Source organism: Zootermopsis nevadensis, unplaced genomic scaffold (assembly GCF_977971745.1).
Source record: "Zootermopsis nevadensis isolate Lab colony 2312 unplaced genomic scaffold, Znev_1.0 Znev_ptg000203l, whole genome shotgun sequence".
Taxonomy (NCBI): Eukaryota; Metazoa; Arthropoda; class Insecta; order Blattodea; family Termopsidae; genus Zootermopsis; species Zootermopsis nevadensis.
Window position 1 is genome coordinate 7197 of NW_028259334.1, and position 71897 is coordinate 79093.

The following is a 71897-nucleotide window of genomic DNA, read 5'->3' on the forward strand; positions in this document are numbered from 1 at the left end:
GTGGGGAATCCCCACGTCCACAGTACAGAGTGTCTAAGTATTTGTGACCAGGTTGGTGGCCTCAGCACTCTGCCAGTTTCTCATAGTAACTAGCTCCTTAGCACCTACAGTCATCATTCCATCACTTCTGCATGATGTTCTGGCAGATGCATTTCTCTCCTAATCTTCTGTGAGCGTGGAAATGAGCCTTTGTAGAAACAAATTTCTTGACTAGCTGAATATCAAAGTATTCAGAGAAGGTTTTGCGTCATGGACGTGTTTAATTCGCCATTTTGCAAGCAGGACGTGATCAAGATATTTCCTCATCAGCACAAATCTAAGGTTGCCAAGGAGACAAATATTACCAATTTAATGACTCAAGCCTCAACTTCGGCGCTTGTTTCCACACATTTGCTCGACATTTTTTAGAGCGGGTTACCTTGGCATCTCACTAATTGTTGAATACCTATGTACGCGCATCTAATTATAGGGCTGATACTAACCAAATGTAACACAGACGTAATTAGCTATAAGAAGATGAAAGGGGTTTGGTAAGCATTTTGTAGTTATTGCAAACCTTTTTATACATTTTCAAGATTTCCATCACCAACTGTTTTGATATGGGCGACAGGAAGTCTTTATCTTGTCCACTGAAGACAAGTTTATTGTTTCGTCTTCAATTACATGCACAGCTGCAAATGGCCCGCTGAGGTCAGCACGCCCGGACTTTGAAGGGTCAGAGAAGGTTGTCAACACTGCATCTTTCAAATTACACGACATATTATTTGCAAATGATATTTTATGAAGCCAACTAATTGACTATATGGCTTACCGAACCCGAAGGTTCATCACCGAATTAACCAAAGCCCTGTCCTGGGCCAACAAAATCCAGGTTCCTTCAACTTCTGTCTCCCATAGATCCCGCCTGACATTATCCTCCCATCTACGTCTAGGTCTACCCAGCGGTCTCTTCCCTTCGGGTATCCCAACCAGTACCCGGTGCACACCTCTTGTCTCATCCATGTGCGCTACATGCCCCGCCCATCTCATTCTTCTCGACTTAATCACCCTGACAATATTGGGGGAGGAATATAAATTTTGAAGTTCATTATGCAGTTTTCTCCAGACCCCATCGTCTGCTCTCCTAGGCCCAAATATCCTCCCTTAGAGTGAGAGACCACGTTTTGAACCGATGCAAGACAACTGGCAGAATTATTGTTTCGTATATTATAATCTTCAGGTTCTTAGAAATCAGTCGTGAAGACAAAATATTTTGAACTGAGCAGTAGCAGGCATTTTCGGAATTTAGCCTCCCCCTAATTCCGTCGTGAATAAATTTTGATTTGTTATTGTTGTTTCATTGTTCCGTAAACCCGCGTACTATATAGTAACAGTATCAGAACTTTAACCTGATTTTCGACCACTTTCAAGGTCACTGACAATTTATTCTGGCCGATTAAACGCACGACGTCGCTTTCATTGCTATCGTAAACCACGTGCACTCTTAGCTTCGTGTTGTTGATGATGTGTCCGTGCTATGAATGCTTTTACGAAATCTTGTGACGTATTCGAGTATGGTGACCAAAGAACGTAGAAGCGAAAATCAAGGTAATGCATCGTGGAGATGTACTTTGTATGTCGACTGTTGAACGTTTGAATACAGTCTCGCGAATAATGGTATACGTTGTAAGTGTGCGCGTAGATGTGGAAATGGAGTGCTGACAAGAGTAGGTTTTCTCTCTGCGTTTCTGATAATGTCATCTCTGGTCGCGACGACGATGGCGCCATCATTCTACTTCGTGTGTTTGGGATTGTTTGACTAAGATATTTTGTTGTGACTTCTGCTTCTGTTTTGTAGCGTGATTATTAATCTTTTCTGTATTTGTTAAGAAATATTGAAATAATTTGCTAAGAGCTTAATATTTTTTATTACATTATCATTTATCTTTATTAATGAGGTCAATATTTCTGTAGAATGTTTCCCTGATTTATTTCTTTCATGTTTTCCAGACTGCTTTTATTTTGTTTTTTTGCTCGAGGCTGTTTAGTCTGGTTGTCACATTTAATCTGATTTAGACCTCGAGAAAGTAAGTATCTTATAATATTTCGTGCAGTGAATTTTCATTACTTGGTTGTTCCACTATTGACAAATTAGGTAATCTTTTTTTATCTTTGTGATCCAGTCATTCTTTTCAGATATTTTATCACTGTTTTGGTGGTGAAACTTGCTTATACATTTTTAAGAGATTATTTAGGAATGTGTTGAATTTTGAATCTACATCAAGGCTGTTTAATACTGAGTGCCAATTTTCATTCGATGCGTTATACATTCTTTAATAGTGTCTTCATTTCTGAGTCTGATTGATATTCTGTACTTATGATAACTGGAGATCGACTTTTTTATTATTAATATTACTAGAAGTCATACATCTTGATCAGATGGAGTAATTTTGGATTCTTATGGGGAAATTAACTATTGCCATGACATTGGAAGATGCTAGTCGATCATTTTACACATTTTTATGGTGACTTTCAATAAGATAATTTGTATTGATGATAATGGGACCACAGTTGACGATGTTGTGCTGTAGGTTTAAAAATGTAATTTATAATGCTTTGTAACTTGTTTAGGAAAGTCAGCATTGCCAGTGGGGGCTCTATGTATAGCTAGGACATATATGTTGGAATGTTTAGATTCCAATTGCACAATGCAGCATCTATTTCTTGTTATTTTAGTGACACAATGCATTTATCTAATTAAATTTTAGGTTCTTTTTGGCAATAATACTTGCACCTTCTTTTACCATATTTCATCTAGAGTAAGTACCTCCAAAAGTAACATTTTCAAGTTTACCTCTGGTGTTGTGTTAAACACAGATTAGGGTGTGTACTTATTATTAATGGACACTGATAGTTGATCAGTTTTGTTTGAAAGTCCTCTTATGTTATGATGGTGCACCACAGAATTGTTATCTTGATTGTATTCTGAATTTAGAACTGGTTTATTAGCATTGATGTAGACATCTTTCAGGTATTTGGTGACAGATTTGGGCTTAAGCCTAAAAGAAGGGTTAGATCTTACATCAGTGATTACAGGTATCCAGTTTGCACCTAATCTAATTAGCAGTGAGTTGCACAAGCTTCTACTTGCCTTCTGAATTAAGTTGTAATCCGTGTCTGGTATGATCATTCCTATTTCAGGATGAATTGTCAGTTAATCCAATATGTGATTTGTCTGCATTGCAAAGGGCACACTCAAGTAGAATATTTCCACTCCCCACCAACTTGTCTATATTGGGCTTGTCATGGTTGCAAAAGGAAAGTACTAGAAATCTGGTGACTTTGTAGGTTATGATTGCGTAATGTCATGAAAGAGAAATTTATGGGTTTTTACTTGTTCAATAAGCTCCTGATTATGAGTGTTTGGAATATTCATGCATTACTTCTTTTTTAAATAAGCACAGGTGAAATAGGCCTTCAACATCTTACTTGCCTGTGGGGTGGGGCTGGGGGTTCTAAAGAAGATGGATGAAAATCATAATAAAATTCAAGTGACAGTAAAACAAAGGCTTCGTGTACTTAGGAAATTTGAGAACAAAGAATGGGCAACAGAATTTATAATAAAAGTATGTGATAGGGATTGAGTGATTCCATCCTTGAAAGAACACCATATACCTTGCTGACCTACTGATGGCGTATTTTGGGCATAGTTTTCTGGGAGTCCAGTAACACTGGTTTGATTATGGGGTAAACTTTCTCCAGAGCTAGTAAGAAATCAGGAAATCAGAAGTTCATGTCATGGTGTGTGCTATGAGAAGTTTTGAAAAGATTGACAGTGAACTGAAAAATGGCTTCAGAGTGGTGCGTGTGAAGTGGACTTCCGGCACATGACAGACGGACATTGTAAGAGCTGCCGTGAGACAAATGACAGTGAAGTTCATGCTGTCATGAGGGAGAGTCTAAAGAGATTTCAGAACAAGTGAGCATTACAAACTGTTTCGTAAAAAAGGTCTGTTGTGTAAGAAACGTTAAGCAGTTTGTGAAGTTCTGTGAATGCACCAAACAAAATAGTTTGGATTAACTCTCTTTTTTTATTATCTATGCATCTTCTACCCTTCATTAGCCCTGATAATCAATACAACAGGTGGGAAAGGGAAATTCTTGAAATCTCTTAACTTTTTTGGTTATGGTTGTAAAAGAAAAGTTGTTTAACTGTGATGTCTTCGTTATTATTGTATAAAATATGAAAGACATTTTCTTGAAATCAGTTTGGCTATTATTCTGTAATTCATACTCATGTAATTCGTATTTGTTTCAACGTAAATAATTACACGTTTCCCCAGCGCGTGGGGTTTTATCTAATTTTTTTTCTACATTATTTAGCTTATTTAAAAACTCTGGTTTCCCTACAATAGGCATAAATCTTTTGCCTTTTACTAAAGTTTTCTGTTGAGGGGAACATATGATTCATACTGTTTCATTCTTACATTTGAATTACTGGTTGATTTTTTTAACTTTGTTGTATTGAGAATGTCAGAACAAAAATGTCTACTCTGCAGTTATGAGATCTAACGTAATATTAATCTCAAACACTACCGTGTACTTATCAATTCACTGTTACAAATTCCATTGCTCATCTTAAATCCTAGATGAAAACTTCTTGTATGTTCTTTCTACATGCTGTATGTTCACAGGTGTGGGGTATGGAGGGTCATCGGAGGAAGCAAAAGAAGCAGCTGCTAGATCAGTTTTGGACAGGATCTTAGTTGCTTCCGAAGAGTAAGTGCTCATCATTACTTCTCTCTGATGTACAGAGAATATTTCTTTCAGCACAGGGAACCTGTAAAAGTATGAAAGTAAACCACCAGGTGTATCTGAAGTCTTGACCTGATAACCGTCTGTCCTTTTGTTTGCTAGGAATTCTGACATCCCGCTCGACCCCAATTATATCACTAGATACTTTGTGTCTCTCTCGAAATTGGCCGTCTCCTTCTTATAAAGGAGGACTCGCTGAGCAAGGCTCATACACCTGTTCGTGTATTGTTACCAAACAAGAAGAAGAAGAAGAATATTTGAAGCTTGAGGAAACTGGTTAGTTGAGTCATAGCACTGGGTATACGAAGAGTGGTATGTTTGTGAATGTGTATGCTATGATGTGGTTAGGAATACCAATAGGTGATGATTTTGTGTCGTCATAGTAATCTATAATTTCCCTAGAAAATTTTGAAATTTTTTTTAATATTTATATGAACCTTACTGTTTCATTCTTACATTTGGATTACTGATTGATTTCTTAACTTTGTTGTATTGAGAATGTCAGACAAAAATGACTACTCTGCAGTTATGGGATCTAACGTAATATTAATCTCAAACGTTACCGCGTCCTTATCAATTCACTGTTACAAATTCCATTGCTCATCTTAAATCCTAAATGAAAACTGCTTGATTTTTCTTTATAGATGCTGTATGTTCACAGGTGTGGGGTATGGAGGGTCATCGGAGGAAGCAACAGAAGCAGCTGCTAGATCAGTTTTGGACAGGATCTTAGTTGCTTCCGAAGAGTAAGTGCTCATCATTACTTCTCTCTGATGTACAGAGAATATTTCTTTCAGCACAGGGAACCTGTAAAAGTAAGAAAGTAAACCACCAGGTGTATCTGAAGTCTTGATCTGATAACCGTCTGTCCTTTTGTTTGCTAGGAATTTTGACATCCCGCTCGACCCCAATTATATCACTAGATACTTTGTGTCTCTCTCGAAATTGGCCGTCTCCTTCTTATGAAGGAGGACTCGCTGAGCAAGGCTCATACACCTGTTCGTGTATTGTTACCAAGCAAGAAGAAGAAGAAGAAGAATATTTGAAGCTTCAGGAAACTGTTTGGTTGAGTCATTGCACTGGGTATACGAAGAGTGGTATGTTTGTGAATGTGTATGCTATAATGTGGTTAGGAATACCAATAGGTGATGATATTGTGTCTTCATAGTAATCTATAATTTCCCTAGAAAATTTTGAAATTATTTTTAATATTTATATGAACCATACTGTTTCATTCTTACATTTGGATTACTGATTGATTTTTAACTTTGTTGTACTGAGAATGTCAGACAAAAATGTCTACTCTGCAGTTATGAGATCTAACGTAATATTAATCTCAAACACTACCATATACTTATCAATTCACTGTTACAAATTCCATTGCTCATCTTAAATCCTAAATGAAAACTGCTTGATTTTTCTTTATAGATGCTGTATGTTCACAGGTGTGGGGTATGGAGGGTCATCGGAGGAAGCAACAGAAGCAGCTGCTAGATCAGTTTCGGACAGGATCTTAGTTGCTTCCGAAGAGTAAGTGTTCATCATTACTTCACTCTGATGTACAGAGAATATTTCTTTCAGCACAGGGAACCTGTAAAAGTATGAAAGTAAACCACCAGGTGTATCTGAAGTCTTGACCTGATAACCGTCTGTCCTTTTGTTTGCTAGGAATTCTGACATCCCGCTCGACCCCAATTATATCACTAGATACTTTGTGTCTCTCTCGAAATTGGCCGTCTCCTTCTTATGAAGGAGGACTCGCTGAGCAAGGCTCATACACCTGTTCGTGTATTGTTACCAAGCAAGAAGAAGAAGAAGAATATTTGAAGCTTGAGGAAACTGGTTAGTTGAGTCATAGCACTGGGTATTCAATGAGTGCTATGTTTGTGAATGTGTATGCTATGATGTGGTTAGGAATACCAATAGGTGATGATATTGTGTCGTCATAGTAATCTATAATTTCCCTAGAAAATTTTGAAATTATTTTTAATATTTATATGAACCATACTGTTTCATTCTTACATTTGGATTACTGATTGATTTTTAACTTTGTTGTATTGAGAATGTCAGACAAAAATGACTACTCTGCAGTTTTGGGATCTAACGTAATATTAATCTCAAACGCTACCGCGTCCTTATCAATTCACTGTTACAAATTCCATTGCTCATCTTAAATCCTAGATGAAAACTGCTTGTATTTTCTTTCTACATGCTGTATGTTCACAGGTGTGGGGTATGGAGGGTCATCGGAGGAAGCAACAGAAGCAGCTGCTAGATCAGTTTTGGACAGGATCTTAGTTGCTTCCGAAGAGTAAGTGTTCATCATTACTTCTCTCTGATGTACAGAGAATATTTCTTTCAGCACAGGGAACCTGTAAAAGTATGAAAGTAAACCACCAGGTGTATCTGAAGTCTTGACCTGATAACCGTCTGTCCTTTTGTTTGCTAGGAACTCTGACATCACACTCGACCCCATTACGTCATTGGAGACAATGTGTCTCTCCAGGAATTGGCCGGCTCCTTCCTATGTAGGAGGTGTTGCTGTGGGAGGCCTATACACCTACACGTGTATTGTGATCAAGCGACAAGAAGAAGAATATTTGAAGCTTGAGGAAACTGGTTAGTTGAGTCATAGCACTGGGTATACGAAGAGTGGTATGTTTGTGAATGTGTATGCTATGATGAGGTTAGAAATGCCAATAGGTGATGCTGTATGTTCTCAGGTGTGGGGTATGGATCTACTGAAGATGGAGCCAAAAGTGAAGCAGCAAAAGTTATTATTGACAAGTTGTTTATTGGTTCATAATAAGATTCAGATAATTGTACCTACAAGATGTCCGAAGTTGTGTTCATCATTTTTGTTTATAATCGTTGCAGCGCACTTATTGCATGTGCTGTAAATTTAATTTAATTTCTGGTACATTTTGTCTACATACAGTGAAACGTCTATCCATTGTTCCCGGATGCATCGTCTGTTTTGTTCGGTCCCGGATACATCCCATATAAAATAATGTTATATTTTCCCGCTTCTATCGTTTTATGGCATCGATCGTCTAAAAATCTTAGTCCCGGCCCACAATTTTCCCGCAATGATCGTTTCTGAGAATTTAAAATGCTGGGTTTTGAGATAAATTAATACCGAAAGACGCACAATGTTTTTGGAATACGCAGTAGCGGTAACATGTTATGTTGCCCAACCAGCACAGATTCTTTTGGAATGAGTGGTCAGCGGTGCAGGGGTGATAGTTGGAGTGAATGTCGGTGCTCATTGTCAGAAATTTTATGAGTTTAATCAGGGTGCACTCATATTTCGTTCCAGCGATGCCAGATGGCATGTGCAGTGTGAATTTCTTCACAAATGCTTTTATTATAAGTACAAAGGAAAGGCCGGCGACACTTTTCATTCTTCTGGTTCATCTCGTTTCCAGTGGTTCAGTGTCTTCTACGGCTACGTTTCGTCGTGTTCGGCAGTAACAGTACTTCCATTCTTCCTGTTATAGTTCCAGTCTATACTTTTGTAGTTGTTCCCGTAAATATTTTGTTATTCCTGTTACTACTGTTAATTATTTTGTTATTATTCCTGTACCATCTCTCGCCCAGTAAAACAAGTCAGAATTCTTCTAGAAAGATTAAAAATCATAGAAGAAGTGGAGAAAAATGCATTTGAAAAAAGAATCGACTTTGCTAAACGCCTTGGATTAGCACCATCTACTTTAAATTCAATGATTGCAAAGAAGAAATAAATCCGAAAACAAACTGACAAGTGCGGTAATTCATGCAAAAAAAGGAAAACCGGAAGGAAATCAACTTTCAGTGAGCTAGAAAGTGTCCTCTTCACTTGGTACCAGCAATCGCGGGCCTCAGGAATTCCTGTTGATGGCAACATCTTGCGGGAAAAAGCCAAGACGATAGCCGCAAGACTGAATATTGAAAATTTTGCAGCGTCGAATGGCTGGATTAGTAGATTTAAAGAACGACATGGTATGGTCTACAAGAAGTTAGCCGGCGAAAGTGCTGCTGTGGATGTGGAAAGAACGGAGCTGTGGCTCGAGAGTCTGCTGGAGGGACATTTATAATGCGGATGAGACAGGACTTTTCTACAACGCCCTCCCGGATAGGACGCTGGCATTGAAAGGTGAATCTTGCCACGGGGGAAAACGTGCAAAACACCGAATTACTGTTCTTCTGTGTGTTAACAGTGACGGTAGTGACAAACGGGTTCCGATTGTAGTTGGAAAATCACTAAAACCGCGTTGTTTCAAAAACATGAAAAAACGTCCGGTGAAATATCACGCCAACAAAAAGGCTTGGATGACCACAGACATCTTTACGGCGTTCTTAAGTTCTCTGGATGCCTCCATGGGCACACAAGGCAGAAAGATTTTGCTGTTTGTAGATAATTGTGCCGCTCATCCGAAGGACACGACATTTCTACGAAATGTGAAAGTCGTGCAGTATCCAGCAAATTGCACGAGCGTTTACATACGCTTGATTTAGTCTTTCTTTTATGCGCATAATATTATTGAACGTGACGAGGAAAACATTTTGAATGTGGAAAGGTCTCTGTTTGGCTTAAAACGTAAAGTTTTGACAAACCATTTGTCCATTAAAGACTTTTTTGGTAAAAAGAAGTAACTTTGAAAGAGAAACATTGCTTTTTTTAAATTTTTAATGCTTTCCCGTATTCATCGTTTTTATTTCCCACCCCCGCCGAAACGATGCATCGAGGTTTCACTGTATATGCTTGAAAATGTCTGTTACGCACAGGCACAAAAATGAACACACAAATGGTACAATTATCAGTTCTGGGAAAACACCAATAATAACTTTAGTTTGCTTACTTTAGGTGAGTGCCACTAAGAAATCTGTGAATCATCTCTTCCTATAATCCTGTCATCAGCTTGCTGAAATAAGCTTAACATTTCTTCTTTATGTTTTCAAGGTTATGCCTGCAAGCCTTGTTCACTAAAATGTGTGCGATGTTTACCAGTGTCTCTGAATGGATTTTAGCATTAAAAATGGCTGTCTTCAGCATTGTAGCGTCGTGTATTCTGGTGAAAGTTTACCAGCACGGCACTACAACCTGGATGACAGCCATCTTCATACTCGCCAATTTGAGAATCTCAAATCTTGCAGTTTATGTTTTATCTGTTTCTTAATAATAAGATTGTCATTCATTATTGTTGTGAGGTTTAAGTAAGCAGTAAATAATACTTAAAATGCAGTTTATACCTCAAAGGCAATTTAACGTGTGTCTGTTACGAATATCAGTTAGCTGTGCATTTGAGGGAAATTATCACTGTTTATTCCAAGAAAAATTAATGGAAAACAGGTGCACAGTATCCGGTTTGCAGATTACGAGGTGCGATCAGAAAGTTTCCAGACTGTGTCAACAGAGGGCGAACCGGATGTAGTACGAGCTTCTGCCGCTAGGGGGTGCGGCCTACAATCATAGTGAATCAGTGTGCCAGCCGGCATCATCGAATTAGCATTTGTTTCTTAGTTACGGGCGTTTTGGTAGTGCATTACACCGACCCTCCTGCAATTTCGGAATGGCGTGTGCATCACATTTTGCCAAAGACTCGCCAAAACGGCTACGGAAACCTATGAAATTCTAAAGCAAGCATTTGGGGAGTCCGCAAACTTTTGTGTGGCATTCACGTTTTAAAAATGGCCGAACCTCTGTCGATGATGACGAGCATTCTGGACGACCATCTTCGAGCACAACGCCCGAAAATGAAAGATCGACGTCGTACCATCAACGACTTGTGCGACATTGTTGGGATAGGCTATGGGACCTGTCAGCTGATTCTAAAGGAAGAACTCCACATGCGACGCATCATGACAACGCGCCAGCACACACCGCCCTCAAAGTTCGGCAGTTTTTGGCCTCAAACACCATGGCTGTCATCCCGCACCCTCCTTATTCGCCGTGTGACTTCTTCCTCTTGCCAAAGATGAAAATTCAGCTAAAGGGAAGGAGATTTGAGACGATAGAAGAGATTCAGGCAGAATCGCAGATGGTGCTTGACAGGCTGACAAAGAAAGATTTCCAGGGATGCTTCCAGGCTTGGCAGCGGCGCTGGGAACTACTCCGAGGGTGATGGATGAATTTAATACCTGAGATAAGTGTACAGGTTTTTATAGGCGCAGTCTGTAAACTTTCTGATCGCACCTCGTACATTGCAATAATAGCAAATTGATAAGGTGAAATGAACAGGATGTTTGGAATGTTTAACAAAAAACTAGAGAAGTTCCAGCTAAAAGTAATGAACTTGACAGTGACTGTCTTGTGGATATGGATATGGCATGATCTTACGTGTTTGACAGCTGTTGAGGCATCTGCAAATTAGCTGATGACAATAGGGAGGGCTTCTTGAGCCCATAGCACAGTATGGAGTCAGCATTTGTTTAGTAGCCTCGTTTCTGTGAAACAAGTGATTACTGACTGAAATGCTTCAAGCGCTCGTATTCACGCTGATTTTGATGAGGCGTTGTATATTTTACGTGCAGAAGTTTGGAAATTGCATGATCTGTGAAATAATCCTACAAAATAGATGATGCGGTACTTTTGACTGATTTGTGGATTTTAGACGATACTGATCAGGTCTTTCTGACACAAAGATCCAGATGCATTCATTGGTCTGGCTGCATTGATTATGTATTTAACAAGAAACAGCAGCGACATGTCGCATCATTCCCTGTAGGTTTCTGAAATGCTGGACTTTGCTCCAGATTGATGCTGCTGGTTGCCTGAGAAGATTTTATCACATTTAGTCACTGTGAAAGCTTCAAGTCATTTCTGACTGATGTTCAGTTTTGAAAAGTTTATCATTATCATACTTTTGACTATGTTATGTTACAAGTTATGTGATTATGTTTGATTTTCAAGAATGGTGATATAGGAAGTCACATTTTCAAATAGTTTATATGTATATATATATATATTATTATTATAAAATTATGTTTGCTAAGAAAGCAAAGCATTACTGAAAGAGGGAACTTATTTCATATGTACATTGTTTTCAACAGTAACTAGCCAGTTAATGTGTTTAAAGCAAATATATATAATTACAAAATTATATGAGATATTTAGTAATATTACTATTTTCATGTATTACATGCAATTGATATGTATATGTGTCTTCCATGAATGAAAACTGATGGAGCAGCATTTTGCATTTATGTATACATGCATATATGTCTTTATATATGTACACCTAATAAGTGCATACATGCTTATACAGTGTACATGAAATGTGACCATTAAAAGTTTTGGAACCCGTATTTACAAATTTCATGGAGAATTGATTTTTGTATGTGAAGAATCTCTTATGTATGGGTGAAACCATGTGGATGGACGTCTGTTGAGTAGAAGTGAATGTTGCAGTTTGAATATCATAGAGTCGAGTTCTTTTAAGTATATATCAGGTTGCGTGCCAGAGACAAAGTTTTCTTAGTAATTAAAAGTTTGATCTCGTTTGCTTGACACAGAAGAAGAGGACAGTGCAGGCATCTGCAGTCACTGTCGTGATGTTGAATGCCTGATGATAATACACAAGATTTATATAGGAATTTGCTATTCTTGTATTTATATGCAGTCCTGTATGTCAAAAACAATACTGAATAGTTTTCATAGTTTCCATAGGGCCATGCTCTTGGATACCTATATTTATGTTAGTTTTTTTAATGGCAGATCAGAGTTATTGCTTTGCTGTTCTGTTTGCCTTATTGACATGAATTGTTCGTTATATGTTCATGAGTAGGTATTGATTAAACGAGTTGTGATTGTGTCTTTTCACTATACACTTATTGTATAATAAAATGAAAAAGCATAGTTAAAGACTAGTGATAATTCACTATATGATATGAATGAGCAAATAAGGATATATTTGCTTTTAGAGACAATTGGGCATTAAAATATCAACATGTGACTTGTGCGTAACTGAAAAGTTGTTCAGATTTGAAAGGATTCATGAATGTTCAATTGACAGTGCCTGTATCTTTCACCCTTATTGTGCATTTACAACCTATTTGTAATTTTAATTTAGTCCTTATAACCCCTAGTGATTACTGGCTTTAAGATACTTAGAGTAAAGGTGTATTACTGTAAACCTCATTTGCTATACCTTGTGTTCAAAGAAGGATGCATTAAAGAATAATCAAGTTTAGTGTGGATAAAATATCCAGTAACTTCTCTGTTATGGCATCTGACTATGATGAATGGCACAAGCACATTATTGAACCACAGTTCATTATCGAGGTGTCTTACAGGGATTTGGGGAAGTTTTTCCCAGTTTTGGCAAGTGGCCTTGAAAGAATGTGATCGTGGATTTAAAATAACTGGCTGTGATAAAATATTGCATACTGTTTTTACTCTGTATAGCAGCTAAATGTTTTTGAGAAGATCATATTACTCTGCTTGAATTTCAGAAGTATGGATGGAGGATGTCTGAGGACTGGTAAAATACAAGTATCATTGCTTATCTTGTGTCACTTGAAACACTGCGTGCCTCTACACGCCTTTACTGGTAATTGTTTTTCAATTCTCCTGCATGAAATGCATGACATTGCAATATTTTACATTGGCCAAGCTTGCCTCTTTGTGAAATTGCCATTTCTTTTGTAAGTCACAAACCCTCAAGGTAGACATGCTTGAAGAAAGGTGAAAGTACTCACACTGGGACAAATAGTTATTGGGGATTGTCTTTACAAATAAACCAATCTACATCACATACCTTGTGCAGTGATAGTTACACAATTCATCTCTTGGTTTCACACAGCATTAGAAATTACATACACTGTTCTGTCAGAAGTCTTTGTAGAACAAAGCTTGCTATTTCTTTGTGTTGAGAAACTGTTGATAATCTCTGAATATATATATATATAAATTGTAAAAGTGGTTAAAGGCATGTCAGAAACTGTTTCGTTTAAAGTTAAAATGTAATTTCCAGTATTGATGATGTTTGTACTGTTTGTTGTAAGGAATACTTTGTTGTCCATGTGGAATCCCAGGTTTCCCCTTTTTTTAGGGCAAGTGTAGAATTTTCTTATGGATCTGTCAAAGAATTACTCTGTTTAAAGTTATATGTCTTTGCAGCTATGCGTGTGCAGTTTTACAATTTTTGTTAGCAATAATGTTCATAATTTAGCAATATAAAGCAGTTGTACTGTTTAATGGACAGACAGGTTATGTAAAGCTGATGGCAAAGATCATATTAACAAGTAGTTTGAAGAAGAGGGGATGTTACTGAAATGGTTGTGAGAGTGTGAACCAGGTTGAGTAACTATGAATGTAAACACACACACAGAAACAGTTGTTTAATGCCCACTTGTCGTGTTGGTGTCAGATTTTTGTCTTGAATGTTATAAAAAGGAGAGAGTAGTCAGATTGAGATTGTCGTTGTCTATTTTGAATTAATTTTGTTTCCTGCTTGTTTCCCTTAACCTGACGTGTGGACTCATTGCAGACAGTTCAATGTTCATAAAGAGCATGCATAGGAAAACTTTGAAAGCATAATATTGTACCTTAAATGAGCATAAGAGTTTCAGCAGGATCTAGGAAAGAGCATTTAACAATCCTGAATCCATTAAGTCGTGTAATTGAATATTTTATGTGAGAGTGATTATGAATATGAGGAAGTAACAGTTTGAAACTCAGTGGTTCTAATGCGAATGAAGGCTGGATGATCTTTTAGCTTGGGTGTAAGCGACAAGAAATGCATCAGGAATTGTTGGGGTTTCGGAGGAGGAAGCAGACTTATAAAAAGAGGGAAGATGTTAAATTTTGTTATTTTTGACCCAGTTTAGTGTCATCTACGTGGCTACTGTTTGTCCTGGCTAACAAGTCTCATTGGTCGGGTCAGAGCATATAGCACAAGGGAACATGGCTTCTGGTCATGGCTTAGCTCAAGTGTGTCAGGGTCAGTGTCTGCGATAGGTCACATTAGAAAGAGGTAAAATAGTTTTAGGGGCAATCACAAGAGCATGAAAGATTATAACCATCTATTTTTACTAATTCCGAAGCTTAAACTTGGTGTTTGTTTGTTATTCTTGTATATTCCCACATGTTAATGAAATGTGAATTTCATTTAAACAGCAGTACACAAGTAGCTGTCGGACATGTTATTTGAAACATAATTTTATATTAAAACTGTGAGATTTGAGAGCTGCTGTGTGGAATCTCATAAAACATTGAAGAGGACCCCGTGAGCTGAAATGTTTGGCAATGCCTGGTGTAGCTGTAGTGACATATCACACACAAACCCAAGATGGGGAGACCTCAGTTTGAGGTGCAGTGGGTTGAATGTTCTGTGGGAATGTGAGCCATACTTGACTTAGTGCGTTTGAAATGTGGAGGTGCAGATGCAGAGGTAGTAGTTTGTTAACCTCTAATGTATGAGAACTAGGGATTTAAATGCGAATACTTGAGGCTGCTAGCTGGACTCCAATTCTGGGCCGAGGCATAAGACCATTGAAGTCAGATTGTCACAGGAATATTGAAGTGTCTGAGGTACAGTGTTGTATCCCTTTTGCTTCTGTTTATAGTTATCAAGTGTTACGGATTTCGGAGCAGTTCATGTCTTATCTATATTTCAAGATTGTCAGTTGTTAGACAGCGGTCAGTAATATATCTCTTCAATAACATTGAAGGAACCCCACTTCTTGCAGGTAGCTTTGTGAGAGCTGAATATGTAGAGTTTATAGCCTGTTGTGTGTTAAGGGAAAACGATTTTTGTTTTTCTGGTGCTGATATATTCATAGGTTATTTAGCATATAAACTGTATGTCATTTATATGTTTAGCGTTGGTTGCAGTTCCTTTGCCAGCTTCTGAATTAGGTGGTTTGTAGGCTGTATGGATACCTTGTATGGTGATAATAAGTATTTGAATGGAATTGTGTGTGTGTTTTAGCAACGATCTAGAAAGTGGTTACTTTGGGGACTCAAATGGTAGTGGGAACATGATACTAACATTCACGGTTGTCCTGATATGTCCAGGGTATGAATTTGTGTGAACATTGAATTTGATTGAGCGTGATAGGGGGATGAGAAACGTAGACTGGTGAACAGAGACTAGGCAGATACAAGAAGGAGAGGTAGGAAAGGCCAAAGAGGAAGTTTAAGTGGTGGAAAATGAAGATGGTCACTATTTTTGGAATTTGAGTGTAGAGTCCTAATTTACTATGTTCCTGTTTATAAGTAGGAAGATAGAATAGGTACAAATCTTTAATGCAGCAGAAGGTTTGGCTCCTGTTGGGATGGTGGATATTCTGCAGTGTTTTTTGAACCCTTGGTATGGCAAAGCAGAGAAAGTGGCCTTGAAAACAGTGTTTAAAATTACGTAAAATATAAAATGTAATTAATTGCTTCATATTGTGAAAAATAAATTAAATTATATTAAATCCTTTAGTTTTACCCTAAACAGAAGAATTAGGAAAATAAATAAAATTTCACTTCATTTTAGTGTGCTAATTTAGAGGTTTAGGGTGATTAGATAACACATTTTCCAAATTGGAAAGTCTGACTGTGAGGCATATGATGTTCCACTTTGAGACATGTATAAATACATTTTGGTGTTTCCCGATAGGAAGAGAGACAGTCATATCCATCACATCTTGTTGGACAAAAGACAGCATTCAATTATACTTGATATAAAAGCTTTCTTAGAAATTTACTGAGATAACGATCAATATCCAGTGGTTACAACAGTTGGGGAGTGACTGTTACAAAACCAGTGAGTAGCATAAAAGCTTAATAGGGAGAGATTTAATGCGAAGAAAGTACACAGTGTGAATATTAAAGACCAGGAAACAACTTTACAACTTCAGAAATATTTGAAAAAGTGTTATAGTGAACCTAACATTCTCTACCAAAGAGAATGTATGTAGTTACAAATTGAATCAGCATAAACTATGTTTTGATGAAGAATTCTGAAAATTAACATTAATAGCAGGGGGATAGTTTTCAGTTGTAGCAAAATCAAGACAGGATGAATGGAGATAGCCTAAACAGTATAACATGAGAAAAGTTGATGTTTAACAACAGAGAAAGGGAGACAATTTGAAAAATAAAATCAACTTGAACACAAAGGAAGAACAAAAAATATTGCACATGTGTTTGAAGTGCTGACGAGAATAGTGGTTCTCTCTGCGTTTCTGATAATGTCATCTCTGGTCGCGACGACGAAGGCGCCATCATTCTACTTCGTGTGTTTGGGATTGTTTAACTAACATATTTTGTTCGTCTTCTGCTTCTTTTTTGCAACGTGATTATTAATCTATTCTGTATTTGTTAAGAAATATTGAAATAATTTGCTAAGAGCTTAATATTTTTTATTACATTATCATTTATCTTTATTAATGAGGTCAATATTTCTGTAGAATATTTCCATGATTTAATTTTTTCATGTTTTCCAGACTGCTTTTATTTTGTTGGGTTGCTCTAGGTTGTTTAGTCTGATTCTCACATTTAATCTGATTTAGACCTCGAGGAAGTAAGTATTTTAAAATATTTCGTGCAGTGAATTTTCATTATTTGGTTGTTCCACTATTGACAAATTAGTTAATCTTTTTTTATCTTTGTGATCCAATCATTCTTTTCAGATATTTTATCACTGTTTTGGTGGTGAAACTTGCTTATACATTTTTAAGAGATTATTTATTAATGTGTTAAATTTTGAATCTACATCAAGGCTGTTTAATACTCATTCCCAATTTTCATTCGATGAGAGATACATTCTTTAATAGTGTCTTCATTTGTGAGTCTGATTGGTATTCTGTACTTATGATAACTGGAGATCGATTTTTTATTATTAATATTACTAGAAGTCATACATCGTGATCAGATGGAGTAATTTTGGATTCTTATGGGGAAATTAACTGTTGCCATGACATTGGAAGATGCTACTCGAGCATTTTACACATTTTTATTGTAAATTTCAATAAGATAATTTGTATTGATGATAATGGGACCACAGTTGACGATGTTGTGCTGTAGGTTTATAAAGATAATTTATAATGCTTTGTAACTTGTTTAGGAAAGTCAGCATTGCCAGTGGGGGCTCTATATATAGCTAGGACATATATGTTGGAATGTTTAGATTCCAATTGCACAATGCAGCATCTATTTCTTGTTATTTTAGTGACACAATACATTTATCTAATTAAATTTTAGGTTCTTTTTGGCAATAATACTTGCACCTTCTTTTACCATATTTCATCTAGAGTAAGTACTTCCAAAAGTAACATTTTCAAGTTTTACCTCTGGTGTTGGGTTAAACACAGATTAGGGTGTGTGTTTATTATTAATGGACACTGATAGTTGATCAGTTTTGTTTGAAAGTCCTCTTATGTTATGATGGTGCACCACAGAATTGTTATCTTGATTGTATTCTGAATTTAGAACTGGTTTATTAGCATTGATGTAGACATCTTTCAGGTATTTGGTGACAGATTTGGGCTTAAGCCTAAAAGAAGGGTTAGATCTTACATCAGTGATTACAGGTATCCAGTTTGCACCTAATCTAATTAGCAGTGAGTTGCACAAGCTTCTACTTGCCTTCTGAATTAAGTTGTAATCCGTGTCTGGTATGATCATTCCTATTTAAGGATGAATTGTCAGTTAATCCAATATGTGATTTGTCTGTATTCCAAAGCGCACACTCAAGTAGAATATTTCCACTCCCCACCAACTTGTCTATATTGGGCCTGTCATGGTTGCAAAAGGAAAGTACTAGAAATCTGTTGACTTTGTACATTATGATTGCATAATGTCATGAAAGAGAAATTTATGGGTTCTTACTTGTTCAGTAAGCTCCTGATTATGAGTGTTTGGAATATTCATGCATTACTAATTTTTTAAATAAGCACAGGTGAAATAGGCCTTCAACTTACTTGTGGGGTGGGGGTGGGGGTTCTAAAGAAGGTGGATGAAAATCATAATAAAATTCTACTGACAGTAAAACAAAGGCTTCGTGTACTTAGGAAATTTGAGAACAGAAAATGGGCAACAGAATTTATAATAAAAGTATGTGATAGGGATTGAGTGATTCCATCCTTGAAAGAACACCATATACCAGGCTGACCTACTGATGGCGTATTTTGGGCATAGTTTTCTGGGAGTCCAGTAACACTGGTTTGATTATGGGGTAAACTTTCTCCAGAGCTAGTAAGAAATCAGGAAATCAGAAGTTCATGTCATGGTGTGTGCTATGAGAAGTTTTGAAAAGATTGACAGTGAACTGAAAAATGGCTTCAGAGTGGTGCGTGTGAAGTGGACTTCCGGCACATGACAGACGGACATTGTAAGAGCTGCCGTGAGACAAATGACAGTGAAGTTCATGCTGTCATGAGGGAGAGTCTAAAGAGATTTCAGAACAAGTGAGCATTACAAACTGTTTCGTAAAAAAGGTCTGTTGTGTAAGAAACGTTAAGCAGTTTGTGAAGTTCTGTGAATGCACCAAACAAAATAGTTTGGATTAACTCTCTTTTTTTATTATCTATGCATCTTCTACCCTTCATTAGCCCTGATAATCAATACAACAGGTGGGAAAGGGAAATTCTTGAAATCTCTTAACTTTTTTGGTTATGGTTGTAAAAGAAAAGTTGTTTAACTGTGATGTCTTCGTTATTATTGTATAAAATATGAAAGACATTTTCTTGAAATCAGTTTGGCTATTATTCTGTAATTCATACTCATGTAATTCGTATTTGTTTCAACGTAAATAATTACACGTTTCCCCAGCGCGTGGGGTTTTATCTAATTTTTTTTTTACATTATTTAGCTTATTTAAAAACTCTGGTTTCCCTACAATAGGCATAAATCTTTTGCCTTTTACTAAAGTTTTCTGTTGAGGGGAACATATGATTCATACTGTTTCATTCTTACATTTGAATTACTGGTTGATTTTTTTAACTTTGTTGTATTGAGAATGTCAGAACAAAAATGTCTACTCTGCAGTTATGAGATCTAACGTAATATTAATCTCAAACACTACCGTGTACTTATCAATTCACTGTTACAAATTCCATTGCTCATCTTAAATCCTAGATGAAAACTTCTTGTATGTTCTTTCTACATGCTGTATGTTCACAGGTGTGGGGTATGGAGGGTCATCGGAGGAAGCAAAAGAAGCAGCTGCTAGATCAGTTTTGGACAGGATCTTAGTTGCTTCCGAAGAGTAAGTGCTCATCATTACTTCTCTCTGATGTACAGAGAATATTTCTTTCAGCACAGGGAACCTGTAAAAGTATGAAAGTAAACCACCAGGTGTATCTGAAGTCTTGACCTGATAACCGTCTGTCCTTTTGTTTGCTAGGAATTCTGACATCCCGCTCGACCCCAATTATATCACTAGATACTTTGTGTCTCTCTCGAAATTGGCCGTCTCCTTCTTATAAAGGAGGACTCGCTGAGCAAGGCTCATACACCTGTTCGTGTATTGTTACCAAACAAGAAGAAGAAGAAGAATATTTGAAGCTTGAGGAAACTGGTTAGTTGAGTCATAGCACTGGGTATACGAAGAGTGGTATGTTTGTGAATGTGTATGCTATGATGTGGTTAGGAATACCAATAGGTGATGATTTTGTGTCGTCATAGTAATCTATAATTTCCCTAGAAAATTTTGAAATTATTTTTAATATTTATATGAACCTTACTGTTTCATTCTTACATTTGGATTACTGATTGATTTCTTAACTTTGTTGTATTGAGAATGTCAGACAAAAATGACTACTCTGCAGTTATGGGATCTAACGTAATATTAATCTCAAACGTTACCGCGTCCTTATCAATTCACTGTTACAAATTCCATTGCTCATCTTAAATCCTAAATGAAAACTGCTTGATTTTTCTTTATAGATGCTGTATGTTCACAGGTGTGGGGTATGGAGGGTCATCGGAGGAAGCAACAGAAGCAGCTGCTAGATCAGTTTTGGACAGGATCTTAGTTGCTTCCGAAGAGTAAGTGCTCATCATTACTTCTCTCTGATGTACAGAGAATATTTCTTTCAGCACAGGGAACCTGTAAAAGTAAGAAAGTAAACCACCAGGTGTATCTGAAGTCTTGATCTGATAACCGTCTGTCCTTTTGTTTGCTAGGAATTTTGACATCCCGCTCGACCCCAATTATATCACTAGATACTTTGTGTCTCTCTCGAAATTGGCCGTCTCCTTCTTATGAAGGAGGACTCGCTGAGCAAGGCTCATACACCTGTTCGTGTATTGTTACCAAGCAAGAAGAAGAAGAAGAAGAATATTTGAAGCTTCAGGAAACTGTTTGGTTGAGTCATTGCACTGGGTATACGAAGAGTGGTATGTTTGTGAATGTGTATGCTATAATGTGGTTAGGAATACCAATAGGTGATGATATTGTGTCTTCATAGTAATCTATAATTTCCCTAGAAAATTTTGAAATTATTTTTAATATTTATATGAACCATACTGTTTCATTCTTACATTTGGATTACTGATTGATTTTTAACTTTGTTGTACTGAGAATGTCAGACAAAAATGTCTACTCTGCAGTTATGAGATCTAACGTAATATTAATCTCAAACACTACCATATACTTATCAATTCACTGTTACAAATTCCATTGCTCATCTTAAATCCTAGATGAAAACTGCTTGTATTTTCTTTCTACATGCTGTATGTTCACAGGTGTGGGGTATGGAGGGTCATCGGAGGAAGCAACAGAAGCAGCTGCTAGATCAGTTTCGGACAGGATCTTAGTTGCTTCCGAAGAGTAAGTGTTCATCATTACTTCACTCTGATGTACAGAGAATATTTCTTTCAGCACAGGGAACCTGTAAAAGTATGAAAGTAAACCACCAGGTGTATCTGAAGTCTTGACCTGATAACCGTCTGTCCTTTTGTTTGCTAGGAATTCTGACATCCCGCTTGACCCCAATTATATCACTAGATACTTTGTGTCTCTCTCGAAATTGGCCGTGTCCTTCTTATGAAGGAGGACTCGCTGAGCAAGGCTCATACACCTGTTCGTGTATTGTTACCAAGCAAGAAGAAGAAGAAGAATATTTGAAGCTTGAGGAAACTGGTTAGTTGAGTCATAGCACTGGGTATTCAATGAGTGCTATGTTTGTGAATGTGTATGCTATGATGTGGTTAGGAATACCAATAGGTGATGATATTGTGTCGTCATAGTAATCTATAATTTCCCTAGAAAATTTTGAAATTATTTTTAATATTTATATGAACCTTACTGTTTCATTCTTACATTTGGATTACTGATTGATTTCTTAACTTTGTTGTATTGAGAATGTCAGACAAAAATGACTACTCTGCAGTTATGGGATCTAACGTAATATTAATCTCAAACGTTACCGCGTCCTTATCAATTCACTGTTACAAATTCCATTGCTCATCTTAAATCCTAAATGAAAACTGCTTGATTTTTCTTTATAGATGCTGTATGTTCACAGGTGTGGGGTATGGAGGGTCATCGGAGGAAGCAACAGAAGCAGCTGCTAGATCAGTTTTGGACAGGATCTTAGTTGCTTCCGAAGAGTAAGTGTTCATCATTACTTCTCTCTGATGTACAGAGAATATTTCTTTCAGCACAGGGAACCTGTAAAAGTATGAAAGTAAACCACCAGGTGTATCTGAAGTCTTGACCTGATAACCGTCTGTCCTTTTGTTTGCTAGGAACTCTGACATCACACTCGACCCCATTACGTCATTGGAGACAATGTGTCTCTCCAGGAATTGGCCGGCTCCTTCCTATGTAGGAGGTGTTGCTGTGGGAGGCCTATACACCTACACGTGTATTGTGATCAAGCGACAAGAAGAAGAATATTTGAAGCTTGAGGAAACTGGTTAGTTGAGTCATAGCACTGGGTATACGAAGAGTGGTATGTTTGTGAATGTGTATGCTATGATGTGGTTAGGAATACCAATAGGTGATGATTTTGTGTCGTCATAGTAATCTATAATTTCCCTAGAAAATTTTGAAATTATTTTTAATATTTATATGAACCTTACTGTTTCATTCTTACATTTGGATTACTGATTGATTTCTTAACTTTGTTGTATTGAGAATGTCAGACAAAAATGACTACTCTGCAGTTATGGGATCTAACGTAATATTAATCTCAAACGTTACCGCGTCCTTATCAATTCACTGTTACAAATTCCATTGCTCATCTTAAATCCTAAATGAAAACTGCTTGATTTTTCTTTATAGATGCTGTATGTTCACAGGTGTGGGGTATGGAGGGTCATCGGAGGAAGCAACAGAAGCAGCTGCTAGATCAGTTTTGGACAGGATCTTAGTTGCTTCCGAAGAGTAAGTGCTCATCATTACTTCTCTCTGATGTACAGAGAATATTTCTTTCAGCACAGGGAACCTGTAAAAGTAAGAAAGTAAACCACCAGGTGTATCTGAAGTCTTGATCTGATAACCGTCTGTCCTTTTGTTTGCTAGGAATTCTGACATCCCGCTTGACCCCAATTATATCACTAGATACTTTGTGTCTCTCTCGAAATTGGCCGTGTCCTTCTTATGAAGGAGGACTCGCTGAGCAAGGCTCATACACCTGTTCGTGTATTGTTACCAAGCAAGAAGAAGAAGAAGAATATTTGAAGCTTGAGGAAACTGGTTAGTTGAGTCATAGCACTGGGTATTCAATGAGTGCTATGTTTGTGAATGTGTATGCTATGATGTGGTTAGGAATACCAATAGGTGATGATATTGTGTCGTCATAGTAATCTATAATTTCCCTAGAAAATTTTGAAATTATTTTTAATATTTATATGAACCATACTGTTTCATTCTTACATTTGGATTACTGATTGATTTTTAACTTTGTTGTATTGAGAATGTCAGACAAAAATGACTACTCTGCAGTTTTGGGATCTAACGTAATATTAATCTCAAACGCTACCGCGTCCTTATCAATTCACTGTTACAAATTCCATTGCTCATCTTAAATCCTAGATGAAAACTGCTTGTATTTTCTTTCTACATGCTGTATGTTCACAGGTGTGGGGTATGGAGGGTCATCGGAGGAAGCAACAGAAGCAGCTGCTAGATCAGTTTTGGACAGGATCTTAGTTGCTTCCGAAGAGTAAGTGTTCATCATTACTTCTCTCTGATGTACAGAGAATATTTCTTTCAGCACAGGGAACCTGTAAAAGTATGAAAGTAAACCACCAGGTGTATCTGAAGTCTTGACCTGATAACCGTCTGTCCTTTTGTTTGCTAGGAACTCTGACATCACACTCGACCCCATTACGTCATTGGAGACAATGTGTCTCTCCAGGAATTGGCCGGCTCCTTCCTATGTAGGAGGTGTTGCTGTGGGAGGCCTATACACCTACACGTGTATTGTGATCAAGCGACAAGAAGAAGAATATTTGAAGCTTGAGGAAACTGGTTAGTTGAGTCATAGCACTGGGTATACGAAGAGTGGTATGTTTGTGAATGTGTATGCTATGATGTGGTTAGGAATACCAATAGGTGATGATTTTGTGTCGTCATAGTAATCTATAATTTCCCTAGAAAATTTTGAAATTATTTTTAATATTTATATGAACCTTACTGTTTCATTCTTACATTTGGATTACTGATTGATTTCTTAACTTTGTTGTATTGAGAATGTCAGACAAAAATGACTACTCTGCAGTTATGGGATCTAACGTAATATTAATCTCAAACGTTACCGCGTCCTTATCAATTCACTGTTACAAATTCCATTGCTCATCTTAAATCCTAAATGAAAACTGCTTGATTTTTCTTTATAGATGCTGTATGTTCACAGGTGTGGGGTATGGAGGGTCATCGGAGGAAGCAACAGAAGCAGCTGCTAGATCAGTTTTGGACAGGATCTTAGTTGCTTCCGAAGAGTAAGTGCTCATCATTACTTCTCTCTGATGTACAGAGAATATTTCTTTCAGCACAGGGAACCTGTAAAAGTAAGAAAGTAAACCACCAGGTGTATCTGAAGTCTTGATCTGATAACCGTCTGTCCTTTTGTTTGCTAGGAATTTTGACATCCCGCTCGACCCCAATTATATCACTAGATACTTTGTGTCTCTCTCGAAATTGGCTGTCTCCTTCTTATGAAGGAGGACTCGCTGAGCAAGGCTCATACACCTGTTCGTGTATTGTTACCAAACAAGAAGAAGAAGAAGAATATTTGAAGCTTGAGGAAACTGGTTAGTTGAGTCATAGCACTGGGTATACGAAGAGTGGTATGTTTGTGAATGTGTATGCTATGATGTGGTTAGGAATACCAATAGGTGATGATTTTGTGTCGTCATAGTAATCTATAATTTCCCTAGAAAATTTTGAAATTATTTTTAATATTTATATGAACCTTACTGTTTCATTCTTACATTTGGATTACTGATTGATTTCTTAACTTTGTTGTATTGAGAATGTCAGACAAAAATGACTACTCTGCAGTTATGGGATCTAACGTAATATTAATCTCAAACGTTACCGCGTCCTTATCAATTCACTGTTACAAATTCCATTGCTCATCTTAAATCCTAAATGAAAACTGCTTGATTTTTCTTTATAGATGCTGTATGTTCACAGGTGTGGGGTATGGAGGGTCATCGGAGGAAGCAACAGAAGCAGCTGCTAGATCAGTTTTGGACAGGATCTTAGTTGCTTCCGAAGAGTAAGTGCTCATCATTACTTCTCTCTGATGTACAGAGAATATTTCTTTCAGCACAGGGAACCTGTAAAAGTAAGAAAGTAAACCACCAGGTGTATCTGAAGTCTTGATCTGATAACCGTCTGTCCTTTTGTTTGCTAGGAATTTTGACATCCCGCTCGACCCCAATTATATCACTAGATACTTTGTGTCTCTCTCGAAATTGGCCGTCTCCTTCTTATGAAGGAGGACTCGCTGAGCAAGGCTCATACACCTGTTCGTGTATTGTTACCAAGCAAGAAGAAGAAGAAGAAGAATATTTGAAGCTTCAGGAAACTGTTTGGTTGAGTCATTGCACTGGGTATACGAAGAGTGGTATGTTTGTGAATGTGTATGCTATAATGTGGTTAGGAATACCAATAGGTGATGATATTGTGTCTTCATAGTAATCTATAATTTCCCTAGAAAATTTTGAAATTATTTTTAATATTTATATGAACCATACTGTTTCATTCTTACATTTGGATTACTGATTGATTTTTAACTTTGTTGTACTGAGAATGTCAGACAAAAATGTCTACTCTGCAGTTATGAGATCTAACGTAATATTAATCTCAAACACTACCATATACTTATCAATTCACTGTTACAAATTCCATTGCTCATCTTAAATCCTAGATGAAAACTGCTTGTATTTTCTTTCTACATGCTGTATGTTCACAGGTGTGGGGTATGGAGGGTCATCGGAGGAAGCAACAGAAGCAGCTGCTAGATCAGTTTCGGACAGGATCTTAGTTGCTTCCGAAGAGTAAGTGTTCATCATTACTTCACTCTGATGTACAGAGAATATTTCTTTCAGCACAGGGAACCTGTAAAAGTATGAAAGTAAACCACCAGGTGTATCTGAAGTCTTGACCTGATAACCGTCTGTCCTTTTGTTTGCTAGGAATTCTGACATCCCGCTTGACCCCAATTATATCACTAGATACTTTGTGTCTCTCTCGAAATTGGCCGTGTCCTTCTTATGAAGGAGGACTCGCTGAGCAAGGCTCATACACCTGTTCGTGTATTGTTACCAAGCAAGAAGAAGAAGAAGAGTATTTGAAGCTTGAGGAAACTGGTTAGTTGAGTCATAGCACTGGGTATTCAATGAGTGCTATGTTTGTGAATGTGTATGCTATGATGTGGTTAGGAATACCAATAGGTGATGATATTGTGTCGTCATAGTAATCTATAATTTCCCTAGAAAATTTTGAAATTATTTTTAATATTTATATGAACCATACTGTTTCATTCTTACATTTGGATTACTGATTGATTTCTAACTTTGTTGTATTGAGAATGTCAGACAAAAATGACTACTCTGCAGTTTTGGGATCTAACGTAATATTAATCTCAAACGCTACCGCGTCCTTATCAATTCACTGTTACAAATTCCATTGCTCATCTTAAATCCTAGATGAAAACTGCTTGTATTTTCTTTCTACATGCTGTATGTTCACAGGTGTGGGGTATGGAGGGTCATCGGAGGAAGCAACAGAAGCAGCTGCTAGATCAGTTTTGGACAGGATCTTAGTTGCTTCCGAAGAGTAAGTGTTCATCATTACTTCTCTCTGATGTACAGAGAATATTTCTTTCAGCACAGGGAACCTGTAAAAGTATGAAAGTAAACCACCAGGTGTATCTGAAGTCTTGACCTGATAACCGTCTGTCCTTTTGTTTGCTAGGAACTCTGACATCACACTCGACCCCATTACGTCATTGGAGACAATGTGTCTCTCCAGGAATTGGCCGGCTCCTTCCTATGTAGGAGGTGTTGCTGTGGGAGGCCTATACACCTACACGTGTATTGTGATCAAGCGACAAGAAGAAGAATATTTGAAGCTTCAGGAAACTGGTTAGTTGAGTCATAGCACTGGGTATACGAAGAGTGGTATGTTTGTGAATGTGTATGCTATGATGTGGTTAGGAATACCAATAGGTGATGATTTTGTGTCGTCATAGTAATCTATAATTTCCCTAGAAAATTTTGAAATTATTTTTAATATTTATATGAACCTTACTGTTTCATTCTTACATTTGGATTACTGATTGATTTCTTAACTTTGTTGTATTGAGAATGTCAGACAAAAATGACTACTCTGCAGTTATGGGATCTAACGTAATATTAATCTCAAACGTTACCGCGTCCTTATCAATTCACTGTTACAAATTCCATTGCTCATCTTAAATCCTAAATGAAAACTGCTTGATTTTTCTTTATAGATGCTGTATGTTCACAGGTGTGGGGTATGGAGGGTCATCGGAGGAAGCAACAGAAGCAGCTGCTAGATCAGTTTTGGACAGGATCTTAGTTGCTTCCGAAGAGTAAGTGCTCATCATTACTTCTCTCTGATGTACAGAGAATATTTCTTTCAGCACAGGGAACCTGTAAAAGTAAGAAAGTAAACCACCAGGTGTATCTGAAGTCTTGATCTGATAACCGTCTGTCCTTTTGTTTGCTAGGAATTTTGACATCCCGCTCGACCCCAATTATATCACTAGATACTTTGTGTCTCTCTCGAAATTGGCCGTCTCCTTCTTATGAAGGAGGACTCGCTGAGCAAGGCTCATACACCTGTTCGTGTATTGTTACCAAGCAAGAAGAAGAAGAAGAAGAATATTTGAAGCTTCAGGAAACTGTTTGGTTGAGTCATTGCACTGGGTATACGAAGAGTGGTATGTTTGTGAATGTGTATGCTATAATGTGGTTAGGAATACCAATAGGTGATGATATTGTGTCTTCATAGTAATCTATAATTTCCCTAGAAAATTTTGAAATTATTTTTAATATTTATATGAACCATACTGTTTCATTCTTACATTTGGATTACTGATTGATTTTTAACTTTGTTGTACTGAGAATGTCAGACAAAAATGTCTACTCTGCAGTTATGAGATCTAACGTAATATTAATCTCAAACACTACCATATACTTATCAATTCACTGTTACAAATTCCATTGCTCATCTTAAATCCTAGATGAAAACTGCTTGTATTTTCTTTCTACATGCTGTATGTTCACAGGTGTGGGGTATGGAGGGTCATCGGAGGAAGCAACAGAAGCAGCTGCTAGATCAGTTTCGGACAGGATCTTAGTTGCTTCCGAAGAGTAAGTGTTCATCATTACTTCACTCTGATGTACAGAGAATATTTCTTTCAGCACAGGGAACCTGTAAAAGTATGAAAGTAAACCACCAGGTGTATCTGAAGTCTTGACCTGATAACCGTCTGTCCTTTTGTTTGCTAGGAATTCTGACATCCCGCTTGACCCCAATTATATCACTAGATACTTTGTGTCTCTCTCGAAATTGGCCGTGTCCTTCTTATGAAGGAGGACTCGCTGAGCAAGGCTCATACACCTGTTCGTGTATTGTTACCAAGCAAGAAGAAGAAGAAGAATATTTGAAGCTTGAGGAAACTGGTTAGTTGAGTCATAGCACTGGGTATTCAATGAGTGCTATGTTTGTGAATGTGTATGCTATGATGTGGTTAGGAATACCAATAGGTGATGATATTGTGTCGTCATAGTAATCTATAATTTCCCTAGAAAATTTTGAAATTATTTTTAATATTTATATGAACCATACTGTTTCATTCTTACATTTGGATTACTGATTGATTTTTAACTTTGTTGTATTGAGAATGTCAGACAAAAATGACTACTCTGCAGTTTTGGGATCTAACGTAATATTAATCTCAAACGCTACCGCGTCCTTATCAATTCACTGTTACAAATTCCATTGCTCATCTTAAATCCTAGATGAAAACTGCTTGTATTTTCTTTCTACATGCTGTATGTTCACAGGTGTGGGGTATGGAGGGTCATCGGAGGAAGCAACAGAAGCAGCTGCTAGATCAGTTTTGGACAGGATCTTAGTTGCTTCCGAAGAGTAAGTGTTCATCATTACTTCTCTCTGATGTACAGAGAATATTTCTTTCAGCACAGGGAACCTGTAAAAGTATGAAAGTAAACCACCAGGTGTATCTGAAGTCTTGACCTGATAACCGTCTGTCCTTTTGTTTGCTAGGAACTCTGACATCACACTCGACCCCATTACGTCATTGGAGACAATGTGTCTCTCCAGGAATTGGCCGGCTCCTTCCTATGTAGGAGGTGTTGCTGTGGGAGGCCTATACACCTACACGTGTATTGTGATCAAGCGACAAGAAGAAGAATATTTGAAGCTTGAGGAAACTGGTTAGTTGAGTCATAGCACTGGGTATACGAAGAGTGGTATGTTTGTGAATGTGTATGCTATGATGTGGTTAGGAATACCAATAGGTGATGATTTTGTGTCGTCATAGTAATCTATAATTTCCCTAGAAAATTTTGAAATTATTTTTAATATTTATATGAACCATACTGTTTCATTCTTACATTTGGATTACTGATTGATTTTTAACTTTGTTGTACTGAGAATGTCAGACAAAAATGTCTACTCTGCAGTTATGAGATCTAACGTAATATTAATCTCAAACACTACCATATACTTATCAATTCACTGTTACAAATTCCATTGCTCATCTTAAATCCTAGATGAAAACTGCTTGTATTTTCTTTCTACATGCTGTATGTTCACAGGTGTGGGGTATGGAGGGTCATCGGAGGAAGCAACAGAAGCAGCTGCTAGATCAGTTTCGGACAGGATCTTAGTTGCTTCCGAAGAGTAAGTGTTCATCATTTCTTCACTCTGATGTACAGAGAATATTTCTTTCAGCACAGGGAACCTGTAAAAGTATGAAAGTAAACCACCAGGTGTATCTGAAGTCTTGACCTGATAACCGTCTGTCCTTTTGTTTGCTAGGAATTCTGACATCCCGCTCGACCCCAATTATATCACTAGATACTTTGTGTCTCTCTCGAAATTGGCCGTCTCCTTCTTATAAAGGAGGACTCGCTGAGCAAGGCTCATACACCTGTTCGTGTATTGTTACCAAACAAGAAGAAGAAGAAGAATATTTGAAGCTTGAGGAAACTGGTTAGTTGAGTCATAGCACTGGGTATACGAAGAGTGGTATGTTTGTGAATGTGTATGCTATGATGTGGTTAGGAATACCAATAGGTGATGATTTTGTGTCGTCATAGTAATCTATAATTTCCCTAGAAAATTTTGAAATTATTTTTAATATTTATATGAACCTTACTGTTTCATTCTTACATTTGGATTACTGATTGATTTCTTAACTTTGTTGTATTGAGAATGTCAGACAAAAATGACTACTCTGCAGTTATGGGATCTAACGTAATATTAATCTCAAACGTTACCGCGTCCTTATCAATTCACTGTTACAAATTCCATTGCTCATCTTAAATCCTAAATGAAAACTGCTTGATTTTTCTTTATAGATGCTGTATGTTCACAGGTGTGGGGTATGGAGGGTCATCGGAGGAAGCAACAGAAGCAGCTGCTAGATCAGTTTTGGACAGGATCTTAGTTGCTTCCGAAGAGTAAGTGCTCATCATTACTTCTCTCTGATGTACAGAGAATATTTCTTTCAGCACAGGGAACCTGTAAAAGTAAGAAAGTAAACCACCAGGTGTATCTGAAGTCTTGATCTGATAACCGTCTGTCCTTTTGTTTGCTAGGAATTTTGACATCCCGCTCGACCCCAATTATATCACTAGATACTTTGTGTCTCTCTCGAAATTGGCCGTCTCCTTCTTATGAAGGAGGACTCGCTGAGCAAGGCTCATACACCTGTTCGTGTATTGTTACCAAGCAAGAAGAAGAAGAAGAAGAATATTTGAAGCTTCAGGAAACTGTTTGGTTGAGTCATTGCACTGGGTATACGAAGAGTGGTATGTTTGTGAATGTGTATGCTATAATGTGGTTAGGAATACCAATAGGTGATGATATTGTGTCTTCATAGTAATCTATAATTTCCCTAGAAAATTTTGAAATTATTTTTAATATTTATATGAACCATACTGTTTCATTCTTACATTTGGATTACTGATTGATTTTTAACTTTGTTGTACTGAGAATGTCAGACAAAAATGTCTACTCTGCAGTTATGAGATCTAACGTAATATTAATCTCAAACACTACCATATACTTATCAATTCACTGTTACAAATTCCATTGCTCATCTTAAATCCTAGATGAAAACTGCTTGTATTTTCTTTCTACATGCTGTATGTTCACAGGTGTGGGGTATGGAGGGTCATCGGAGGAAGCAACAGAAGCAGCTGCTAGATCAGTTTCGGACAGGATCTTAGTTGCTTCCGAAGAGTAAGTGTTCATCATTACTTCACTCTGATGTACAGAGAATATTTCTTTCAGCACAGGGAACCTGTAAAAGTATGAAAGTAAACCACCAGGTGTATCTGAAGTCTTGACCTGATAACCGTCTGTCCTTTTGTTTGCTAGGAATTCTGACATCCCGCTTGACCCCAATTATATCACTAGATACTTTGTGTCTCTCTCGAAATTGGCCGTGTCCTTCTTATGAAGGAGGACTCGCTGAGCAAGGCTCATACACCTGTTCGTGTATTGTTACCAAGCAAGAAGAAGAAGAAGAATATTTGAAGCTTGAGGAAACTGGTTAGTTGAGTCATAGCACTGGGTATTCAATGAGTGCTATGTTTGTGAATGTGTATGCTATGATGTGGTTAGGAATACCAATAGGTGATGATATTGTGTCGTCATAGTAATCTATAATTTCCCTAGAAAATTTTGAAATTATTTTTAATATTTATATGAACCATACTGTTTCATTCTTACATTTGGATTACTGATTGATTTTTAACTTTGTTGTATTGAGAATGTCAGACAAAAATGACTACTCTGCAGTTTTGGGATCTAACGTAATATTAATCTCAAACGCTACCGCGTCCTTATCAATTCACTGTTACAAATTCCATTGCTCATCTTAAATCCTAGATGAAAACTGCTTGTATTTTCTTTCTACATGCTGTATGTTCACAGGTGTGGGGTATGGAGGGTCATCGGAGGAAGCAACAGAAGCAGCTGCTAGATCAGTTTTGGACAGGATCTTAGTTGCTTCCGAAGAGTAAGTGTTCATCATTACTTCTCTCTGATGTACAGAGAATATTTCTTTCAGCACAGGGAACCTGTAAAAGTATGAAAGTAAACCACCAGGTGTATCTGAAGTCTTGACCTGATAACCGTCTGTCCTTTTGTTTGCTAGGAACTCTGACATCACACTCGACCCCATTACGTCATTGGAGACAATGTGTCTCTCCAGGAATTGGCCGGCTCCTTCCTATGTAGGAGGTGTTACTGTGGGAGGCCTATACACCTACACGTGTATTGTGATCAAGCGACAAGAAGAAGAATATTTGAAGCTTCAGGAAACTGGTTAGTTGAGTCATAGCACTGGGTATACGAAGAGTGGTATGTTTGTGAATGTGTATGCTATGATGAGGTTAGAAATGCCAATAGGTGATGCTGTATGTTCTCAGGTGTGGGGTATGGATCTACTGAAGATGGAGCCAAAAGTGAAGCAGCAAAAGTTATTATTGACAAGTTGTTTATTGGTTCATAATAAGATTCAGATAATTGTACCTACAAGATGTCCGAAGTTGTGTTCATCATTTTTGTTTATAATCGTTGCAGCGCACTTATTGCATGTGCTGTAAATTTAATTTAATTTCTGGTACATTTTGTCTACATACAGTGAAACGTCTATCCATTGTTCCCGGATGCATCGTCTGTTTTGTTCGGTCCCGGATACATCCCATATAAAATAATGTTATATTTTCCCGCTTCTATCGTTTTATGGCATCGATCGTCTAAAAATCTTAGTCCCGGCCCACAATTTTCCCGCAATGATCGTTTCTGAGAATTTAAAATGCTGGGTTTTGAGATAAATTAATACCGAAAGACGCACAATGTTTTTGGAATACGCAGTAGCGGTAACATGTTATGTTGCCCAACCAGCACAGATTCTTTTGGAATGAGTGGTCAGCGGTGCAGGGGTGATAGTTGGAGTGAATGTCGGTGCTCATTGTCAGAAATTTTATGAGTTTAATCAGGGTGCACTCATATTTCGTTCCAGCGATGCCAGATGGCATGTGCAGTGTGAATTTCTTCACAAATGCTTTTATTATAAGTACAAAGGAAAGGCCGGCGACACTTTTCATTCTTCTGGTTCATCTCGTTTCCAGTGGTTCAGTGTCTTCTACGGCTACGTTTCGTCGTGTTCGGCAGTAACAGTACTTCCATTCTTCCTGTTATAGTTCCAGTCTATACTTTTGTAGTTGTTCCCGTAAATATTTTGTTATTCCTGTTACTACTGTTAATTATTTTGTTATTATTCCTGTACCATCTCTCGCCCAGTAAAACAAGTCAGAATTCTTCTAGAAAGATTAAAAATCATAGAAGAAGTGGAGAAAAATGCATTTGAAAAAAGAATCGACTTTGCTAAACGCCTTGGATTAGCACCATCTACTTTAAATTCAATGATTGCAAAGAAGAAATAAATCCGAAAACAAACTGACAAGTGCGGTAATTCATGCAAAAAAAGGAAAACCGGAAGGAAATCAACTTTCAGTGAGCTAGAAAGTGTCCTCTTCACTTGGTACCAGCAATCGCGGGCCTCAGGAATTCCTGTTGATGGCAACATCTTGCGGGAAAAAGCCAAGACGATAGCCGCAAGACTGAATATTGAAAATTTTGCAGCGTCGAATGGCTGGATTAGTAGATTTAAAGAACGACATGGTATGGTCTACAAGAAGTTAGCCGGCGAAAGTGCTGCTGTGGATGTGGAAAGAACGGAGCTGTGGCTCGAGAGTCTGCTGGAGGGACATTTATAATGCGGATGAGACAGGACTTTTCTACAACGCCCTCCCGGATAGGACGCTGGCATTGAAAGGTGAATCTTGCCACGGGGGAAAACGTGCAAAACACCGAATTACTGTTCTTCTGTGTGTTAACAGTGACGGTAGTGACAAACGGGTTCCGATTGTAGTTGGAAAATCACTAAAACCGCGTTGTTTCAAAAACATGAAAAAACGTCCGGTGAAATATCACGCCAACAAAAAGGCTTGGATGACCACAGACATCTTTACGGCGTTCTTAAGTTCTCTGGATGCCTCCATGGGCACACAAGGCAGAAAGATTTTGCTGTTTGTAGATAATTGTGCCGCTCATCCGAAGGACACGACATTTCTACGAAATGTGAAAGTCGTGCAGTATCCAGCAAATTGCACGAGCGTTTACATACGCTTGATTTAGTCTTTCTTTTATGCGCATAATATTATTGAACGTGACGAGGAAAACATTTTGAATGTGGAAAGGTCTCTGTTTGGCTTAAAACGTAAAGTTTCGACAAACCATTTGTCCATTAAAGACTTTTTTGGTAAAAAGAAGTAACTTTGAAAGAGAAACATTGCTTTTTTTAAATTTTTAATGCTTTCCCGTATTCATCGTTTTTATTTCCCACCCCCGCCGAAACGATGCATCGAGGTTTCACTGTATATGCTTGAAAATGTCTGTTACGCACAGGCACAAAAATGAACACACAAATGGTACAATTATCAGTTCTGGGAAAACACCAATAATAACTTTAGGTGAGTGCCACTAAGAAATCTGTGAATCATCTCTTCCTATAATCCTGTCATCAGCTTGCTGAAATAAGCTTAACATTTCTTCTTTATGTTTTCAAGGTTATGCCTGCAAGCCTTGTTCACTAAAATGTGTGCGATGTTTACCAGTGTCTCTGAATGGATTTTAGCATTAAAAATGGCTGTCTTCAGCATTGTAGCGTCGTGTATTCTGGTGAAAGTTTACCAGCACGGCACTACAACCTGGATGACAGCCATCTTCATACTCGCCAATTTGAGAATCTCAAATCTTGCAGTTTATGTTTTATCTGTTTCTTAATAATAAGATTGTCATTCATTATTGTTGTGAGGTTTAAGTAAGCAGTAAATAATACTTAAAATGCAGTTTATACCTCAAAGGCAATTTAACGTGTGTCTGTTACGAATATCAGTTAGCTGTGCATTTGAGGGAAATTATCACTGTTTATTCCAAGAAAAATTAATGGAAAACAGGTGCACAGTATCCGGTTTGCAGATTACGAGGTGCGATCAGAAAGTTTCCAGACTGTGTCAATAGAGGGCGAACCGGATGTAGTACGAGCTTCTGCCGCTAGGGGGTGCGGCCTACAATCATAGTGAATCAGTGTGCCAGCCGGCATCATCGAATTAGCATTTGTTTCTTAGTTACGGGCGTTTTGGTAGTGCATTACACCGACCCTCCTGCAATTTCGGAATGGCGTGTGCATCACATTTTGCCAAAGACTCGCCAAAACGGCTACGGAAACCTATGAAATTCTAAAGCAAGCATTTGGGGAGTCCGCAAACTTTTGTGTGGCATTCACGTTTTAAAAATGGCCGAACCTCTGTCGATGATGACGAGCATTCTGGACGACCATCTTCGAGCACAACGCCCGAAAATGAAAGATCGACGTCGTACCATCAACGACTTGTGCGACATTGTTGGGATAGGCTATGGGACCTGTCAGCTGATTCTAAAGGAAGAACTCCACATGCGACGCATCATGACAACGCGCCAGCACACACCGCCCTCAAAGTTCGGCAGTTTTTGGCCTCAAACACCATGGCTGTCATCCCGCACCCTCCTTATTCGCCGTGTGACTTCTTCCTCTTGCCAAAGATGAAAATTCAGCTAAAGGGAAGGAGATTTGAGACGATAGAAGAGATTCAGGCAGAATCGCAGATGGTGCTTGACAGGCTGACAAAGAAAGATTTCCAGGGATGCTTCCAGGCTTGGCAGCGGCGCTGGGAACTACTCCGAGGGTGATGGATGAATTTAATACCTGAGATAAGTGTACAGGTTTTTATAGGCGCAGTCTGTAAACTTTCTGATCGCACCTCGTACATTGCAATAATAGCAAATTGATAAGGTGAAATGAACAGGATGTTTGGAATGTTTAACAAAAAACTAGAGAAGTTCCAGCTAAAAGTAATGAACTTGACAGTGACTGTCTTGTGGATATGGATATGGCATGATCTTACGTGTTTGACAGCTGTTGAGGCATCTGCAAATTAGCTGATGACAATAGGGAGGGCTTCTTGAGCCCATAGCACAGTATGGAGTCAGCATTTGTTTAGTAGCCTCGTTTCTGTGAAACAAGTGATTACTGACTGAAATGCTTCAAGCGCTCGTATTCACGCTGATTTTGATGAGGCGTTGTATATTTTACGTGCAGAAGTTTGGAAATTGCATGATCTGTGAAATAATCCTACAAAATAGACGATGCGGTACTTTTGACTGATTTGTGGATTTTAGACGATACTGATCAGGTCTTTCTGACACAAAGATCCAGATGCATTCATTGGTCTGGCTGCATTGATTATGTATTTAACAAGAAACAGCAGCGACATGTCGCATCATTCCCTGTAGGTTTCTGAAATGCTGGACTTTGCTCCAGATTGATGCTGCTGGTTGCCTGAGAAGATTTTATCACATTTAGTCACTGTGAAAGCTTCAAGTCATTTCTGACTGATGTTCAGTTTTTAAAAGTTTATCATTATCATACTTTTGACTATGTTATGTTACAAGTTATGTGATTATGTTTGATTTTCAAGAATGGTGATATAGGAAGTCACATTTTCAAATAGTTTATATGTATATATATATATATTATTATTATAAAATTATGTTTGCTAAGAAAGCAAAGCATTACTGAAAGAGGGAACTTATTTCATATGTACATTGTTTTCAACAGTAACTAGCCAGTTAATGTGTTTAAAGCAAATATATATAATTACAAAATTATATGAGATATTTAGTAATATTACTATTTTCATGTATTACATGCAATTGATATGTATATGTGTCTTCCATGAATGAAAACTGATGGAGCAGCATTTTGCATTTATGTATACATGCATATATGTCTTTATATATGTACACCTAATAAGTGCATACATGCTTATACAGTGTACATGAAATGTGACCATTAAAAGTTTTGGAACCCGTATTTACAAATTTCATGGAGAATTGATTTTTGTATGTGAAGAATCTCTTATGTATGGGTGAAACCATGTGGATGGACGTCTGTTGAGTAGAAGTGAATGTTGCAGTTTGAATATCATAGAGTCGAGTTCTTTTAAGTATATATCAGGTTGCGTGCCAGAGACAAAGTTTTCTTAGTAATTAAAAGTTTGATCTCGTTTGCTTGACACAGAAGAAGAGGACAGTGCAGGCATCTGCAGTCACTGTCGTGATGTTGAATGCCTGATGATAATACACAAGATTTATATAGGAATTTGCTATTCTTGTATTTATATGCAGTCCTGTATGTCAAAAACAATACTGAATAGTTTTCATAGTTTCCATAGGGCCATGCTCTTGGATACCTATATTTATGTTAGTTTTTTTAATGGCAGATCAGAGTTATTGCTTTGCTGTTCTGTTTGCCTTATTGACATGAATTGTTCGTTATATGTTCATGAGTAGGTATTGATTAAACGAGTTGTGATTGTGTCTTTTCACTATACACTTATTGTATAATAAAATGAAAAAGCATAGTTAAAGACTAGTGATAATTCACTATATGATATGAATGAGCAAATAAGGATATATTTGCTTTTAGAGACAATTGGGCATTAAAATATCAACATGTGACTTGTGCGTAACTGAAAAGTTGTTCAGATTTGAAAGGATTCATGAATGTTCAATTGACAGTGCCTGTATCTTTCACCCTTATTGTGCATTTACAACCTATTTGTAATTTTAATTTAGTCCTTATAACCCCTAGTGATTACTGGCTTTAAGATACTTAGAGTAAAGGTGTATTACTGTAAACCTCATTTGCTATACCTTGTGTTCAAAGAAGGATGCATTAAAGAATAATCAAGTTTAGTGTGGATAAAATATCCAGTAACTTCTCTGTTATGGCATCTGACTATGATGAATGGCACAAGCACATTATTGAACCACAGTTCATTATCGAGGTGTCTTACAGGGATTTGGGGAAGTTTTTCCCAGTTTTGGCAAGTGGCCTTGAAAGAATGTGATCGTGGATTTAAAATAACTGGCTGTGATAAAATATTGCATACTGTTTTTACTCTGTATAGCAGCTAAATGTTTTTGAGAAGATCATATTACTCTGCTTGAATTTCAGAAGTATGGATGGAGGATGTCTGAGGACTGGTAAAATACAAGTATCATTGCTTATCTTGTGTCACTTGAAACACTGCGTGCCTCTACACGCCTTTACTGGTAATTGTTTTTCAATTCTCCTGCATGAAATGCATGACATTGCAATATTTTACATTGGCCAAGCTTGCCTCTTTGTGAAATTGCCATTTCTTTTGTAAGTCACAAACCCTCAAGGTAGACATGCTTGAAGAAAGGTGAAAGTACTCACACTGGGACAAATAGTTATTGGGGATTGTCTTTACAAATAAACCAATCTACATCACATACCTTGTGCAGTGATAGTTACACAATTCATCTCTTGGTTTCACACAGCATTAGAAATTACATACACTGTTCTGTCAGAAGTCTTTGTAGAACAAAGCTTGCTATTTCTTTGTGTTGAGAAACTGTTGATAATCTCTGAATATATATATATATAAATTGTAAAAGTGGTTAAAGGCATGTCAGAAACTGTTTCGTTTAAAGTTAAAATGTAATTTCCAGTATTGATGATGTTTGTACTGTTTGTTGTAAGGAATACTTTGTTGTCCATGTGGAATCCCAGGTTTCCCCTTTTTTTAGGGCAAGTGTAGAATTTTCTTATGGATCTGTCAAAGAATTACTCTGTTTAAAGTTATATGTCTTTGCAGCTATGCGTGTGCAGTTTTACAATTTTTGTTAGCAATAATGTTCATAATTTAGCAATATAAAGCAGTTGTACTGTTTAATGGACAGACAGGTTATGTAAAGCTGATGGCAAAGATCATATTAACAAGTAGTTTGAAGAAGAGGGGATGTTACTGAAATGGTTGTGAGAGTGTGAACCAGGTTGAGTAACTATGAATGTAAACACACACACAGAAACAGTTGTTTAATGCCCACTTGTCGTGTTGGTGTCAGATTTTTGTCTTGAATGTTATAAAAAGGAGAGAGTAGTCAGATTGAGATTGTCGTTGTCTATTTTGAATTAATTTTGTTTCCTGCTTGTTTCCCTTAACCTGACGTGTGGACTCATTGCAGACAGTTCAATGTTCATAAAGAGCATGCATAGGAAAACTTTGAAAGCATAATATTGTACCTTAAATGAGCATAAGAGTTTCAGCAGGATCTAGGAAAGAGCATTTAACAATCCTGAATCCATTAAGTCGTGTAATTGAATATTTTATGTGAGAGTGATTATGAATATGAGGAAGTAACAGTTTGAAACTCAGTGGTTCTAATGCGAATGAAGGCTGGATGATCTTTTAGCTTGGGTGTAAGCGACAAGAAATGCATCAGGAATTGTTGGGGTTTCGGAGGAGGAAGCAGACTTATAAAAAGAGGGAAGATGTTAAATTTTGTTATTTTTGACCCAGTTTAGTGTCATCTACGTGGCTACTGTTTGTCCTGGCTAACAAGTCTCATTGGTCGGGTCAGAGCATGTAGCACAAGGGAACATGGCTTCTGGTCATGGCTTAGCTCAAGTGTGTCTGGGTCAGTGTCTGCGATAGGTCACATTAGAAAGAGGTAAAATAGTTTTAGGGGCAATCACAAGAGCATGAAAGATTATAACCATCTATTTTTACTAATTCCGAAGCTTAAACTTGGTGTTTGTTTGTTATTCTTGTATATTCCCACATGTTAATGAAATGTGAATTTCATTTAAACAGCAGTACACAAGTAGCTGTCGGACATGTTATTTGAAACATAATTTTATATTAAAACTGTGAGATTTGAGAGCTGCTGTGTGGAATCTCATAAAACATTGAAGAGGACCCCGTGAGCTGAAATGTTTGGCAATGCCTGGTGTAGCTGTAGTGACATATCACACACAAACCCAAGATGGGGAGACCTCAGTTTGAGGTGCAGTGGGTTGAATGTTCTGTGGGAATGTGAGCCATACTTGACTTAGTGCGTTTGAAATGTGGAGGTGCAGATGCAGAGGTAGTAGTTTGTTAACCTCTAATGTATGAGAACTAGGGATTTAAATGCGAATACTTGAGGCTGCTAGCTGGACTCCAATTCTGGGCCGAGGCATAAGACCATTGAAGTCAGATTGTCACAGGAATATTGAAGTGTCTGAGGTACAGTGTTGTATCCCTTTTGCTTCTGTTTATAGTTATCAAGTGTTACGGATTTCGGAGCAGTTCATGTCTTATCTATATTTCAAGATTGTCAGTTGTTAGACAGCGGTCAGTAATATATCTCTTCAATAACATTGAAGGAACCCCACTTCTTGCAGGTAGCTTTGTGAGAGCTGAATATGTAGAGTTTATAGCCTGTTGTGTGTTAAGGGAAAACGATTTTTGTTTTTCTGGTGCTGATATATTCATAGGTTATTTAGCATATAAACTGTATGTCATTTATATGTTTAGCGTTGGTTGCAGTTCCTTTGCCAGCTTCTGAATTAGGTGGTTTGTAGGCTGTATGGATACCTTGTATGGTGATAATAAGTATTTGAATGGAATTGTGTGTGTGTTTTAGCAACGATCTAGAAAGTGGTTACTTTGGGGACTCAAATGGTAGTGGGAACATGATACTAACATTCACGGTTGTCCTGATATGTCCAGGGTATGAATTTGTGTGAACATTGAATTTGATTGAGCGTGATAGGGGGATGAGAAACGTAGACTGGTGAACAGAGACTAGGCAGATACAAGAAGGAGAGGTAGGAAAGGCCAAAGAGGAAGTTTAAGTGGTGGAAAATGAAGATGGTCACTATTTTTGGAATTTGAGTGTAGAGTCCTAATTTACTATGTTCCTGTTTATAAGTAGGAAGATAGAATAGGTACAAATCTTTAATGCAGCAGAAGGTTTGGCTCCTGTTGGGATGGTGGATATTCTGCAGTGTTTTTTGAACCCTTGGTATGGCAAAGCAGAGAAAGTGGCCTTGAAAACAGTGTTTAAAATTACGTAAAATATAAAATGTAATTAATTGCTTCATATTGTGAAAAATAAATTAAATTATATTAAATCCTTTAGTTTTACCCTAAACAGAAGAATTAGGAAAATAAATAAAATTTCACTTCATTTTAGTGTGCTAATTTAGAGGTTTAGGGTGATTAGATAACACATTTTCCAAATTGGAAAGTCTGACTGTGAGGCATATGATGTTCCACTTTGAGACATGTATAAATACATTTTGGTGTTTCCCGATAGGAAGAGAGACAGTCATATCCATCACATCTTGTTGGACAAAAGACAGCATTCAATTATACTTGATATAAAAGCTTTCATAGAAATTTACTGAGATAACGATCAATATCCAGTGGTTACAACAGTTGGGGAGTGACTGTTACAAAACCAGTGAGTAGCATAAAAGCTTAATAGGGAGAGATTTAATGCGAAGAAAGTACACAGTGTGAATATTAAAGACCAGGAAACAACTTTACAACTTCAGAAATATTTGAAAAAGTGTTATAGTGAACCTAACATTCTCTACCAAAGAGAATGTATGTAGTTACAAATTGAATCAGCATAAACTATGTTTTGATGAAGAATTCTGAAAATTAACATTAATAGCAGGGGGATAGTTTTCAGTTGTAGCAAAATCAAGACAGGATGAATGGAGATAGCCTAAACAGTATAACATGAGAAAAGTTGATGTTTAACAACAGAGAAAGGGAGACAATTTGAAAAATAAAATCAACTTGAACACAAAGGAAGAACAAAAAATATTGCACATGTGTTTGAAGTGCTGACGAGAATAGTGGTTCTCTCTGCGTTTCTGATAATGTCATCTCTGGTCGCGACGACGAAGGCGCCATCATTCTACTTCGTGTGTTTGGGATTGTTTAACTAACATATTTTGTTCGTCTTCTGCTTCTTTTTTGCAACGTGATTATTAATCTATTCTGTATTTGTTAAGAAATATTGAAATAATTTGCTAAGAGCTTAATATTTTTTATTACATTATCATTTATCTTTATTAATGAGGTCAATATTTCTGTAGAATATTTCCATGATTTAATTTTTTCATGTTTTCCAGACTGCTTTTATTTTGTTGGGTTGCTCTAGGTTGTTTAGTCTGATTCTCACATTTAATCTGATTTAGACCTCGAGGAAGTAAGTATTTTAAAATATTTCGTGCAGTGAATTTTCATTATTTGGTTGTTCCACTATTGACAAATTAGTTAATCTTTTTTTATCTTTGTGATCCAATCATTCTTTTCAGATATTTTATCACTGTTTTGGTGGTGAAACTTGCTTATACATTTTTAAGAGATTATTTATTAATGTGTTAAATTTTGAATCTACATCAAGGCTGTTTAATACTCATTCCCAATTTTCATTCGATGAGAGATACATTCTTTAATAGTGTCTTCATTTGTGAGTCTGATTGGTATTCTGTACTTATGATAACTGGAGATCGATTTTTTATTATTAATATTACTAGAAGTCATACATCGTGATCAGATGGAGTAATTTTGGATTCTTATGGGGAAATTAACTGTTGCCATGACATTGGAAGATGCTACTCGAGCATTTTACACATTTTTATTGTAAATTTCAATAAGATAATTTGTATTGATGATAATGGGACCACAGTTGACGATGTTGTGCTGTAGGTTTATAAAGATAATTTATAATGCTTTGTAACTTGTTTAGGAAAGTCAGCATTGCCAGTGGGGGCTCTATATATAGCTAGGACATATATGTTGGAATGTTTAGATTCCAATTGCACAATGCAGCGTCTATTTCTTGTTATTTTAGTGACACAATACATTTATCTAATTAAATTTTAGGTTCTTTTTGGCAATAATACTTGCACCTTCTTTTACCATATTTCATCTAGAGTAAGTACTTCCAAAAGTAACATTTTCAAGTTTTACCTCTGGTGTTGGGTTAAACACAGATTAGGGTGTGTGTTTATTATTAATGGACACTGATAGTTGATCAGTTTTGTTTGAAAGTCCTCTTATGTTATGATGGTGCACCACAGAATTGTTATCTTGATTGTATTCTGAATTTAGAACTGGTTTATTAGCATTGATGTAGACATCTTTCAGGTATTTGGTGACAGATTTGGGCTTAAGCCTAAAAGAAGGGTTAGATCTTACATCAGTGATTACAGGTATCCAGTTTGCACCTAATCTAATTAGCAGTGAGTTGCACAAGCTTCTACTTGCCTTCTGAATTAAGTTGTAATCCGTGTCTGGTATGATCATTCCTATTTAAGGATGAATTGTCAGTTAATCCAATATGTGATTTGTCTGTATTCCAAAGCGCACACTCAAGTAGAATATTTCCACTCCCCACCAACTTGTCTATATTGGGCCTGTCATGGTTGCAAAAGGAAAGTACTAGAAATCTGTTGACTTTGTACATTATGATTGCATAATGTCATGAAAGAGAAATTTATGGGTTCTTACTTGTTCAGTAAGCTCCTGATTATGAGTGTTTGGAATATTCATGCATTACTAATTTTTTAAATAAGCACAGGTGAAATAGGCCTTCAACTTACTTGTGGGGTGGGGGTGGGGGTTCTAAAGAAGGTGGATGAAAATCATAATAAAATTCTACTGACAGTAAAACAAAGGCTTCGTGTACTTAGGAAATTTGAGAACAGAAAATGGGCAACAGAATTTATAATAAAAGTATGTGATAGGGATTGAGTGATTCCATCCTTGAAAGAACACCATATACCAGGCTGACCTACTGATGGCGTATTTTGGGCATAGTTTTCTGGGAGTCCAGTAACACTGGTTTGATTATGGGGTAAACTTTCTCCAGAGCTAGTAAGAAATCAGGAAATCAGAAGTTCATGTCATGGTGTGTGCTATGAGAAGTTTTGAAAAGATTGACAGTGAACTGAAAAATGGCTTCAGAGTGGTGCTTGTGAAGTGGACTTCCGGCACATGACAGACGGACATTGTAAGAGCTGCCGTGAGACAAATGACAGTGAAGTTCATGCTGTCATGAGGGAGAGTCTAAAGAGATTTCAGAACAAGTGAGCATTACAAACTGTTTCGTAAAAAAGGTCTGTTGTGTAAGAAACGTTAAGCAGTTTGTGAAGTTCTGTGAATGCACCAAACAAAATAGTTTGGATTAACTCTCTTTTTTTATTATCTATGCATCTTCTACCCTTCATTAGCCCTGATAATCAATTCAACAGGTGGGAAAGGGAAATTCTTGAAATCTCTTAACTTTTTTGGTTATGGTTGTAAAAGAAAAGTTGTTTAACTGTGATGTCTTCGTTATTATTGTATAAAATATGAAAGACATTTTCTTGAAATCAGTTTGGCTATTATTCTGTAATTCATACTCATGTAATTCGTATTTGTTTCAACGTAAATAATTACACGTTTCCCCAGCGCGTGGGGTTTTATCTAATTTTTTTTCTACATTATTTAGCTTATTTAAAAACTCTAGTTTCCCTACAATAGGCATAAATCTTTTGCCTTTTACTAAAGTTTTCTGTTGAGGGGAACATATGATTCATACTGTTTCATTCTTACATTTGAATTACTGGTTGATTTTTTTAACTTTGTTGTATTGAGAATGTCAGAACAAAAATGTCTACTCTGCAGTTATGAGATCTAACGTAATATTAATCTCAAACACTACCCTGTACTTATCAATTCACTGTTACAAATTCCATTGCTCATCTTAAATCCTAGATGAAAACTTCTTGTATGTTCTTTCTACATGCTGTATGTTCACAGGTGTGGGGTATGGAGTGTCATCGGAGGAAGCAAAAGAAGCAGCTGCTAGATCAGTTTTGGACAGGATCTTAGTTGCTTCCGAAGAGTAAGTGCTCATCATTACTTCTCTCTGATGTACAGAGAATATTTCTTTCAGCACAGGGAACCTGTAAAAGTATGAAAGTAAACCACCAGGTGTATCTGAAGTCTTGACCTGATAACCGTCTGTCCTTTTGTTTGCTAGGAATTCTGACATCCCGCTCGACCCCAATTATATCACTAGATACTTTGTGTCTCTCTCGAAATTGGCCGTCTCCTTCTTATAAAGGAGGACTCGCTGAGCAAGGCTCATACACCTGTTCGTGTATTGTTACCAAACAAGAAGAAGAAGAAGAATATTTGAAGCTTGAGGAAACTGGTTAGTTGAGTCATAGCACTGGGTATACGAAGAGTGGTATGTTTGTGAATGTGTATGCTATGATGTGGTTAGGAATACCAATAGGTGATGATTTTGTGTCGTCATAGTAATCTATAATTTCCCTAGAAAATTTTGAAATTATTTTTAATATTTATATGAACCTTACTGTTTCATTCTTACATTTGGATTACTGATTGATTTCTTAACTTTGTTGTATTGAGAATGTCAGACAAAAATGACTACTCTGCAGTTATGGGATCTAACGTAATATTAATCTCAAACGTTACCGCGTCCTTATCAATTCACTGTTACAAATTCCATTGCTCATCTTAAATCCTAAATGAAAACTGCTTGATTTTTCTTTATAGATGCTGTATGTTCACAGGTGTGGGGTATGGAGGGTCATCGGAGGAAGCAACAGAAGCAGCTGCTAGATCAGTTTTGGACAGGATCTTAGTTGCTTCCGAAGAGTAAGTGCTCATCATTACTTCTCTCTGATGTACAGAGAATATTTCTTTCAGCACAGGGAACCTGTAAAAGTAAGAAAGTAAACCACCAGGTGTATCTGAAGTCTTGATCTGATAACCGTCTGTCCTTTTGTTTGCTAGGAATTTTGACATCCCGCTCGACCCCAATTATATCACTAGATACTTTGTGTCTCTCTCGAAATTGGCCGTCTCCTTCTTATGAAGGAGGACTCGCTGAGCAAGGCTCATACACCTGTTCGTGTATTGTTACCAAGCAAGAAGAAGAAGAAGAAGAATATTTGAAGCTTCAGGAAACTGTTTGGTTGAGTCATTGCACTGGGTATACGAAGAGTGGTATGTTTGTGAATGTGTATGCTATAATGTGGTTAGGAATACCAATAGGTGATGATATTGTGTCTTCATAGTAATCTATAATTTCCCTAGAAAATTTTGAAATTATTTTTAATATTTATATGAACCATACTGTTTCATTCTTACATTTGGATTACTGATTGATTTTTAACTTTGTTGTACTGAGAATGTCAGACAAAAATGTCTACTCTGCAGTTATGAGATCTAACGTAATATTAATCTCAAACACTACCATATACTTATCAATTCACTGTTACAAATTCCATTGCTCATCTTAAATCCTAGATGAAAACTGCTTGTATTTTCTTTCTACATGCTGTATGTTCACAGGTGTGGGGTATGGAGGGTCATCGGAGGAAGCAACAGAAGCAGCTGCTAGATCAGTTTCGGACAGGATCTTAGTTGCTTCCGAAGAGTAAGTGTTCATCATTACTTCACTCTGATGTACAGAGAATATTTCTTTCAGCACAGGGAACCTGTAAAAGTATGAAAGTAAACCACCAGGTGTATCTGAAGTCTTGACCTGATAACCGTCTGTCCTTTTGTTTGCTAGGAATTCTGACATCCCGCTTGACCCCAATTATATCACTAGATACTTTGTGTCTCTCTCGAAATTGGCCGTGTCCTTCTTATGAAGGAGGACTCGCTGAGCAAGGCTCATACACCTGTTCGTGTATTGTTACCAAGCAAGAAGAAGAAGAAGAATATTTGAAGCTTGAGGAAACTGGTTAGTTGAGTCATAGCACTGGGTATTCAATGAGTGCTATGTTTGTGAATGTGTATGCTATGATGTGGTTAGGAATACCAATAGGTGATGATATTGTGTCGTCATAGTAATCTATAATTTCCCTAGAAAATTTTGAAATTATTTTTAATATTTATATGAACCATACTGTTTCATTCTTACATTTGGATTACTGATTGATTTTTAACTTTGTTGTATTGAGAATGTCAGACAAAAATGACTACTCTGCAGTTTTGGGATCTAACGTAATATTAATCTCAAACGCTACCGCGTCCTTATCAATTCACTGTTACAAATTCCATTGCTCATCTTAAATCCTAGATGAAAACTGCTTGTATTTTCTTTCTACATGCTGTATGTTCACAGGTGTGGGGTATGGAGGGTCATCGGAGGAAGCAACAGAAGCAGCTGCTAGATCAGTTTTGGACAGGATCTTAGTTGCTTCCGAAGAGTAAGTGTTCATCATTACTTCTCTCTGATGTACAGAGAATATTTCTTTCAGCACAGGGAACCTGTAAAAGTATGAAAGTAAACCACCAGGTGTATCTGAAGTCTTGACCTGATAACCGTCTGTCCTTTTGTTTGCTAGGAACTCTGACATCACACTCGACCCCATTACGTCATTGGAGACAATGTGTCTCTCCAGGAATTGGCCGGCTCCTTCCTATGTAGGAGGTGTTGCTGTGGGAGGCCTATACACCTACACGTGTATTGTGATCAAGCGACAAGAAGAAGAATATTTGAAGCTTCAGGAAACTGGTTAGTTGAGTCATAGCACTGGGTATACGAAGAGTGGTATGTTTGTGAATGTGTATGCTATGATGTGGTTAGGAATACCAATAGGTGATGATTTTGTGTCGTCATAGTAATCTATAATTTCCCTAGAAAATTTTGAAATTATTTTTAATATTTATATGAACCTTACTGTTTCATTCTTACATTTGGATTACTGATTGATTTCTTAACTTTGTTGTATTGAGAATGTCAGACAAAAATGACTACTCTGCAGTTATGGGATCTAACGTAATATTAATCTCAAACGTTACCGCGTCCTTATCAATTCACTGTTACAAATTCCATTGCTCATCTTAAATCCTAAATGAAAACTGCTTGATTTTTCTTTATAGATGCTGTATGTTCACAGGTGTGGGGTATGGAGGGTCATCGGAGGAAGCAACAGAAGCAGCTGCTAGATCAGTTTTGGACAGGATCTTAGTTGCTTCCGAAGAGTAAGTGTTCATCATTACTTCTCTCTGATGTACAGAGAATATTTCTTTCAGCACAGGGAACCTGTAAAAGTATGAAAGTAAACCACCAGGTGTATCTGAAGTCTTGACCTGATAACCGTCTGTCCTTTTGTTTGCTAGGAACTCTGACATCACACTCGACCCCATTACGTCATTGGAGACAATGTGTCTCTCCAGGAATTGGCCGGCTCCTTCCTATGTAGGAGGTGTTGCTGTGGGAGGCCTATACACCTACACGTGTATTGTGATCAAGCGACAAGAAGAAGAATATTTGAAGCTTCAGGAAACAGGTTAGTTGAGTCATAGCACTGGGTATACGAAGAGTGGTATGTTTGTGAATGTGTATGCTATGATGTGGTTAGGAATACCAATAGGTGATGATTTTGTGTCGTCATAGTAATCTATAATTTCCCTAGAAAATTTTGAAATTATTTTTAATATTTATATGAACCTTACTGTTTCATTCTTACATTTGGATTACTGATTGATTTCTTAACTTTGTTGTATTGAGAATGTCAGACAAAAATGACTACTCTGCAGTTATGGGATCTAACGTAATATTAATCTCAAACGTTACCGCGTCCTTATCAATTCACTGTTACAAATTCCATTGCTCATCTTAAATCCTAAATGAAAACTGCTTGATTTTTCTTTATAGATGCTGTATGTTCACAGGTGTGGGGTATGGAGGGTCATCGGAGGAAGCAACAGAAGCAGCTGCTAGATCAGTTTTGGACAGGATCTTAGTTGCTTCCGAAGAGTAAGTGCTCATCATTACTTCTCTCTGATGTACAGAGAATATTTCTTTCAGCACAGGGAACCTGTAAAAGTAAGAAAGTAAACCACCAGGTGTATCTGAAGTCTTGATCTGATAACCGTCTGTCCTTTTGTTTGCTAGGAATTTTGACATCCCGCTCGACCCCAATTATATCACTAGATACTTTGTGTCTCTCTCGAAATTGGCCGTCTCCTTCTTATGAAGGAGGACTCGCTGAGCAAGGCTCATACACCTGTTCGTGTATTGTTACCAAGCAAGAAGAAGAAGAAGAAGAATATTTGAAGCTTCAGGAAACTGTTTGGTTGAGTCATTGCACTGGGTATACGAAGAGTGGTATGTTTGTGAATGTGTATGCTATAATGTGGTTAGGAATACCAATAGGTGATGATATTGTGTCTTCATAGTAATCTATAATTTCCCTAGAAAATTTTGAAATTATTTTTAATATTTATATGAACCATACTGTTTCATTCTTACATTTGGATTACTGATTGATTTTTAACTTTGTTGTACTGAGAATGTCAGACAAAAATGTCTACTCTGCAGTTATGAGATCTAACGTAATATTAATCTCAAACACTACCATATACTTATCAATTCACTGTTACAAATTCCATTGCTCATCTTAAATCCTAGATGAAAACTGCTTGTATTTTCTTTCTACATGCTGTATGTTCACAGGTGTGGGGTATGGAGGGTCATCGGAGGAAGCAACAGAAGCAGCTGCTAGATCAGTTTCGGACAGGATCTTAGTTGCTTCCGAAGAGTAAGTGTTCATCATTACTTCACTCTGATGTACAGAGAATATTTCTTTCAGCACAGGGAACCTGTAAAAGTATGAAAGTAAACCACCAGGTGTATCTGAAGTCTTGACCTGATAACCGTCTGTCCTTTTGTTTGCTAGGAATTCTGACATCCCGCTTGACCCCAATTATATCACTAGATACTTTGTGTCTCTCTCGAAATTGGCCGTGTCCTTCTTATGAAGGAGGACTCGCTGAGCAAGGCTCATACACCTGTTCGTGTATTGTTACCAAGCAAGAATAAGAAGAAGAATATTTGAAGCTTGAGGAAACTGGTTAGTTGAGTCATAGCACTGGGTATTCAATGAGTGCTATGTTTGTGAATGTGTATGCTATGATGTGGTTAGGAATACCAATAGGTGATGATATTGTGTCGTCATAGTAATCTATAATTTCCCTAGAAAATTTTGAAATTATTTTTAATATTTATATGAACCATACTGTTTCATTCTTACATTTGGATTACTGATTGATTTTTAACTTTGTTGTATTGAGAATGTCAGACAAAAATGACTACTCTGCAGTTTTGGGATCTAACGTAATATTAATCTCAAACGCTACCGCGTCCTTATCAATTCACTGTTACAAATTCCATTGCTCATCTTAAATCCTAGATGAAAACTGCTTGTATTTTCTTTCTACATGCTGTATGTTCACAGGTGTGGGGTATGGAGGGTCATCGGAGGAAGCAACAGAAGCAGCTGCTAGATCAGTTTTGGACAGGATCTTAGTTGCTTCCGAAGAGTAAGTGTTCATCATTACTTCTCTCTGATGTACAGAGAATATTTCTTTCAGCACAGGGAACCTGTAAAAGTATGAAAGTAAACCACCAGGTGTATCTGAAGTCTTGACCTGATAACCGTCTGTCCTTTTGTTTGCTAGGAACTCTGACATCACACTCGACCCCATTACGTCATTGGAGACAATGTGTCTCTCCAGGAATTGGCCGGCTCCTTCCTATGTAGGAGGTGTTGCTGTGGGAGGCCTATACACCTACACGTGTATTGTGATCAAGCGACAAGAAGAAGAATATTTGAAGCTTCAGGAAACTGGTTAGTTGAGTCATAGCACTGGGTATACGAAGAGTGGTATGTTTGTGAATGTGTATGCTATGATGTGGTTAGGAATACCAATAGGTGATGATTTTGTGTCGTCATAGTAATCTATAATTTCCCTAGAAAATTTTGAAATTATTTTTAATATTTATATGAACCTTACTGTTTCATTCTTACATTTGGATTACTGATTGATTTCTTAACTTTGTTGTATTGAGAATGTCAGACAAAAATGACTACTCTGCAGTTATGGGATCTAACGTAATATTAATCTCAAACGTTACCGCGTCCTTATCAATTCACTGTTACAAATTCCATTGCTCATCTTAAATCCTAGATGAAAACTGCTTGTATTTTCTTTCTACATGCTGTATGTTCACAGGTGTGGGGTATGGAGGGTCATCGGAGGAAGCAACAGAAGCAGCTGCTAGATCAGTTTCGGACAGGATCTTAGTTGCTTCCGAAGAGTAAGTGTTCATCATTACTTCACTCTGATGTACAGAGAATATTTCTTTCAGCACAGGGAACCTGTAAAAGTATGAAAGTAAACCACCAGGTGTATCTGAAGTCTTGACCTGATAACCGTCTGTCCTTTTGTTTGCTAGGAATTCTGACATCCCGCTTGACCCCAATTATATCACTAGATACTTTGTGTCTCTCTCGAAATTGGCCGTGTCCTTCTTATGAAGGAGGACTCGCTGAGCAAGGCTCATACACCTGTTCGTGTATTGTTACCAAGCAAGAAGAAGAAGAAGAATATTTGAAGCTTGAGGAAACTGGTTAGTTGAGTCATAGCACTGGGTATTCAATGAGTGCTATGTTTGTGAATGTGTATGCTATGATGTGGTTAGGAATACCAATAGGTGATGATATTGTGTCGTCATAGTAATCTATAATTTTCCTAGAAAATTTTGAAATTATTTTTAATATTTATATGAACCATACTGTTTCATTCTTACATTTGGATTACTGATTGATTTTTAACTTTGTTGTATTGAGAATGTCAGACAAAAATGACTACTCTGCAGTTTTGGGATCTAACGTAATATTAATCTCAAACGCTACCGCGTCCTTATCAATTCACTGTTACAAATTCCATTGCTCATCTTAAATCCTAGATGAAAACTGCTTGTATTTTCTTTCTACATGCTGTATGTTCACAGGTGTGGGGTATGGAGGGTCATCGGAGGAAGCAACAGAAGCAGCTGCTAGATCAGTTTTGGACAGGATCTTAGTTGCTTCCGAAGAGTAAGTGTTCATCATTACTTCTCTCTGATGTACAGAGAATATTTCTTTCAGCACAGGGAACCTGTAAAAGTATGAAAGTAAACCACCAGGTGTATCTGAAGTCTTGACCTGATAACCGTCTGTCCTTTTGTTTGCTAGGAATTTTGACATCCCGCTCGACCCCAATTATATAACTAGATACTTTGTGTCTCTCTCGAAATTGGCCGTCTCCTTCTTATGAAGGAGGACTCGCTGAGCAAGGCTCATACACCTGTTCGTGTATTGTTACCAAGCAAGAAGAAGAAGAAGAAGAATATTTGAAGCTTCAGGAAACTGTTTGGTTGAGTCATTGCACTGGGTATACGAAGAGTGGTATGTTTGTGAATGTGTATGCTATAATGTGGTTAGGAATACCAATAGGTGATGATATTGTGTCTTCATAGTAATCTATAATTTCCCTAGAAAATTTTGAAATTATTTTTAATATTTATATGAACCATACTGTTTCATTCTTACATTTGGATTACTGATTGATTTTTAACTTTGTTGTACTGAGAATGTCAGACAAAAATGTCTACTCTGCAGTTATGAGATCTAACGTAATATTAATCTCAAACACTACCATATACTTATCAATTCACTGTTACAAATTCCATTGCTCATCTTAAATCCTAGATGAAAACTGCTTGTATTTTCTTTCTACATGCTGTATGTTCACAGGTGTGGGGTATGGAGGGTCATCGGAGGAAGCAACAGAAGCAGCTGCTAGATCAGTTTCGGACAGGATCTTAGTTGCTTCCGAAGAGTAAGTGTTCATCATTACTTCACTCTGATGTACAGAGAATATTTCTTTCAGCACAGGGAACCTGTAAAAGTATGAAAGTAAACCACCAGGTGTATCTGAAGTCTTGACCTGATAACCGTCTGTCCTTTTGTTTGCTAGGAACTCTGACATCACACTCGACCCCATTACGTCATTGGAGACAATGTGTCTCCAGGAATTGGCCGGCTCCTTCCTATGTAGGAGGTGTTGCTGTGGGAGGCCTATACACCTACACGTGTATTGTGATCAAGCGACAAGAAGAAGAATATTTGAAGCTTCAGGAAACTGGTTAGTTGAGTCATAGCACTGGGTATACGAAGAGTGGTATGTTTGTGAATGTGTATGCTATGATGTGGTTAGGAATACCAATAGGTGATGATTTTGTGTCGTCATAGTAATCTATAATTTCCCTAGAAAATTTTGAAATTATTTTTAATATTTATATGAACCTTACTGTTTCATTCTTACATTTGGATTACTGATTGATTTCTTAACTTTGTTGTATTGAGAATGTCAGACAAAAATGACTACTCTGCAGTTATGGGATCTAACGTAATATTAATCTCAAACGTTACCGCGTCCTTATCAATTCACTGTTACAAATTCCATTGCTCATCTTAAATCCTAAATGAAAACTGCTTGATTTTTCTTTATAGATGCTGTATGTTCACAGGTGTGGGGTATGGAGGGTCATCGGAGGAAGCAACAGAAGCAGCTGCTAGATCAGTTTTGGACAGGATCTTAGTTGCTTCCGAAGAGTAAGTGTTCATCATTACTTCTCTCTGATGTACAGAGAATATTTCTTTCAGCACAGGGAACCTGTAAAAGTATGAAAGTAAACCACCAGGTGTATCTGAAGTCTTGACCTGATAACCGTCTGTCCTTTTGTTTGCTAGGAACTCTGACATCACACTCGACCCCATTACGTCATTGGAGACAATGTGTCTCTCCAGGAATTGGCCGGCTCCTTCCTATGTAGGAGGTGTTGCTGTGGGAGGCCTATACACCTACACGTGTATTGTGATCAAGCGACAAGAAGAAGAATATTTGAAGCTTCAGGAAACTGGTTAGTTGAGTCATAGCACTGGGTATACGAAGAGTGGTATGTTTGTGAATGTGTATGCTATGATGTGGTTAGGAATACCAATAGGTGATGATTTTGTGTCGTCATAGTAATCTATAATTTCCCTAGAAAATTTTGAAATTATTTTTAATATTTATATGAACCTTACTGTTTCATTCTTACATTTGGATTACTGATTGATTTCTTAACTTTGTTGTATTGAGAATGTCAGACAAAAATGACTACTCTGCAGTTATGGGATCTAACGTAATATTAATCTCAAACGTTACCGCGTCCTTATCAATTCACTGTTACAAATTCCATTGCTCATCTTAAATCCTAAATGAAAACTGCTTGATTTTTCTTTATAGATGCTGTATGTTCACAGGTGTGGGGTATGGAGGGTCATCGGAGGAAGCAACAGAAGCAGCTGCTAGATCAGTTTTGGACAGGATCTTAGTTGCTTCCGAAGAGTAAGTGCTCATCATTACTTCTCTCTGATGTACAGAGAATATTTCTTTCAGCACAGGGAACCTGTAAAAGTAAGAAAGTAAACCACCAGGTGTATCTGAAGTCTTGATCTGATAACCGTCTGTCCTTTTGTTTGCTAGGAATTTTGACATCCCGCTCGACCCCAATTATATCACTAGATACTTTGTGTCTCTCTCGAAATTGGCCGTCTCCTTCTTATGAAGGAGAACTCGCTGAGCAAGGCTCATACACCTGTTCGTGTATTGTTACCAAGCAAGAAGAAGAAGAAGAAGAATATTTGAAGCTTCAGGAAACTGTTTGGTTGAGTCATTGCACTGGGTATACGAAGAGTGGTATGTTTGTGAATGTGTATGCTATAATGTGGTTAGGAATACCAATAGGTGATGATATTGTGTCTTCATAGTAATCTATAATTTCCCTAGAAAATTTTGAAATTATTTTTAATATTTATATGAACCATACTGTTTCATTCTTACATTTGGATTACTGATTGATTTTTAACTTTGTTGTACTGAGAATGTCAGACAAAAATGTCTACTCTGCAGTTATGAGATCTAACGTAATATTAATCTCAAACACTACCATATACTTATCAATTCACTGTTACAAATTCCATTGCTCATCTTAAATCCTAGATGAAAACTGCTTGTATTTTCTTTCTACATGCTGTATGTTCACAGGTGTGGGGTATGGAGGGTCATCGGAGGAAGCAACAGAAGCAGCTGCTAGATCAGTTTTGGACAGGATCTTAGTTGCTTCCGAAGAGTAAGTGTTCATCATTACTTCACTCTGATGTACAGAGAATATTTCTTTCAGCACAGGGAACCTGTAAAAGTATGAAAGTAAACCACCAGGTGTATCTGAAGTCTTGACCTGATAACCGTCTGTCCTTTTGTTTGCTAGGAATTCTGACATCCCGCTTGACCCCAATTATATCACTAGATACTTTGTGTCTCTCTCGAAATTGGCCGTGTCCTTCTTATGAAGGAGGACTCGCTGAGCAAGGCTCATACACCTGTTCGTGTATTGTTACCAAGCAAGAAGAAGAAGAAGAATATTTGAAGCTTGAGGAAACTGGTTAGTTGAGTCATAGCACTGGGTATTCAATGAGTGCTATGTTTGTGAATGTGTATGCTATGATGTGGTTAGGAATACCAATAGGTGATGATATTGTGTCGTCATAGTAATCTATAATTTCCCTAGAAAATTTTGAAATTATTTTTAATATTTATATGAACCATACTGTTTCATTCTTACATTTGGATTACTGATTGATTTTTAACTTTGTTGTATTGAGAATGTCAGACAAAAATGACTACTCTGCAGTTTTGGGATCTAACGTAATATTAATCTCAAACGCTACCGCGTCCTTATCAATTCACTGTTACAAATTCCATTGCTCATCTTAAATCCTAGATGAAAACTGCTTGTATTTTCTTTCTACATGCTGTATGTTCACAGGTGTGGGGTATGGAGGGTCATCGGAGGAAGCAACAGAAGCAGCTGCTAGATCAGTTTTGGACAGGATCTTAGTTGCTTCCGAAGAGTAAGTGTTCATCATTACTTCTCTCTGATGTACAGAGAATATTTCTTTCAGCACAGGGAACCTGTAAAAGTATGAAAGTAAACCACCAGGTGTATCTGAAGTCTTGACCTGATAACCGTCTGTCCTTTTGTTTGCTAGGAACTCTGACATCACACTCGACCCCATTACGTCATTGGAGACAATGTGTCTCCAGGAATTGGCCGGCTCCTTCCTATGTAGGAGGTGTTGCTGTGGGAGGCCTATACACCTACACGTGTATTGTGATCAAGCGACAAGAAGAAGAATATTTGAAGCTTCAGGAAACTGGTTAGTTGAGTCATAGCACTGGGTATACGAAGAGTGGTATGTTTGTGAATGTGTATGCTATGATGTGGTTAGGAATACCAATAGGTGATGATTTTGTGTCGTCATAGTAATCTATAATTTCCCTAGAAAATTTTGAAATTATTTTTAATATTTATATGAACCTTACTGTTTCATTCTTACATTTGGATTACTGATTGATTTCTTAACTTTGTTGTATTGAGAATGTCAGACAAAAATGACTACTCTGCAGTTATGGGATCTAACGTAATATTAATCTCAAACGTTACCGCGTCCTTATCAATTCACTGTTACAAATTCCATTGCTCATCTTAAATCCTAAATGAAAACTGCTTGATTTTTCTTTATAGATGCTGTATGTTCACAGGTGTGGGGTATGGAGGGTCATCGGAGGAAGCAACAGAAGCAGCTGCTAGATCAGTTTTGGACAGGATCTTAGTTGCTTCCGAAGAGTAAGTGTTCATCATTACTTCTCTCTGATGTACAGAGAATATTTCTTTCAGCACAGGGAACCTGTAAAAGTATGAAAGTAAACCACCAGGTGTATCTGAAGTCTTGACCTGATAACCGTCTGTCCTTTTGTTTGCTAGGAACTCTGACATCACACTCGACCCCATTACGTCATTGGAGACAATGTGTCTCCAGGAATTGGCCGGCTCCTTCCTATGTAGGAGGTGTTGCTGTGGGAGGCCTATACACCTACACGTGTATTGTGATCAAGCGACAAGAAGAAGAATATTTGAAGCTTCAGGAAACTGGTTAGTTGAGTCATAGCACTGGGTATACGAAGAGTGGTATGTTTGTGAATGTGTATGCTATGATGTGGTTAGGAATACCAATAGGTGATGATTTTGTGTCGTCATAGTAATCTATAATTTCCCTAGAAAATTTTGAAATTATTTTTAATATTTATATGAACCTTACTGTTTCATTCTTACATTTGGATTACTGATTGATTTCTTAACTTTGTTGTATTGAGAATGTCAGACAAAAATGACTACTCTGCAGTTATGGGATCTAACGTAATATTAATCTCAAACGTTACCGCGTCCTTATCAATTCACTGTTACAAATTCCATTGCTCATCTTAAATCCTAAATGAAAACTGCTTGATTTTTCTTTATAGATGCTGTATGTTCACAGGTGTGGGGTATGGAGGGTCATCGGAGGAAGCAACAGAAGCAGCTGCTAGATCAGTTTCGGACAGGATCTTAGTTGCTTCCGAAGAGTAAGTGTTCATCATTACTTCACTCTGATGTACAGAGAATATTTCTTTCAGCACAGGGAACCTGTAAAAGTATGAAAGTAAACCACCAGGTGTATCTGAAGTCTTGACCTGATAACCGTCTGTCCTTTTGTTTGCTAGGAATTCTGACATCCCGCTCGACCCCAATTATATCACTAGATACTTTGTGTCTCTCTCGAAATTGGCCGTCTCCTTCTTATGAAGGAGGACTCGCTGAGCAAGGCTCATACACCTGTTCGTGTATTGTTACCAAGCAAGAAGAAGAAGAAGAATATTTGAAGCTTGAGGAAACTGGTTAGTTGAGTCATAGCACTGGGTATTCAATGAGTGCTATGTTTGTGAATGTGTATGCTATGATGTGGTTAGGAATACCAATAGGTGATGATATTGTGTCGTCATAGTAATCTATAATTTCCCTAGAAAATTTTGAAATTATTTTTAATATTTATATGAACCATACTGTTTCATTCTTACATTTGGATTACTGATTGATTTTTAACTTTGTTGTATTGAGAATGTCAGACAAAAATGACTACTCTGCAGTTTTGGGATCTAACGTAATATTAATCTCAAACGCTACCGCGTCCTTATCAATTCACTGTTACAAATTCCATTGCTCATCTTAAATCCTAGATGAAAACTGCTTGTATTTTCTTTCTACATGCTGTATGTTCACAGGTGTGGGGTATGGAGGGTCATCGGAGGAAGCAACAGAAGCAGCTGCTAGATCAGTTTTGGACAGGATCTTAGTTGCTTCCGAAGAGTAAGTGTTCATCATTACTTCTCTCTGATGTACAGAGAATATTTCTTTCAGCACAGGGAACCTGTAAAAGTATGAAAGTAAACCACCAGGTGTATCTGAAGTCTTGACCTGATAACCGTCTGTCCTTTTGTTTGCTAGGAACTCTGACATCACACTCGACCCCATTACGTCATTGGAGACAATGTGTCTCTCCAGGAATTGGCCGGCTCCTTCCTATGTAGGAGGTGTTGCTGTGGGAGGCCTATACACCTACACGTGTATTGTGATCAAGCGACAAGAAGAAGAATATTTGAAGCTTCAGGAAACTGGTTAGTTGAGTCATAGCACTGGGTATACGAAGAGTGGTATGTTTGTGAATGTGTATGCTATGATGAGGTTAGAAATGCCAATAGGTGATGCTGTATGTTCTCAGGTGTGGGGTATGGATCTACTGAAGATGGAGCCAAAAGTGAAGCAGCAAAAGTTATTATTGACAAGTTGTTTATTGGTTCATAATAAGATTCAGATAATTGTACCTACAAGATGTCCGAAGTTGTGTTCATCATTTTTGTTTATAATCGTTGCAGCGCACTTATTGCATGTGCTGTAAATTTAATTTAATTTCTGGTACATTTTGTCTACATACAGTGAAACGTCTATCCATTGTTCCCGGATGCATCGTCTGTTTTGTTCGGTCCCGGATACATCCCATATAAAATAATGTTATATTTTCCCGCTTCTATCGTTTTATGGCATCGATCGTCTAAAAATCTTAGTCCCGGCCCACAATTTTCCCGCAATGATCGTTTCTGAGAATTTAAAATGCTGGGTTTTGAGATAAATTAATACCGAAAGACGCACAATGTTTTTGGAATACGCAGTAGCGGTAACATGTTATGTTGCCCAACCAGCACAGATTCTTTTGGAATGAGTGGTCAGCGGTGCAGGGGTGATAGTTGGAGTGAATGTCGGTGCTCATTGTCAGAAATTTTATGAGTTTAATCAGGGTGCACTCATATTTCGTTCCAGCGATGCCAGATGGCATGTGCAGTGTGAATTTCTTCACAAATGCTTTTATTATAAGTACAAAGGAAAGGCCGGCGACACTTTTCATTCTTCTGGTTCATCTCGTTTCCAGTGGTTCAGTGTCTTCTACGGCTACGTTTCGTCGTGTTCGGCAGTAACAGTACTTCCATTCTTCCTGTTATAGTTCCAGTCTATACTTTTGTAGTTGTTCCCGTAAATATTTTGTTATTCCTGTTACTACTGTTAATTATTTTGTTATTATTCCTGTACCATCTCTCGCCCAGTAAAACAAGTCAGAATTCTTCTAGAAAGATTAAAAATCATAGAAGAAGTGGAGAAAAATGCATTTGAAAAAAGAATCGACTTTGCTAAACGCCTTGGATTAGCACCATCTACTTTAAATTCAATGATTGCAAAGAAGAAATAAATCCGAAAACAAACTGACAAGTGCGGTAATTCATGCAAAAAAAGGAAAACCGGAAGGAAATCAACTTTCAGTGAGCTAGAAAGTGTCCTCTTCACTTGGTACCAGCAATCGCGGGCCTCAGGAATTCCTGTTGATGGCAACATCTTGCGGGAAAAAGCCAAGACGATAGCCGCAAGACTGAATATTGAAAATTTTGCAGCGTCGAATGGCTGGATTAGTAGATTTAAAGAACGACATGGTATGGTCTACAAGAAGTTAGCCGGCGAAAGTGCTGCTGTGGATGTGGAAAGAACGGAGCTGTGGCTCGAGAGTCTGCTGGAGGGACATTTATAATGCGGATGAGACAGGACTTTTCTACAACGCCCTCCCGGATAGGACGCTGGCATTGAAAGGTGAATCTTGCCACGGGGGAAAACGTGCAAAACACCGAATTACTGTTCTTCTGTGTGTTAACAGTGACGGTAGTGACAAACGGGTTCCGATTGTAGTTGGAAAATCACTAAAACCGCGTTGTTTCAAAAACATGAAAAAACGTCCGGTGAAATATCACGCCAACAAAAAGGCTTGGATGACCACAGACATCTTTACGGCGTTCTTAAGTTCTCTGGATGCCTCCATGGGCACACAAGGCAGAAAGATTTTGCTGTTTGTAGATAATTGTGCCGCTCATCCGAAGGACACGACATTTCTACGAAATGTGAAAGTCGTGCAGTATCCAGCAAATTGCACGAGCGTTTACATACGCTTGATTTAGTCTTTCTTTTATGCGCATAATATTATTGAACGTGACGAGGAAAACATTTTGAATGTGGAAAGGTCTCTGTTTGGCTTAAAACGTAAAGTTTCGACAAACCATTTGTCCATTAAAGACTTTTTTGGTAAAAAGAAGTAACTTTGAAAGAGAAACATTGCTTTTTTTAAATTTTTAATGCTTTCCCGTATTCATCGTTTTTATTTCCCACCCCCGCCGAAACGATGCATCGAGGTTTCACTGTATATGCTTGAAAATGTCTGTTACGCACAGGCACAAAAATGAACACACAAATGGTACAATTATCAGTTCTGGGAAAACACCAATAATAACTTTAGGTGAGTGCCACTAAGAAATCTGTGAATCATCTCTTCCTATAATCCTGTCATCAGCTTGCTGAAATAAGCTTAACATTTCTTCTTTATGTTTTCAAGGTTATGCCTGCAAGCCTTGTTCACTAAAATGTGTGCGATGTTTACCAGTGTCTCTGAATGGATTTTAGCATTAAAAATGGCTGTCTTCAGCATTGTAGCGTCGTGTATTCTGGTGAAAGTTTACCAGCACGGCACTACAACCTGGATGACAGCCATCTTCATACTCGCCAATTTGAGAATCTCAAATCTTGCAGTTTATGTTTTATCTGTTTCTTAATAATAAGATTGTCATTCATTATTGTTGTGAGGTTTAAGTAAGCAGTAAATAATACTTAAAATGCAGTTTATACCTCAAAGGCAATTTAACGTGTGTCTGTTACGAATATCAGTTAGCTGTGCATTTGAGGGAAATTATCACTGTTTATTCCAAGAAAAATTAATGGAAAACAGGTGCACAGTATCCGGTTTGCAGATTACGAGGTGCGATCAGAAAGTTTCCAGACTGTGTCAATAGAGGGCGAACCGGATGTAGTACGAGCTTCTGCCGCTAGGGGGTGCGGCCTACAATCATAGTGAATCAGTGTGCCAGCCGGCATCATCGAATTAGCATTTGTTTCTTAGTTACGGGCGTTTTGGTAGTGCATTACACCGACCCTCCTGCAATTTCGGAATGGCGTGTGCATCACATTTTGCCAAAGACTCGCCAAAACGGCTACGGAAACCTATGAAATTCTAAAGCAAGCATTTGGGGAGTCCGCAAACTTTTGTGTGGCATTCACGTTTTAAAAATGGCCGAACCTCTGTCGATGATGACGAGCATTCTGGACGACCATCTTCGAGCACAACGCCCGAAAATGTTACGAAGATCGACGTCGTACCATCAACGACTTGTGCGACATTGTTGGGATAGGCTATGGGACCTGTCAGCTGATTCTAAAGGAAGAACTCCACATGCGACGCATCATGACAACGCGCCAGCACACACCGCCCTCAAAGTTCGGCAGTTTTTGGCCTCAAACACCATGGCTGTCATCCCGCACCCTCCTTATTCGCCGTGTGACTTCTTCCTCTTGCCAAAGATGAAAATTCAGCTAAAGGGAAGGAGATTTGAGACGATAGAAGAGATTCAGGCAGAATCGCAGATGGTGCTTGACAGGCTGACAAAGAAAGATTTCCAGGGATGCTTCCAGGCTTGGCAGCGGCGCTGGGAACTACTCCGAGGGTGATGGATGAATTTAATACCTGAGATAAGTGTACAGGTTTTTATAGGCGCAGTCTGTAAACTTTCTGATCGCACCTCGTACATTGCAATAATAGCAAATTGATAAGGTGAAATGAACAGGATGTTTGGAATGTTTAACAAAAAACTAGAGAAGTTCCAGCTAAAAGTAATGAACTTGACAGTGACTGTCTTGTGGATATGGATATGGCATGATCTTACGTGTTTGACAGCTGTTGAGGCATCTGCAAATTAGCTGATGACAATAGGGAGGGCTTCTTGAGCCCATAGCACAGTATGGAGTCAGCATTTGTTTAGTAGCCTCGTTTCTGTGAAACAAGTGATTACTGACTGAAATGCTTCAAGCGCTCGTATTCACGCTGATTTTGATGAGGCGTTGTATATTTTACGTGCAGAAGTTTGGAAATTGCATGATCTGTGAAATAATCCTACAAAATAGATGATGCGGTACTTTTGACTGATTTGTGGATTTTAGACGATACTGATCAGGTCTTTCTGACACAAAGATCCAGATGCATTCATTGGTCTGGCTGCATTGATTATGTATTTAACAAGAAACAGCAGCGACATGTCGCATCATTCCCTGTAGGTTTCTGAAATGCTGGACTTTGCTCCAGATTGATGCTGCTGGTTGCCTGAGAAGATTTTATCACATTTAGTCACTGTGAAAGCTTCAAGTCATTTCTGACTGATGTTCAGTTTTTAAAAGTTTATCATTATCATACTTTTGACTATGTTATGTTACAAGTTATGTGATTATGTTTGATTTTCAAGAATGGTGATATAGGAAGTCACATTTTCAAATAGTTTATATGTATATATATATATATATTATTATTATAAAATTATGTTTGCTAAGAAAGCAAAGCATTACTGAAAGAGGGAACTTATTTCATATGTACATTGTTTTCAACAGTAACTAGCCAGTTAATGTGTTTAAAGCAAATATATATAATTACAAAATTATATGAGATATTTAGTAATATTACTATTTTCATGTATTACATGCAATTGATATGTATATGTGTCTTCCATGAATGAAAACTGATGGAGCAGCATTTTGCATTTATGTATACATGCATATATGTCTTTATATATGTACACCTAATAAGTGCATACATGCTTATACAGTGTACATGAAATGTGACCATTAAAAGTTTTGGAACCCGTATTTACAAATTTCATGGAGAATTGATTTTTGTATGTGAAGAATCTCTTATGTATGGGTGAAACCATGTGGATGGACGTCTGTTGAGTAGAAGTGAATGTTGCAGTTTGAATATCATAGAGTCGAGTTCTTTTAAGTATATATCAGGTTGCGTGCCAGAGACAAAGTTTTCTTAGTAATTAAAAGTTTGATCTCGTTTGCTTGACACAGAAGAAGAGGACAGTGCAGGCATCTGCAGTCACTGTCGTGATGTTGAATGCCTGATAATACACAAGATTTATATAGGAATTTGCTATTCTTGTATTTATATGCAGTCCTGTATGTCAAAAACAATACTGAATAGTTTTCATAGTTTCCATAGGGCCATGCTCTTGGATACCTATATTTATGTTAGTTTTTTTAATGGCAGATCAGAGTTATTGCTTTGCTGTTCTGTTTGCCTTATTGACATGAATTGTTCGTTATATGTTCATGAGTAGGTATTGATTAAACGAGTTGTGATTGTGTCTTTTCACTATACACTTATTGTATAATAAAATGAAAAAGCATAGTTAAAGACTAGTGATAATTCACTATATGATATGAATGAGCAAATAAGGATATATTTGCTTTTAGAGACAATTGGGCATTAAAATATCAACATGTGACTTGTGCGTAACTGAAAAGTTGTTCAGATTTGAAAGGATTCATGAATGTTCAATTGACAGTGCCTGTATCTTTCACCCTTATTGTGCATTTACAACCTATTTGTAATTTTAATTTAGTCCTTATAACCCCTAGTGATTACTGGCTTTAAGATACTTAGAGTAAAGGTGTATTACTGTAAACCTCATTTGCTATACCTTGTGTTCAAAGAAGGATGCATTAAAGAATAATCAAGTTTAGTGTGGATAAAATATCCAGTAACTTCTCTGTTATGGCATCTGACTATGATGAATGGCACAAGCACATTATTGAACCACAGTTCATTATCGAGGTGTCTTACAGGGATTTGGGGAAGTTTTTCCCAGTTTTGGCAAGTGGCCTTGAAAGAATGTGATCGTGGATTTAAAATAACTGGCTGTGATAAAATATTGCATACTGTTTTTACTCTGTATAGCAGCTAAATGTTTTTGAGAAGATCATATTACTCTGCTTGAATTTCAGAAGTATGGATGGAGGATGTCTGAGGACTGGTAAAATACAAGTATCATTGCTTATCTTGTGTCACTTGAAACACTGCGTGCCTCTACACGCCTTTACTGGTAATTGTTTTTCAATTCTCCTGCATGAAATGCATGACATTGCAATATTTTACATTGGCCAAGCTTGCCTCTTTGTGAAATTGCCATTTCTTTTGTAAGTCACAAACCCTCAAGGTAGACATGCTTGAAGAAAGGTGAAAGTACTCACACTGGGACAAATAGTTATTGGGGATTGTCTTTACAAATAAACCAATCTACATCACATACCTTGTGCAGTGATAGTTACACAATTCATCTCTTGGTTTCACACAGCATTAGAAATTACATACACTGTTCTGTCAGAAGTCTTTGTAGAACAAAGCTTGCTATTTCTTTGTGTTGAGAAACTGTTGATAATCTCTGAATATATATATATATAAATTGTAAAAGTGGTTAAAGGCATGTCAGAAACTGTTTCGTTTAAAGTTAAAATGTAATTTCCAGTATTGATGATGTTTGTACTGTTTGTTGTAAGGAATACTTTGTTGTCCATGTGGAATCCCAGGTTTCCCCTTTTTTTAGGGCAAGTGTAGAATTTTCTTATGGATCTGTCAAAGAATTACTCTGTTTAAAGTTATATGTCTTTGCAGCTATGCGTGTGCAGTTTTACAATTTTTGTTAGCAATAATGTTCATAATTTAGCAATATAAAGCAGTTGTACTGTTTAATGGACAGACAGGTTATGTAAAGCTGATGGCAAAGATCATATTAACAAGTAGTTTGAAGAAGAGGGGATGTTACTGAAATGGTTGTGAGAGTGTGAACCAGGTTGAGTAACTATGAATGTAAACACACACACAGAAACAGTTGTTTAATGCCCACTTGTCGTGTTGGTGTCAGATTTTTGTCTTGAATGTTATAAAAAGGAGAGAGTAGTCAGATTGAGATTGTCGTTGTCTATTTTGAATTAATTTTGTTTCCTGCTTGTTTCCCTTAACCTGACGTGTGGACTCATTGCAGACAGTTCAATGTTCATAAAGAGCATGCATAGGAAAACTTTGAAAGCATAATATTGTACCTTAAATGAGCATAAGAGTTTCAGCAGGATCTAGGAAAGAGCATTTAACAATCCTGAATCCATTAAGTCGTGTAATTGAATATTTTATGTGAGAGTGGTTATGAATATGAGGAAGTAACAGTTTGAAACTCAGTGGTTCTAATGCGAATGAAGGCTGGATGATCTTTTAGCTTGGGTGTAAGCGACAAGAAATGCATCAGGAATTGTTGGGGTTTCGGAGGAGGAAGCAGACTTATAAAAAGAGGGAAGATGATGTTAAATTTTGTTATTTTTGACCCAGTTTAGTGTCATCTACGTGGCTACTGTTTGTCCTGGCTAACAAGTCTCATTGGTCGGGTCAGAGCATATAGCACAAGGGAACATGGCTTCTGGTCATGGCTTAGCTCAAGTGTGTCAGGGTCAGTGTCTGCGATAGGTCACATTAGAAAGAGGTAAAATAGTTTTAGGGGCAATCACAAGAGCATGAAAGATTATAACCATCTATTTTTACTAATTCCGAAGCTTAAACTTGGTGTTTGTTTGTTATTCTTGTATATTCCCACATGTTAATGAAATGTGAATTTCATTTAAACAGCAGTACACAAGTAGCTGTCGGACATGTTATTTGAAACATAATTTTATATTAAAACTGTGAGATTTGAGAGCTGCTGTGTGGAATCTCATAAAACATTGAAGAGGACCCCGTGAGCTGAAATGTTTGGCAATGCCTGGTGTAGCTGTAGTGACATATCACACACAAACCCAAGATGGGGAGACCTCAGTTTAAGGTGCAGTGGGTTGAATGTTCTGTGGGAATGTGAGCCATACTTGACTTAGTGCGTTTGAAATGTGGAGGTGCAGATGCAGAGGTAGTAGTTTGTTAACCTCTAATGTATGAGAACTAGGGATTTAAATGCGAATACTTGAGGCTGCTAGCTGGACTCCAATTCTGGGCCGAGGCATAAGACCATTGAAGTCAGATTGTCACAGGAATATTGAAGTGTCTGAGGTACAGTGTTGTATCCCTTTTGCTTCTGTTTATAGTTATCAAGTGTTACGGATTTCGGAGCAGTTCATGTCTTATCTATATTTCAAGATTGTCAGTTGTTAGACAGCGGTCAGTAATATATCTCTTCAATAACATTGAAGGAACCCCACTTCTTGCAGGTAGCTTTGTGAGAGCTGAATATGTAGAGTTTATAGCCTGTTGTGTGTTAAGGGAAAACGATTTTTGTTTTTCTGGTGCTGATATATTCATAGGTTATTTAGCATATAAACTGTATGTCATTTATATGTTTAGCGTTGGTTGCAGTTCCTTTGCCAGCTTCTGAATTAGGTGGTTTGTAGGCTGTATGGATACCTTGTATGGTGATAATAAGTATTTGAATGGAATTGTGTGTGTGTTTTAGCAACGATCTAGAAAGTGGTTACTTTGGGGACTCAAATGGTAGTGGGAACATGATACTAACATTCACGGTTGTCCTGATATGTCCAGGGTATGAATTTGTGTGAACATTGAATTTGATTGAGCGTGATAGGGGGATGAGAAACGTAGACTGGTGAACAGAGACTAGGCAGATACAAGAAGGAGAGGTAGGAAAGGCCAAAGAGGAAGTTTAAGTGGTGGAAAATGAAGATGGTCACTATTTTTGGAATTTGAGTGTAGAGTCCTAATTTACTATGTTCCTGTTTATAAGTAGGAAGATAGAATAGGTACAAATCTTTAATGCAGCAGAAGGTTTGGCTCCTGTTGGGATGGTGGATATTCTGCAGTGTTTTTTGAACCCTTGGTATGGCAAAGCAGAGAAAGTGGCCTTGAAAACAGTGTTTAAAATTACGTAAAATATAAAATGTAATTAATTGCTTCATATTGTGAAAAATAAATTAAATTATATTAAATCCTTTAGTTTTACCCTAAACAGAAGAATTAGGAAAATAAATAAAATTTCACTTCATTTTAGTGTGCTAATTTAGAGGTTTAGGGTGATTAGATAACACATTTTCCAAATTGGAAAGTCTGACTGTGAGGCATATGATGTTCCACTTTGAGACATGTATAAATACATTTTGGTGTTTCCCGATAGGAAGAGAGACAGTCATATCCATCACATCTTGTTGGACAAAAGACAGCATTCAATTATACTTGATATAAAAGCTTTCTTAGAAATTTACTGAGATAACGATCAATATCCAGTGGTTACAACAGTTGGGGAGTGACTGTTACAAAACCAGTGAGTAGCATAAAAGCTTAATAGGGAGAGATTTAATGCGAAGAAAGTACACAGTGTGAATATTAAAGACCAGGAAACAACTTTACAACTTCAGAAATATTTGAAAAAGTGTTATAGTGAACCTAACATTCTCTACCAAAGAGAATGTATGTAGTTACAAATTGAATCAGCATAAACTATGTTTTGATGAAGAATTCTGAAAATTAACATTAATAGCAGGGGGATAGTTTTCAGTTGTAGCAAAATCAAGACAGGATGAATGGAGATAGCCTAAACAGTATAACATGAGAAAAGTTGATGTTTAACAACAGAGAAAGGGAGACAATTTGAAAAATAAAATCAACTTGAACACAAAGGAAGAACAAAAAATATTGCACATGTGTTTGAAGTGCTGACGAGAATAGTGGTTCTCTCTGCGTTTCTGATAATGTCATCTCTGGTCGCGACGACGAAGGCGCCATCATTCTACTTCGTGTGTTTGGGATTGTTTAACTAACATATTTTGTTCGTCTTCTGCTTCTTTTTTGCAACGTGATTATTAATCTATTCTGTATTTGTTAAGAAATATTGAAATAATTTGCTAAGAGCTTAATATTTTTTATTACATTATCATTTATCTTTATTAATGAGGTCAATATTTCTGTAGAATATTTCCATGATTTAATTTTTTCATGTTTTCCAGACTGCTTTTATTTTGTTGGGTTGCTCTAGGTTGTTTAGTCTGATTCTCACATTTAATCTGATTTAGACCTCGAGGAAGTAAGTATTTTAAAATATTTCGTGCAGTGAATTTTCATTATTTGGTTGTTCCACTATTGACAAATTAGTTAATCTTTTTTTATCTTTGTGATCCAATCATTCTTTTCAGATATTTTATCACTGTTTTGGTGGTGAAACTTGCTTATACATTTTTAAGAGATTATTTATTAATGTGTTAAATTTTGAATCTACATCAAGGCTGTTTAATACTCATTCCCAATTTTCATTCGATGAGAGATACATTCTTTAATAGTGTCTTCATTTGTGAGTCTGATTGGTATTCTGTACTTATGATAACTGGAGATCGATTTTTTATTATTAATATTACTAGAAGTCATACATCGTGATCAGATGGAGTAATTTTGGATTCTTATGGGGAAATTAACTGTTGCCATGACATTGGAAGATGCTACTCGAGCATTTTACACATTTTTATTGTAAATTTCAATAAGATAATTTGTATTGATGATAATGGGACCACAGTTGACGATGTTGTGCTGTAGGTTTATAAAGATAATTTATAATGCTTTGTAACTTGTTTAGGAAAGTCAGCATTGCCAGTGGGGGCTCTATATATAGCTAGGACATATATGTTGGAATGTTTAGATTCCAATTGCACAATGCAGCATCTATTTCTTGTTATTTTAGTGACACAATACATTTATCTAATTAAATTTTAGGTTCTTTTTGGCAATAATACTTGCACCTTCTTTTACCATATTTCATCTAGAGTAAGTACTTCCAAAAGTAACATTTTCAAGTTTTACCTCTGGTGTTGGGTTAAACACAGATTAGGGTGTGTGTTTATTATTAATGGACACTGATAGTTGATCAGTTTTGTTTGAAAGTCCTCTTATGTTATGATGGTGCACCACAGAATTGTTATCTTGATTGTATTCTGAATTTAGAACTGGTTTATTAGCATTGATGTAGACATCTTTCAGGTATTTGGTGACAGATTTGGGCTTAAGCCTAAAAGAAGGGTTAGATCTTACATCAGTGATTACAGGTATCCAGTTTGCACCTAATCTAATTAGCAGTGAGTTGCACAAGCTTCTACTTGCCTTCTGAATTAAGTTGTAATCCGTGTCTGGTATGATCATTCCTATTTAAGGATGAATTGTCAGTTAATCCAATATGTGATTTGTCTGTATTCCAAAGCGCACACTCAAGTAGAATATTTCCACTCCCCACCAACTTGTCTATATTGGGCCTGTCATGGTTGCAAAAGGAAAGTACTAGAAATCTGTTGACTTTGTACATTATGATTGCATAATGTCATGAAAGAGAAATTTATGGGTTCTTACTTGTTCAGTAAGCTCCTGATTATGAGTGTTTGGAATATTCATGCATTACTAATTTTTTAAATAAGCACAGGTGAAATAGGCCTTCAACTTACCTGTGGGGTGGGGGTTCTAAAGAAGGTGGATGAAAATCATAATAAAATTCTACTGACAGTAAAACAAAGGCTTCGTGTACTTAGGAAATTTGAGAACAGAAAATGGGCAACAGAATTTATAATAAAAGTATGTGATAGGGATTGAGTGATTCCATCCTTGAAAGAACACCATATACCAGGCTGACCTACTGATGGCGTATTTTGGGCATAGTTTTCTGGGAGTCCAGTAACACTGGTTTGATTATGGGGAAACTTTCTCCAGAGTTAGTAAGAAATGAGGAAATCAAAAGTTCATGTCATGGTGCATGCTATGAGAAGTTTTGAAAAGATTGACAGTGAACTGAAAAATGGCTTCAGACTGAGAGTGAAGATACTGTGCCTGTTACAGATTTATTTTTATGGAAGCCCCACAACCCAAATGTTACGTCGAGTTTGAAATCTGTGTGTGTATCTTGTGTTTTCTTTTGATTTGTTTGCCAGCTTTTCCAACACAGACCTTGCCCATGAATTTAAGGTGCAGTGTGTCTTTTATGTGAATGTTCGTTGCTGGTCTTGCTGTTGTTCATTTTGTTTGAGAACATTTGTTGAAACTATCTTCACTATACCAGTGTTGAAATCTTGCAGGGATTGTGACTGGATGTTGATGTGCTGGTCAGGAGATTGCTTCTGCTTTGCAAGAATTCACATGCCCATATTATTCACTTGTTACAGAACTTTCATTCAGAATTTGAATGACTTTTTTATTGTAATGACAGCTTTTGAGCACGTATTTAAATACAAGGATACAATTTGGTCCAATATAATATGGGCTTTTATAGAAATTCCCTCAATGCACAACATTTACATTTTATGATATTCGTGCAGAGATAACCGTATGGAAATGACAGATGTAACTTGGGACACTCTTAATGTCTGTCACATCTATCGTAGGTGATATACCATTGCCATTGGTTTAAATTTTTGTCATGTTCATCTTCATTGATGAATTGGTATACTAGTTTGCAGGCTGATCAGCATTGATAATTTTGCTAAAGAGCATTCACCAGTTGATTAGGCTGTTTTTTGTTAGAAAAAGAAAGTTGATTTTTAAATATTATTTGCACGAGTTTCAGCTGCAAAAGGTTAAAGTTTATACTTGAGGAAGCACCCCACTGTTTCAAGGTACCAGATTGTAAGTGGTAGGGTGTGTGTCATTACATGTTTTGGGGCGGAATTCTGCAGCATGGCGTCGTTACATACTGTTATTTCATTATACTCTTATTTCTTTCAACGTCAATAATCACACATTTCCCAAATGCTTGGGGTTTTATCTAATTTTTTATTCTACATTATTTAGCTTATTTAAAAACTCAGGTTTCCCTTGATATTCGCATAAATCTTTTGCCTTTTACTGAAGATTTCTGTTGAGGGGAACATATGGTTCATACAGTTTCATTCCTACATTTAGATTACTGATTTATTTTTTTAACTTTGTTGTATTGAGAATGTCAGAAAAAAGAAGACTTCTGTGCAGTTTTGGGATCTAACGTAATATTATTCTCAAACACTACCGTGTCCTTATCAATTCACTATTACAAATTTCATTGCCCATGTCAAATCCTAGATGAAAACTGCTTGTATTTTCTTTATACATGCTGTATGTTCACAGCAATGGAACCTGGTCCATCAAGAAAGAGAGTAAAGCATGTTGTTCAGGATCAGCTGTCTGGCTTGCAGGAAGATCCAGCTGCGTGT

General features: G+C 37.2%; 3 protein-coding genes, 3 long non-coding RNA genes, 3 other non-coding genes and 1 pseudogene across 20 annotated transcripts in view; all 10 read left to right on the forward strand.

Moving 5' to 3' along the window:
- The first annotated feature begins 2587 nt into the window (after positions 1-2587).
- LOC147870750 (uncharacterized) lies at positions 2588-3943 on the forward strand. Its single transcript, XR_015533194.1, has 2 exons — positions 2588-2798; positions 3837-3943. It is a non-coding gene; the product is annotated as an uncharacterized LOC147870750 (long non-coding RNA).
- A 428-nt stretch (positions 3944-4371) lies between these two features.
- On the forward strand, positions 4372-4485 carry LOC147870751 (U5 spliceosomal RNA). Its single transcript, XR_015533198.1, has one exon. It is a non-coding gene; the product is annotated as a U5 spliceosomal RNA (small nuclear RNA).
- Positions 4486-17793: 13308 nt separating this feature from the next.
- On the forward strand, positions 17794-19158 carry LOC147870752 (uncharacterized). 2 transcript variants are annotated; one of them, XR_015533196.1, is made up of 2 exons: positions 17794-18019; positions 19052-19158. It is a non-coding gene; the product is annotated as an uncharacterized LOC147870752 (long non-coding RNA). The 2 variants fall into 2 exon arrangements; XR_015533195.1 differs by lacking the exon at positions 17794-18019 and adding an exon at positions 18026-18297.
- Positions 19159-19586: 428 nt separating this feature from the next.
- LOC147870753 (U5 spliceosomal RNA) lies at positions 19587-19700 on the forward strand. The gene has a single exon (XR_015533199.1). It is a non-coding gene; the product is annotated as a U5 spliceosomal RNA (small nuclear RNA).
- A 12663-nt stretch (positions 19701-32363) lies between these two features.
- Positions 32364-45256, forward strand: LOC147870754 (protein Loquacious-like). Of its 2 annotated transcripts, XR_015533197.1 has the most exons (3): positions 32387-32472; positions 32611-42641; positions 45242-45256. XR_015533197.1 is itself a non-coding variant. In XM_087342017.1 (2 exons), exons 1-2 carry the CDS (start codon positions 32378-32380, stop codon positions 32783-32785), a joined length of 270 nt encoding a protein of 89 aa, XP_087198143.1. In that variant the 5' UTR covers positions 32364-32377; the 3' UTR covers positions 32786-39542. The 2 variants fall into 2 exon arrangements, 1 of the variants encoding a protein (XP_087198143.1); XM_087342017.1 differs by lacking the exon at positions 45242-45256 and having other exon boundaries at positions 32364-32472; positions 32611-39542.
- Positions 44940-45053, forward strand: LOC147870755 (U5 spliceosomal RNA). Its single transcript, XR_015533200.1, has one exon. It is a non-coding gene; the product is annotated as a U5 spliceosomal RNA (small nuclear RNA).
- A 6230-nt stretch (positions 45257-51486) lies between the features above and the next one.
- On the forward strand, positions 51487-54377 carry LOC147870756 (uncharacterized). Its single transcript, XR_015533186.1, has 5 exons — positions 51487-51572; positions 52269-52353; positions 53276-53443; positions 53829-53913; positions 54052-54377. It is a non-coding gene; the product is annotated as an uncharacterized LOC147870756 (long non-coding RNA).
- A 1754-nt stretch (positions 54378-56131) lies between these two features.
- LOC147870757 (uncharacterized) lies at positions 56132-57473 on the forward strand. The gene is made up of 4 exons (XM_087342006.1): positions 56132-56256; positions 56395-56562; positions 56948-57032; positions 57171-57473. Exons 1-3 carry the CDS (start codon positions 56162-56164, stop codon positions 56994-56996), a joined length of 312 nt encoding a protein of 103 aa, XP_087198132.1. The 5' UTR covers positions 56132-56161; the 3' UTR covers positions 56997-57032; positions 57171-57473.
- An 11162-nt stretch (positions 57474-68635) lies between these two features.
- LOC147870758 (structural maintenance of chromosomes protein 6-like) overlaps positions 68636-71897 on the forward strand; it is a 25798-nt gene continuing 22536 nt past the window's right edge. For 6 of the 10 annotated variants that reach the window (XR_015533187.1, XR_015533188.1, XM_087342007.1 and 3 more), the window contains exons 1-2: positions 68980-69028; positions 71812-71897. The exon at positions 71812-71897 is cut by the window's right edge and continues 20 nt beyond it. Coding sequence is in view for 7 of the 10 variants with exons in the window: in XM_087342007.1 (XP_087198133.1) it covers positions 68995-69028; positions 71812-71897 (120 nt within the window). In the remaining 3 variants the exon portion in view is untranslated. Of the gene's footprint in view, positions 68765-68979; positions 69029-69220; positions 69264-71056; positions 71094-71805 lie in introns of those variants that run through there. The other 4 variants (XM_087342011.1, XM_087342008.1, XM_087342010.1 and 1 more) reach the window with 4 other exon arrangements.
- LOC147870759 (U5 spliceosomal RNA) lies at positions 71509-71621 on the forward strand (annotated as a pseudogene).

Excerpts from the sequence above, each read along its gene's own strand:
- LOC147870754 (XM_087342017.1), top strand. The coding sequence starts at position 32,378 with ATGTTCACAGGTGTGGGGTATGGAGGGTCATCGGAGGAAGCAACAGAA. Across the intron at positions 32,473-32,610 it reads ATCTTAGTTGCTTCCGAAGA|GAACTCTGACATCACACTCG; the intron begins GTAAGTGTTCAT and ends TTTGTTTGCTAG.
- LOC147870757 (XM_087342006.1), top strand. The coding sequence starts at position 56,162 with ATGTTCACAGGTGTGGGGTATGGAGGGTCATCGGAGGAAGCAACAGAA. Across the intron at positions 56,257-56,394 it reads ATCTTAGTTGCTTCCGAAGA|GAACTCTGACATCACACTCG; the intron begins GTAAGTGTTCAT and ends TTTGTTTGCTAG. Across the intron at positions 56,563-56,947 it reads TTTGAAGCTTCAGGAAACTG|GTGTGGGGTATGGAGGGTCA; the intron begins GTTAGTTGAGTC and ends GTATGTTCACAG.